General features: G+C 36.6%; 1 protein-coding gene across 1 annotated transcript; it reads left to right on the top strand.

The window, feature by feature from the left end:
* Window positions 1-19,146: 19,146 nt before the first annotated feature.
* Window positions 19,147-59,708, top strand: LOC149539439 (aspartate aminotransferase, cytoplasmic isozyme 1-like). Its single transcript, XM_089800675.1, has 12 exons — window positions 19,147-19,411; window positions 47,428-47,499; window positions 56,910-56,971; window positions 57,080-57,163; window positions 57,266-57,365; window positions 57,519-57,639; window positions 57,752-57,915; window positions 58,063-58,200; window positions 58,352-58,473; window positions 58,551-58,645; window positions 58,758-58,878; window positions 59,348-59,708. The coding sequence occupies exons 1-12, from the start codon at window positions 19,226-19,228 to the stop codon at window positions 59,430-59,432; spliced, it is 1,350 nt and encodes a 449-aa protein (XP_089656801.1). The 5' UTR covers window positions 19,147-19,225; the 3' UTR covers window positions 59,433-59,708.
* Window positions 59,709-72,089: the final 12,381 nt, after the last annotated feature.

Below are 72,089 nucleotides of genomic sequence, written 5' to 3'. Positions count from 1 at the left end.
TGGATTCGGGTCTAATTTGCAAGGCATCAGGTTCATATAATGTCACTATTAGGTGTTGCTTCTACAATAGATTTTAACTAATACATGTCACATGATGTTGTGCTAGGGTCATTAGTTTGTATGTACGATATGGAATTCTTTTTGCATTAGTTGTTGTATAATCAACATCTTATGTATTTTGCACATGATATAATCAATTATTAGTCATATCCTACTAAAACATGGAACTACAATGGGTATCAGGTAATAAATTTGTTCACTAATAAATTGCAAATGATTTTTTCTATAATATTGTCTGAATGATAACATTATTTGGTTATGGGGTTCCCCTTAGCAATGAGCATCCTGGAGAGCGTGATGGATAGTTCAATTTTCTGCGATGCATTTTTCCCATTAATAAAAAGATCTTGAGAGACACAAGCTTACACTAGTTCATCATTGTTTTTCTTCAACTCTTAGTACCATTATCATGTCAAACTAAATTACTACATTTTGGGTTCTTGTTGAATGATTAACCAAATATCATAACGATCATTAAAAATATCATCTTTATTATCCATATTATATGAATATACTATGTATAGAGGTTGTACTATTTCTTCTTTTATTTATGAGTTTGTGCCCCATTGGACATCCATTTCACATGGCTGAGTGTTTATAGATGGTAAGTTTTGGTGCTTGGTTTAGTAGAAGTTTCTAGAATTTTTTAATTCTCATCCATATCAATATAATACTTTCTTTAGGAAAGCTCTTGCAAATACATTTCAGAATATTTATATCGTTGTCTATCTTTGCTAGGTCAAAGTTTTTCTTTTCTTTTCTTTTCTTTTCTTAAAGATTTTTTGTCAAGGGAGTTGGGAACATAGATTCAGATTTTTCAAATGAGATATCAATTGCATTTTGGTATTTAATAATCAATGGAGAAACTAACTCTAACATTAAATTTCAAATGTGACTTTCAAATTGCCTTGTAAAGAGAAATATCTACTTCTACAATGCAAACATATTTCTACTCCTAAAATAAAGCTAATTGTTTACATATTTTATCCATCATCCATGTTATCCTTTCCCCATTCTCCACTTTTTAATCCAATCATGAAGCATTACTAAGAATGCATAAATTATCTTCTAGAATGTACAAATACTTAAAATAAGATTTTCAAATCTGGACCTTCATCCAGGATAATGATTACACTAAAAGAAAAAAGAGTGGTGCTATGGAATTTTATGAACAGTTAATTGGTGGCCTATACCACTTTATCTTTTTAATTAAGCTAGAGCAGCATAAATAAGAGCAACCAAAACTCTCAATTTAGTAAAATTAAGCAACCCATATATCTTTCTAGTCTAAAAGAAACTCAGTCGGAATAGTAGAAACCTTAGTTTTTTGTGAGCTTTAACATATCAGTCACTCTACAATGTTTTCTTCTCATCCCTACCATGGTTCCACTAAATTCTAAAGGTATCAAAAGATGAGCTTGATTTTAATGTCCCTATCTAAGGGTTACAAGTAAGAATTGTGCTAAAAACACTACACATTATGTGTTAGGGTTGTAAGTATGCAAAAGGCATGGCACAAACACAAAAACACAGGATATGAGTTTTATTATAATTTAGAAGGCTTAATGAGAATAAATGGGTTTTATTATCCTCTCATTAAATTAAAAAGAAAATCTTCTTAGAACTTCAATGAGTAGGCCAACCATTTCAACATAAGATTCACTAGCTTAAAGATAATCAAATAAAAATTGTTAGTTTAAGTTATTGCATCATTTTGTAAAGCTTTGTCTAATAGAATTTTTATACCAAAATATCTAAAGTTGGAGAGAGAATATGAGAGAAAATGAAATGATTAACTTTTAGCAATTATTTCCATTGTATGAAGCTATCAATGCCTAATCTGGTGGACCACACTGCACCTACATAGGCAATTTTTGTGATGAAGAAAACTGCATCCACGTCTCAATATCTTTGTCTTTTATTAAGACCAACATTTATTTTCACATGGGTGGCTAGAAATTGTTTTTCTCTCTCAATCATTTGTACACATGATAGTACAACCTTCGTTTTCATGAATTGAAACAAACAAAAAGACAAAGTTCTTATAACATGAATGTAATCAGACATTTTTGTTGAAGTTGCAATGTGGCCCACAACCCAAGGATTCCATTGCTCTATCTAAACTCTAATGAAACCTATAATTTCATTTTTCATCCTATCTATTCTAAACTATACTTTATTAATAATTGGATGAAATGTTATAAGATTTTAAACCTACAGATCTCATATCATTCTCGTTAAGCCTTCTAAATTATAATAAAACCCATTTATGCAACTACAGTAAGCACAAAAGTTTATAAATCTAAAAAACCCTAAAAAATTTATGAATGGTTATAACAATTTTATAAATCTAAAACCCTCTAAATAAAATAAACCCTAAAATGGGGTTAAACATGGGATGCCTAAAAATTACTAGAAGACCTTGACCCTAATCGAAACCCTGCGTCAAATCTTTATTTAGAAAATAGCACTTGTCCTCCTTACCAGGCATTCACCAAGCACTCATCCTAAGTCTTTGATTGTGTGTACAAGCCCCTATGCTTCAAAGAAACCCTCAAATCTTGTTCACCAACACAACAAATTAGAGCTGCACAAAACCAAAATAGTAAAATGTGGATGAGAATGGCAAATGCCATTTCTGCCAATTGAACAAATAGCCAATGTGTTTCTCACAAAATTGATGAATCCCAAATCCTTTTCAACTATATCACAAATTCATGAAGCAAATTTTCAAAAACTCAAGGCTAGGGTTTAATGGGCATCACAGAAATGACAACATAAGTTGATACAATTGATGGAACATTGTGAGGATTCCTTTTTTATCATGCAATTCAGTCAATGCCGACAAAAAAAAAAAGGAAAAAAATATAAAATGTTAAAAAACTATCTTGAAAACCTATCTCCAGCAATACATAGCACATAGGGACCTAATTCAACCTACCAAGAAAAGTGTTATAGGCATACTCTTGTCTTTGATGGAGAATAGTTGGAACTCTTTTGCAACCATGTTACGAGACTGCCACAAAGACTATGGCTCACGAGTCTTCAACCACTCTCAGCACTCGAAAATAGGCATCAATGAACCATGGGTAATAGTCAGCGCATATTCACAAATACTAGACCTGATTGATGTACTTGGTCTCTCTCTTGAGTAAATGTGGTTTATGGTTTACAATGCCTCAACCCCGTGTTGAATAAAGAGCCCTGTTTTACTATGTCTTCCGATCGCGCAAAAGATTTTTCAATTGCTTTTTAAAAATTTGCCACAAGTTCTCCATTTCATATGGCAGATCCTCTTTAGACTAGTAATTAGTCAAATTATTATTATTTTAGTCACTTTCATTGAATACAATTCATAGACACTTGGATGATAATAGATGAGAAAATACAATCTTCTAGAATGATGATTTGACATCGTAAGTTCTAATTTTCTCATGCTAATTACATTATCTTTTTTATAAAAAAAATTTAGTCTTTCTTTAACTGTATTTAAAATTTATTTTTATTACAATATTATTGTAACAATAACTATTAGAAATTATTAAATATAATATATAGTTAATTTCATATTTAATACAATATAAATTTCATTTTATTACAACATAATTATTATATTTATTATTATATATTATATTATATTTATTAAATATAATATAATTGTTTAATGTAATAAATGTTAAATATATAAGATGCAACTGTTATATATATTAAATATGTCGAAATATGCAATGAAAAATATGTTTTTTTTAATAAAAAAATCCATGCCTGTGTTGGTCGAAATTTCGACCAAAACTTAGTGACCAAAACTTAGTGTTGGTCAAAATTTCGACCAACACGGGCATGGATTTAAAAGAAAACATATTTTTGACCAACACAGGCATGGATTTTTAAAAAAAACATATTTTTCATTGCATATTTTCACCAATTTGACCCCATTTTAATAATGGTCAAAAATTTTTGTCTAAAAATGGGGTTAAATGTACTAGTGTTAGAGAGAAAGGAGATGGGCCAGGCCTTAGGTGAAGTTGATTCATTTTTGGATGTTTGCAAAAGGTGGTATCATAGTTTTGAAAATTTCAACCAGCATAGGCATGGATTTTTTAAAAAAAACATATTTTCGACCAATACAGGCATGGATTTTTAAAAAAACATATTTTTCATTGCATATTTCAACCAATTTGACCCCATTTTAATAATGGTCAAAATTTTTGGTCTAAAATGGGGTCAAATGTACTAGTGTTAGAGAGAAAGGAGATGGGCCAGGCCTTAGGAGAAGTTGGTTCATTTTTGGATGTTTGCAAAAGGTGGTATCACAGTTTTGAAGACAGAGGAGTAAAAATAATAGAAGGTAATTTGAACCTTGTACACAAAATCCAAAATAATGGCAACAAATTGGTTGTTATTGTAAACAAGATTTTGGGCTGATGGATGAAGTGTGTACCATGACCAAATATCTACAAGCAGTGAAATCTATAAAAGGGAAAAAGGTACCGAATGTTAATGGAGATTTATATGGTGGAAGAATTTGATAAGTTAGATGATTGGATTGAGAAAGTATTAGTAGGGAATAAAGTCATGAAAGGACTATCTAAAAGATAAGAAAATAAAGCTCAAGGGCAATTTTTAGAAGTGGACAAATACTACAATGCCGCAACCCTAGAGATTTTTGAAGATGAGTGTAGGACTCAAGTTTCTTCGATTCAGGTAGTAGTTCAATAATTCAAATCATTATTTGAATTTTCTTCGACTAAAGATGATGTCTGATGAATTTTCAAAATAGAAGAAGCATTGATAGAGTTGGATTCTAAGCTGGAAGATTTTGCGGAAATAAGGATAGAAATAAGTAACTATCACCAGGTGGTATGCAATAAGTATGAGTCATTAGACTTACCAGAGGCTAAGGAGATCACAACAAAATTGAGAAATTCAAGAGAAAACATCTAGACATCATTTTGATCTAAAGGGGAAGAAAAACTAGATGCTAGAGGACACTTAGCAAAATTTTGATATTTTTTGGTCTTGTCATCAAGGTGCACTTTTCAAAGCTACATTTTCTAGAGGTGTGTCAAATCAAGAGGTGTGTCAATAATTTTGTAGAAGAAGCAGTGCACCGATAGTTAACTATCGGTTGCTATTTTTGAGCATTCCATGCATTGGAGACACTTATTAATGATAGTTTAACTCCCAAAAACACCTAGAGAAGGTCGAGCTTCCATTTTTAGAAGTCTCAGTGACTCCCAAATCATTCCATGGATTCTCTCTACTCATCTTCTTCTTCTTTTGTTGTTTTAAGTCATATAAAGGCTCATGCACCCATTAATTGATATAAACAAGGGTGGAGACCTACTTAGCACCATTTAGAGAATTAGTTTGTATGTAATTAGCTTTATTTTATTAGTTTTTAGAATAATGTTTGCATTAGAAGAGCTCTCAATCCTAACACAAAACGAGGAGAGGATTCCTTTAAAATACATGGATGTAATATGTATTCAAGGCCAACTTTTTGATGTAATAATAAATGTTATTGGTGCCTTCATTCTAAGTGTAGTAAATCTTACTAGAGTGTGTTATTTTTGTGAATTCGTGTTCATGAATGATAATAGAGCTAATGGTTTTATTGCATTTTTATAATTGTGTGATCTTTTAATTCTGGTGTTTGCCTTATGTTAACAAATTCTACTATTGTGACAAATTGGAGAAAGGATCATTATTGTTCTTGCAAAGTGTTTTGTCTCATGTGAGTGCACTTTTTGTGGCCTCACAATTATATGAAACATGAAACATATTTTGGTTTTTATTGAAGTTCCTATCTACGACTACATTGAGGAAGCATTGCTCCTAATTTCATTGTTTCCTACTTCCTTCTGATCATTTAATTTACAAATGTGTTATTACTTTGGCTTATGTCCATTAGAATTTCCCTTTTAGTAATTTATCTTAAGTCTCTTGTTACTCTATCTTTGTTATTTTCTTTTCAAATATTTAGTTAAAATATGAATTCATATAATTGCATTCATCATAAAACAAAAAATACAAAAAATATATCATTTCGTGGTTACATTTCAACAAAGTTGTGCAGAATTGGTGGAACCAGCAAAGGCCGCCTTGTGAACATTCACATTTATCTTCAATTGAGCTACATAGTAGGTTGAAAACAACCATTCAGAACCTTGGAGTTGGTCATTGATCAGATTCTCAAGAGAGAGATTCGAAAGAATTTCCATCGTTAGCATTGTGTAAAATGACAGCTCAACAATACCATAAACCATAATCTTCATTCCACTTGTGATATCTTAAGATTCTGTTTATCTCAACCAAATGAAGTTCTTTGGGATTAGAGGAATATCTAGCCACAGACCCAACTTATTGTGTAATATCTAACTTGTTGTGTACCACACATTGTAGCTTACAAATTGTTTATCTTTATAGTTTGCGTCTGAGCCCTTTCTGCCTCACTATTTATCATTCCACATTTAGTGTGGGAGTTTACTTTAGGATATAATGGCCTTGGCTCTCTTTGGCCTAGCAGTTGCTGCTAGTACTGGAGTTGTTGTTGCATGTGAAAATGGTCCCACTGAGCAAATGCCTATGCAAATTTGTGCCCAAGGTATTTCATGAGTTAATTCCTCTCTCGACCTAGTTTTGAATATTCTACTTTTGAATTTTCTTGTCAATGGCTAGAAACCCAAACCCTTATTGGATATTTTGTGGGTCACACTCCATATGGAAGCACGTTGTGTTAATGGGTCACCAAGGCCTGGTCCCCCTAGGGGATTCGCCTAGAAGGGATTCAAAGCCTCACTAAGGGGTTTTTTTTGTTTCATTTTGGTAACCCCTCCCAGGCTGAGAACATTTTTAGTCATGGGTTGTGGACAATTCACTCGTCTTTGCTTTATTTTTCAGATATGGGCTCAAGACTTTTGTGTCTTTTATGACCACAAACTTAGGGTTCTAGTTTGGGTAGAGTTCCTTGGGTTGCCCATCCCTTGCTAGTCTTTCCTCTCATAAATTTCCCAAACTATGGGCAAAGTGATTTGTGTAGAACTGCACAAATTTTTCAATGCCTTCCCTCAGAAGAGGGTCTATGATGAGGTCGACCTCTCTAGGGACCTTAAAGAATCCATGAAAATTCAAATTGGTGCTACCACCTTTACCCAAAAGGTTCTTTACCTAAATCTTCTGAATACTTGCTTTCTCTATCAATCTGCTAGCAATAAGATAAAGGATTGTGCTCTTCTTGAGTGTAATTTCTCTTTAGTTTAGGAATGCAAGCCAGCTTCAACCGTTAAAATAGATGAGTGGACAATAGTTGTCAAGAAAGGAAAGGGCTCTGCTAAGCCAAGCCCTATTTCTTAAGAACCTAGTTGTCCTAGCTCCAGTGTGGCTCCTCTTGTGCCTATGGTACCTGAGGTTCCCATGGTTGTGTCACTGCCTATTTCAAACCTTGTGTCACAAGGGATAGAGCAGCCAGAGGTTCAAGCTACTTGGGTTCATGCACGTCAAGTAGCTTCTATGATTTCCTCTTAGTCTCTCCATCGCTCTCACAGTCTTGAAGGCTGGAATGTAGTTTCTATCACTGGGGACAAACAAAGAGCCATCACTTTAGGTGACCCCTCATTTGAATCCTTCGCTTTCTTGTACAACAACTTTTCCTTTCTTGGGGACAAGGAGAATATGCAAGTTGGTTTATAATGAATTTTCTCTCCTAGAATGTGTAGGGGCTAACAAACCTCCCTAGAAAATATTTGTTTGTGATACCAAGTGTAGGCTTGGCAATATTGATGTTTTGTGCTTGCAACAAGTCAGTCTTTGGGTTTCTTCTCAACTCAGCCTGTCATCTGATATGGCCAAATGGTGTTAGTTTTGCTTCTCAATATGAAGAGGTCAAGGTGGTGTAGTCACTCTCCTCTCCTCTCAGCTTTTTCCTTTTGTTATTTCTCATTGTTCTGACCCCATGCAGAGAGTTGCTTGGATTTTGCTACCTTTTCAAAATCATTTTTTTGGCATTGTCAATGTCTATGCCCCTAATGATGTGGTTGAGTGTTCACAATTATGGAGGTGGCTAGCTAATTCTTTGCCACCAACCACCTAGATATTCTGCAGAGATTTCAATATGGTTGAGTTGGCTATTGATAAAGCAGGCCTTCTGCCATTGTGATGGTCCGCAAGAGAGCAAGAAGCCTAGTTGTATTGCGAAACAAGTTGGGTCTTTTTTATCCCAATTTTCATCACCACCAGACTGATGGTGTTTGGTACACATGGTCCAACTTTCAAGAGGGATTTGATAGGGTTCTTAAAAGGCTAGATTGTGCTATGATTTCTGCTCAGTCTTTTTTTTCCTTTTCTCACACAAGTCTGCTATGTGTCACTCCACTCCTTGATGTGACTCTTTCTGACCATTTTCCCATCTACTTCTCCATTAGCTGGCATTCTATTGCTCCTCATAATTGTAAAACTTAGTTTTACCTTAATACTTCAGTGTTGTCACATCTGCCCACCACCGCTCATATTTTACAAACTTGGAATCTTGAACCTAGGCCCCATTCCTCCTCTAGGTGGATTTAGTGGTGGAATGATGCCATCACCCATATTGTGAGGTTTCTTTACATTTATGGGATGCAGTTGGCCACCTACTACAAGAGATCCTATGAGGCCACTACCAAAGATCTTTGTACGACCATTGAAGCTCTAGCCATGAATCTATTTGACACGGATCTCCAGGTTTGGCTTGTCAACCTTCGCCACCAGAAGTAAGTTGTAGACAATTATACTACTCGAGGAGCTCAACTCAAGGCCTACCTTCATTGGCTAAAGTTGGAGATCAAGCTTCCAAGGAATTTTTTAATGCATTGAGGGCTCGCCATTTTGTGGTGGGGATCAAACACATTCAGGAGGGTCAACACTCCTTTTGTGAGCTTCCTAATATTCTCCAAGCTTTCATTCACCACTATGAAAAAGTTTTCATAGTGTAGGGTCCTTCAAAAGCTTAGAATCAAGCCTTGCAGGCTTGTTTGGATGCCACTCCTAAAAGACTTGCTCCAGAACAATATGCATTCTACAAGCAGAAGCTCACTTTAGTGGACCTCAAGGAAACTATCTTCTCCATGGCAAACAATAAGGCCCCTAGTTGTGATGGTTTCCCTTGTGAATTTTACAAAACCTTTTGGGATGAGATTGGACCAGACCTGCATTAGGTTTACCTTGAAGCCTACAATTCCTACTCTCTAGGAAATATTATTAATCAAGGGAATATCAAATTCATACCTAAGGTGGGTGACCCTAAAGATATATGCAATTGGAGGCCCATCACTTTGTTGAATGTCTCTTACAAGATCATTTCCAAGGCTCTCTCTCTCTTAAAATCTGTCATCTTCTTCCTCAGATTATTCGCGCTAAACAAATAGGTTTTATCAAATCCTGTTATATCCTAGACAATATAATTGTTGTGTGGGAAGGGATGGAATTGGCTCAACATTCCAAGCAATAGGCCATTTTTCTCAAGATTGATTTTGCCAAAGCTTATGATTGGATTGAGTGGCCTTTCATCCTTGCAATGCTTCAGGTGCTTAGGTTTGGCCCTACTTTTATGTAGTCAATTCAGATGCTTTTGGGGATGCCTCTGCTTGCATCTCCATTAATGGTCACTAGTCTCAAGCCTTTGGGATTTATCATTCAATTCAAAAAGGCTGCCCATTGGCACCCTCTTTATATGTTTTGGCGATTGAAGGTCTTGGGTATTTTCTCGCAAATGTCATCTCACAAGGGAGGGTCCATGGTATTTCTCTCCTTGATTCCCCTAATCAGCTTGTGAATGGTCATTTTGCAAATGAATCCTTCCTCACTCTCATTGAAGATGAAGAGAATGTTGCCTCTACTTTGTAATGTCTTGACACATTATGTCTTTCTTTAGGGTTTTCTATTCAGTGGCACAAAACCCTTTGCTATATATAGTATTCCCTTCCCCGTCCTGCTTGGCTTGGGAAATATCAATGGAAATGGGTTCATCATGGGGAAGTTTTCCATATTCTGGGCATCCCTTTTGACTTCTGAGCCTCAGCAATCAAGCTCTAGAATGTGGTTCTTGCAAGAATAGAGAAGAAGTTGGAGTATTGGATCACCAAACCTCTCTCCCTTATGGGAAAATTCCAGATTTGTTCCAAAGTGTTGTCTGCCACCCATGTGTACTATTCATCTTGTTGGGCTCCTTCAAAGGCCTCTTATCTCAAACTTGAGTGCCTATTATGTGATTTCCTCTAGATGTCAGATGGTTCTCACCAGGGCTTTCATAGAGTTGCCTAGGATTTCTGTTGTCTTCCCAAAGAGTCTAGTGGCCTAGGCTTGCTATCCACCCAGAAGCAAGGTACTACTTTATGTGCCAAACTGGTGATTTGAGCTCTTTCCAAAAATGAAACTTGGAAGATTTTGTTAAGACATTGCATTTCTTTAGGCTTCCTAGTTCACTGGCCAACCTAGAAGGGGATTGGTTTTCAAACCCATCTTGTCACCACTGAACCTATCCAGATTCAAGGCACTTTTGTTGCCAAGAGTATTTGGAAAGCGTGGGAAGCAGTTAAGCCCTAGTTTTGTTGGGTTGGTAATGGGTTTAGATATGGGCTCTCCATTAACCAACACAATTTCTAGTGGTCACCATTATTTTCTATCCAAGGTATTCCCCTGGCTAAGGTGCATGGAGCTAGTGCTCTGCATTTTTTTAAATGTAAAGATCTTTTCTCCAAAGTTACTATGAGCTTACGGTCATGAGAGGATATGAAAGTGCAATTTTGGCTCACTCGTCTAGATCGATAGACATTTGACCTTCTAGTTTCTGTGATGCCTCCACATTTGTTACATAAAGTTGGCATTGAGTCCTCTCACCCTTGGTCAAAATACTAGAAGTGGTATCCAAACACCCCGGTAACCAGCTATAAGCCTAGGCTGGGCTATTGATGGCTAGTTCCTCACCTACCCATGGTTGAAGTTCTCAACCAATGATGACATTTGCAATCTTCTAGCTGTACTTGGAGTCATAGGTTCTCCACTATGTGGCAAGCCATTACTAAGCCTAAAGTTGTGCATTTTTCCTAGTGTATTCTTTTCTAGGGCTTGCCTTTGGGCCCCTAGTTGTGGCACCTGGGTGTTCTTGACCTTTGTTTCCCTTTTTGTGGTCAACCATAGACTTTTTTTGCACATTTTTTTGGTTTTGTAGATTGGCTTAGTGTTACTAGCAATGGATCCATGATCCCTTCTGCCCCGTCTACCCAAAACCTTTCTCTTGGCATATGGTTGTTCTGGGTGACAATACTTAGATTCCTCGCAAGTACTCCTAGATATGGCATGTTTTCAAATTGAAGATCTTATTTACCATTTGGTAAGATCACAATGAAGTTATTTATACTAACAACACACTTGACATTAATGTTGCTATGTACGCTAAAGCATGTATTTATAACAATGTCATGTTGCAAATTTAAGTACAAACAGATAAAGTGGCTCTAGAGGTGGCTCACATACAAGAGCTTTTGGATCAGTAGGGAAATGCCCCTGGATCAGTAGGGAAATGCCCCTTGTACAATAGCTCATGTTCTTCCAAATTTGGCCTTTGGAAATTGTACTCCTCCTCACAGTCACCATCAAGGACGTAGCAGTTCAGCTCACCACTCTTACACGCCTCACTCTCAACCGCATTGCTCTCCCAACAATGGTGCTTTTGGTCAGGGCTGCTCTTCTAGAGGATCTGGTGGTCGGTGCCTCCATGCCTTGCCTCCTTGGAGGTTTGGCTTGGGGTGGTCCCCAATGGCTCCTCCTACTGCTCCTATGACTAGTTGGCCCTCTACACACTTAGACTCCAAGTGGGTGTTTTCTCGACTAGACTTAGCCATTTCTCCTCATAGGCCTAAGGGAGAGAAAAATGAAGATAATGTTGTTGCTGTTGATGACGGATGGGGTCCCTCTGAGTCGTCTACTTACCCCACCCTCAAGTGGGGCTCTAATGATAAGGATCCTTCTCCTTTGACTGGCATTGTGCTAGCAACTTGAGGATTTTTTATGTTTTTTGAAGTTTTTTTCTGATGAATAGTTGATTTTCAGCCTTTGGCCGTATAAACTCGCTAGGTGATCCTGTTTCCCTCGACCCCCTTTTTCATGAATATATAACTTTTTTAAAAAAAATTCAATATAAGGAAGGGACCATTCATCAAAAGAAAAGATCATATTCCTTAGATAGTCTGCAACTAGTTACCATAGGAGTACCAACTAGCTTTGAGTCTTCTAACTTGGGAAAGTGCATTAAGATGGTGAACAAAAAGGGGTTATAAGTGCACACTTTTTTTTCCCTAAAATTAGGTAAACCTGGACTTGGACAAGACATTTGATGGCCATCTACTCAAAATGATAAGATGTGTAACTGAATCTACTTTATAAGCTACTTTTTTTTTAAATGAATAAGATTAAAACTAGTTCCTAATTTTTTTGGAAAAACATAATATAGTTATTTCCATGTTGTTAGCCCCCCTTTGTAAGCCCCATTGTTTCAAATTCTTTTTGGAATAATTTTGAATTTCAACAGTCATACCTTTTGTCTAGGGTAGGAATTTTAAAATAAACCCTAAATGTGATGTGAATGTTTTGAAAAACCCTTGTATTATTTCAAATCTTTTGATAGGGTTGTTTCCTTTGCTAGGTTGTACTTTTCAAAGAGTAGGGTTAATTCTTTTAATTTCCTAGTTTTACTCTACCCATGGTTGTGTCCAGGTTAGTTCATGTACTAGTTAAATATGTTTGGTTAACCCAAGTGATGATCTATTCTCAACAATTGTCGATCTACCTTAGATCTATGGTTCTCATTTTTTGTTTTGTGAAGGTATTGTCTCTTTATTTTATGTGAAAATGCAAGCTTATGACACCTCTCCAGTGGGACCTAAGAAATGTAGTAGTCCTCTTGATTAATCTCAACTCTCAGATGCTAAAAGGATCAATGCTTGTCTCTTTTTTGTTAAGAAAACTTATGTGTAATTTAAATACATTGATATAGCCACATAGTGACATGTGGATATGGTGGACCCATTGAAAACCTCTAAGGATTTCATGTCATCATAAGGAAACTATCACACAATTATTGTTTTACAATTCAGGCCAAGCACTTTTAGGATAACCTCTTGAGCATTGATCAAGATGAGAATCCATGGGTGTCATTTTCTTGCTTTGGAAAGGTACCTAGACATTAAGCCTCATGAAAATGTGAGGATCCTTTGCATGTTCCTATGGGTCCCAAAAGGATGCCAAATAGACAAAATCTCTAGCAATTGATTAGAAGTGAAATCAATGATTGTTGTATTGTCGCGATTTCAAGATGCATGATGTTTAACCAGAGTGACAAAGTGACTACATCACATGTGTCCAGGGTGGAACTAGGAAGCTCAAATTTTTAAAAAGGAAAAGGTGTCATCATAAAGCATAGGTGGCATGTTGTGATTTTTGTTTGGTTCATTTTATGCAATGACGAGGTGTTGTTCCTAGCCATTGATTAAAATAGAGATCATTGATCCTCTCTTTGTCTCTTTAAGAAGTAGTAAGGTTATTAACCAAAGTAATTTTGTGACACAATGACATGTGTCCTTGTGAGCCACACATAAGGAATGGAACTAGATACTCCTAAACTATCCAATCAAAGAAGGATTGATGATCATTGCTTTGTCGCTATGAGAATATGCTCAAGTTTTAGGAAAAGTGACAAAGCGAGAAATTTCCACATGTCCTTAGTGGGCCCACTTTCTAAATGAAATACTAAGAAGCCACAATTATTCCAAATCATTTGATGCATAGGTGATCAAGGGTTGTCACTATCTTGCTAGTTTAAGATGCACATGTTTTAAAGAAAGAGACAAAGCAAGGAATTACCATGTGTCCTTCCAAGTGAAAACATGACTCAGTACCAATTTTAAAGCACAACCCTAAGATTTCTTTCATATTAATGGCCAGATTTTAAATCTCTTGCATTGCATGCACAATCTAAAGTTGTAGGTATTAATGGTGAATTAAGATTTTCCTCATGTGAATATATTCAAAATAAAAGGTGTAGGTTGTTCCTCATTTGGTACAATGCAAGACAGATTGAAACAAAGCTTGAGTTCCCAAGTCTCCAAATTGTGAATTGTTATGATTAAGGTGGTTTTTGCTATGGTCAAAGGATTGCAAGTGTTTAAGCATTGCTATATAAATTCTTCCATTTTAGATTTCTAAATTTGTAAAGATGCCTCCTTGAAGGGACTTTTCTAAGAAAACATGTTATCAACATAGGAATATTCATGATGATTTCCTGGAGGAATTACCTACTTCAACAAATGAAATGGCGAAAGGCAAGGATTTGGTTCCAAAAGACCCTAGGTTTAAGATTGATGAAGGCTTCTATGATAGAGGCAATTGGTTGAGGGATGTAGAAAAATTAATGGGTGGTTTGGAGCTATTTAAAAAATCATTTTCACAAAGGAATCCTAATACACCACTCAACAATGTCTAAGAATTCAATGTTGGGAAGCTTGTTGTGTTAGGTGTTTTTATGGATGTCGATTTGCTGACAATGTTGGCCAAGAGATATGGCCTTGTGTTGCAGGTCATGAAGAACCATTCCAGGGATAATTTGCTCAAAGTTACAACTGAAGGAATTAGAGAAGTATTTATTTTGAACCCCGACATTGCTTTGCATGAGAAGATTGACTTCAATGACTTGTAGGCTGGATATGATGAACAAAGAGTATATATTTGAGGTTGACCCCTGCAAGAACATTTTGTTAAGGTAGGGCATCTAACATTGGTGACACCATCAACCCCAGAGCCCCTTTTGAAGAAATATTTCAACCCTAGGGCACAAGCATTACATATTTTCCTCTGTAAAATCATTGGCATGGATGAACAAGAACATGTCCTAGCACCCCTAGTTTTCATGATGGTCCAAGTATTGTAGTATGGAATGAGCTCCATATTTGATTTTTCTTCCCATATAGCCAAAGAAATACACAATGGTTTAATTGGTAGTAGCAAGGGAAAATTAGATAAACCCTTTGGTTGTTATTCTTTCCTCGTGTATATGTGTTTGTTTAAAGGTGTTTCTATCTTTGGAAAAGACATGAAATTAGAACGAGAAAGGGATGGTGAAATCTACCAGTCCAACTATGGAGTGTGGATATGACTTTGGAAGTCACTGGTTCTAGTTTTGTCCATTTTGATCGATACTTTGCATCTAAAATGAGGGCATTGCTAGTTCAAGATAACCCTCGAATTCCTAAACACTTACTGGAGCTGATCAGGCCTAAATATCATGCTAAGGGTTTGAAGGTTAGCCACAATTGGGGAGATATTAATCCATATTTTGTTTCCATTATTTTCAGAGTATATGGTTTCCAAGGAAAACCTCATGTCCTGCCTTACCAAGTATTTGATGGCTCAATCTCATTCTCTCTTTATAGATCTACAGGGATTTTATGATATTTTTAAAGAAAGAACTAAGGCTAAATCCTATAATCACATGTTTTACTATCCTGGGGATATAATTAGAAATTAATTTGCTTTACAAGAACAAGAAATAAAGAAAGAAAAATGGAGAGTTTATAGTAGAGTACTTGAATTTATTAATGCATTAGATAATAAATATGATCCTTTAGGTGACATAAAATATTGGGGAGATAAAATAAATAAATTGATGACACATTTTTCTGGGATTATGCAAACTTTGAATGAGAAAAAAGAGACATTAATAAAGGGATATCCAGATCAAGCTAAAGGGATGGAGAGAAGACTGGTAAGTAGAATTGTCATCAGTCTAGGGAAATATACCCTCTAGAGAAAGGTTGGATATGTAGTTGCTAGACATGTGGGGGCACATCCTGTATCAGTTTATCAAAGGCAACATTCAGAGAGCCCACCTTCAGAACCAACAAGTAAGAAGCAAAGGTTAGAAGAGGGATCTTCATCAAGGATGAAAGACTACTCTCCCTCTCAATCTCCCATAAATTTTGATAATGAAGATTCCTTGAGGGGGCAATTTAAAAAAATGGGTGGTCGAGATGATGTTTTAATAACAACATCAGAAATAGAGGAAGGAATGCCTCAAGAACCCCCAACGCCACTCTTAGACCTCACTATTGAGGATTACAAGGGGAGGGAGATGGACCCTTTCATAAAGAAGGCTGCTAGAAACTTTGTGACTGACAATGATTTTGTTAAATCTAGGGCTTTCATTCAATTTTTGTGGAGTCATATTTCTAATTTTGAGGGAAAATGTAAGAAAATAAAATAAGAGCAGCCTAATAGATAGGACTCTGAGATTGAAGAAGATATCAAGGATGAACTAATGCATAATTTTGATTAGATAACCCCTGAGGGGGGAAGACAATTTTTCAAGGATGTAGCTGTTCTTATATTTCCTAAATGGGGCATTGTTAATGCAATAGTCTTTGATGCCATCATAAAAGAAAAGGATACAAGGTTTAATACAAAAGAAGAAGTCAAGGAAGCCCATAGAGGGGTAAAATATAGTAAGGATAAAAAATCCTTGGTAATGTGGTCAATTCAGAAAAAATTAAATCTAGACTTCAGGAAATTTTAGATGCCAAACATATAGGAAGTCGGGTGATGTATCAAGTAGTAGATGTAGACAGTGAAAATATTGCAATCACGAATAAGGAGGTGGTTGATTTCAATCTAGTAATTAATAGAAATGATAAGAAATTTTTTATTGAGCTAAAGACTAAGTTTGAAAAATGTGTTAGAAGGCTATGATGAGAGAGGATGAAAGATAAAGGAGAAGATCATTTCAAATTTGAAAAATTAATAAGGAAAGAGAAAAATGAAAGAAGAGCCTAGCCAACTCATGATTGTAAACTCCCCTACTCCACCTCCTCTCTTTGGGCCTATTATTGACATCCTAGATACACCTCAACATCAAGAGTTCTATACTGAAGATGAGTTAAATGAAGAAAAAGCTAAACTCAGGGCAGCTCAAGTAGAGGTGTACGTGCAATATGAGGATAGGGTTAGGGATACAATCTTGTTTCTAGTTGATAGAATAAATTGGCCTCTACTCCATTGAAAAATGTCAAAGTTGGTAGACATTTGGAAAGAATTGGAGTAAAATGATGTTACTTTGAGACAAATTTTGAACAAATGGATCAATAGAGAAGATGATATTAATGCTCTATGTTTCATTGTTATTGACAAAATTGATGATCAAATTGGGAAAACATATGACCAAGCAAGTGACCTACTAGATTTTGATTTGAAAAGAGAAATGTTGCAAAAAAGGTCGGGAATATTTTTCTCCAAATATCTAATGTGATCTTTCAAAATGAGACAAAAGATGTAGAAGGAGTTTTGTTTTGTATTTTTGAATGTTGGTTTTCTGATATAGATAACAAAAACAAAGAAAAAACAACCCCCCACAACGCAAATAATGAAACCCCTATATTCTTTGGAAAGAAAATACATGAAAGAGAGGTAAAAAATACTCCTGCGTGAAATCATGTATACCTTAATAAAATAATTGATGAAAATAGTAGAGAATTTTTTTATTGCTTAAGAAGAGCTTCTCAGTGCTTCTTTCGGAACGAAAAATGGAGCAAAAATGAGCAAGTTATGCCCCTTGGAATGCAAGAATGATCATCTGGCTTCAGTTGAAAAAATAGGTACCATACTAGAAAAAAATTTAAAAACATACACATATACGTCTGTCTTGGAACCATCTTTTTGATAATATCTTGTTTGCCCAAAAATGCCTCTATATGCTCAAGATATCACAAAAAAATTATAGGGCCTCTAGAAGGCAAAAAAGGCCTAAACACATCTCTTGAGGGCAAAGTGTAGATGCTTGAAATCATGCCAAACAATATATAAATTTATTTAATATTTTCTTTGACATTATAACTAATTATTAATTAGTTAATTATATTTTTCATATTCTTCTACTTATTTAACTTCCCTATTGTATTTAAATTTAATTTGAATACTTCCCCCTAATGTGTTAAATTTATTTAATGCATAGTGCTCCATAAATCCTCTTCTAAATAAATTTCAATTTATTTAATTCCCCCCTCTTTATTAAATTCTTTAATCTTATGATTAAGTTAAATCCTATTTAATTTAATTCTAATCCCATCCTAAAACCTAGTCTACATCCATCACTTTCATCCTTCTAAGCCTACCCATTAGTTAATCCCACTTAGTTAATTCTAAATACCCTTCTAAACACATCTTAGTCCCTAAGTATTTGCTTACACATGTGTAAGAAACTCAAGATCCAATAAAGCTTCCATTTCATTATTTTATTCAAAAAGTCTTACACTCTTACACACTTGTCCCTCTATCCTTTCTCCAAGGTTGCTTACAAATGTATGAGCAAAACTTAAAGATTTTTCTTAGAAGAGTTGTACAACTTTGTTAGTATTCATAACATTTGACAAATGTGCAAGTATTGACAATTTGTAGTGCTTGTAGTGCAAGACCATTCAGACATCTTTAAATATGTATGAAATAACATTTTGAAATGAACACTTTCCTACCCTTAGGAAAATAATAGATCTTACAACATACATCATTATTACTTGAGAAACAACTACAATAGCTATAATCATAAAGTTACATTCAAAGACAACCTAAAAGTCTTCGAAATCTAATATGCTCAACCTAGGTAACTCTTTGTCAACAATGTTTCTACAATTTGAAGATTGCCATCGGAAATTCCAAACATGTCACTCATCAAACAATAGGCACAATTATTGAAGCGAATGCAAATCTTCTTCAAGGAATACAAGGTCGTTTTTGGTAATGCGCTTGTCAAGCAAGCCCTGCCTCTATTTTGGTTAGGTACATCAATCCACCAAACAGAGTGCACAACACTCCTGTCCAAGAGGATGGCTTGTGTGGGCCAGCGGGAGGAAAAAAGAAAGAATCCCCGCCTCAGATACGCAGCCTTTTTTTGGCTAAAAATAGAGATAATCAAAGAGGAAGGACGATGTCATTCGGGATAACTCAAAACGGTGGCACATAATTCGATGGGGACCTTCCCCTATATATAACTAGCCTACCCATTGTTTTATTAAAGGTGGTTGAATTGGCATTCTGGGCGTTCGGTGCACTGGCCCTTCAAACATCATAGCAACCACTTGCAATTGTATAAATGAGCATGAAGGGAGAGGAGACTGCTGTAGCTGCTGGGAGACTTGGATTGCTGGTTAGTCATTTGGGTGGAGCTCAATTAGGAGGAGAAAGAGAAAGAGGTCTTGATATTGCAAGAACGAGTGGAGGAAAGATGATGTCTGTATTTGAGAAGATTGAGCAAGCCCCTGAAGATCCAATTCTTGGGGTAATCCCTGCCTCCCTCCCTCCTTCCTTTTTAATATTAACCCGATAGAGTCTTGCAACTCATGGAACATGAGTATAAAAGTGCAGGACTTTTGGGATAAAAACTTTAAATTCGATTTTTTTCATCGAAGTTAATTGTTATTCAGGTTTTCATAGTCCATGAATGGCTTCTAAAGCACAAGGCGATTGGGAAAACTAAATAAATATTTCTCATTTTCTTTTTCCATCAGACATTTTGCATCAGGATGAATTAGGATATGGATATGATCTGTATCAATTCTGGTGGTGCTGTTGTCTTCTGCAAAAGAGTTTTAACTTGGGACATTTATGACGGCCTTTTGGATTAATTCACAATAAATTTTAAGATATTAGTCGATTTGTTCCTAGTCAAATAATAGGATATGATCTAACTGGAATTTTTTAATGATGTTTTAGATTATGCAGCTTTAATAACAGGACCCACCATCACATTAGATTAATGTTACACATTTCATTATCAGATATTGAGTTCCACTCATCTATGGATTACATCAAACTAGCGTTTCACGTTTCTGTGTCTCGGTGTTGTACACATTACTAGGCATTGGTTGCTGCCCTTTAATTCCAGGTTCAGATTTACAGTTGGTATAGGGAAATTTCTTCGAGATTAGATTAATATTACACATTTTTTATTGTACTGAACCCATCGTCAGTTATGGGCTTCTACTCTTTCCCTGGAAGTTCCTGCCATATTAGAATCATGTTGCTATCATCAGACACTGACTTCTGCTCTTTTAATCCTTATGTGCAGTGTGGTGTTTTATTAGTCAAGAAATTGAGGGATTATGATGCAATATCTCAGCTCAATATAGAAAAATCAATATTCTTTAACAGAAACACACCAAACAGACAGGGAAGAAAATCTCCACAATAATATGCACGAAAATATACAACAAATCTTTTACTTACAAATAAAAAAAGGCTTTAGGTAGGTCTGATCTCTAAGACCGAAAAATCGTGACTCGGGGTGAATCCATCCTTCTATCCCCTGAATTATAAATCATTACATTTTTTCCAATTTTTTTCACCTCTGTTTCCTTTTGATCTTTAAAACATTTCCTTCCTCCAACAAGGCTTATGTCATCTCGTAGTGTGCTAGCAACTCTTCAAAATAGCATCTATGTCTTTACCCCAAAAGTCAGAAAAGTTACCGTCCATTCTTGAAATTAACAATTAAAATTAGCCACGCTTTTTGATTTTGCGGAGTTGGTTTATACTATGCTCCCATTGTTTTTCAAAAATTTGAACCATCTGGTTCAAAGCTAATTTACTTGAAAACAACTTCAAGGAAGTTATCACACTAAGAGACTTAAGAGCTCAACTACTGCATTTTTTATTGTTAGGGGTGACACAGAATCACTTTTACTCTAAGATACATATACATCAAATGTCTAGGTGAGAGTTCGGGTTAGATGGTAGAAGCATCCTTTTGACCCAAAGAATAAGGCCACATTTTGCCCTTCTTCCAAATTAAATACCTCTGCAGTTTTCACATTTTTTCCTAAGTTACTGATTCGGATGCAGATCTGGAAGCGGATGCAAGTTTTTTTTCTTTTTTTTTGGTGGGGGGGGGGTGGATGTGGACGTGTATATAATAATATATACTATATTTCTAATATATATATATATATATATATATATATATATATATATATATATATATATATATATATATATATATATATATATATATATATATATATATACAGTTATACTAAGTATATGCAAAGAAATATACAAAATTAAAACATTTGACAGCTTGTAACTTCACCAATACATATTCAAATACTCAATAAGATTATAAAATATGTACCGTATCAATGATATGAATATCATATGTGTCTATATTTATGATTCCAGTGCAAATCAGAAAATCATCACAACTACAAAATTAAAATATAGTTCATCATTCAATGTTTATCAAGCCCGTATCATATGGATTCGCAAAAGCTCATTATCATTTCAGACATTTCTTGGTTCCATCTCCTCCAACTGCTGTAAGTTCAAGATCATTTGAACCCAAAAAGGTTCCACTTGTGGTAGGTACACCATTTGTTATGATGTTATCGGCATCATCATCTGCGATTGTGCTGATTGTGGGATGTAGAACCATTTCCTTCCACTATGATGATCTTGCCAAATTGAAAAGAAGACCATTGGCATAGAGACATAGCGCAATGGCTTGATCAGCAAGCTTTGTTGCCTGTGTTGTGGTATGTCTCCATAAAGGAGATGCCACAACTTTAAAACTGTCAGCTGCTTGGCCCATTGAACTTTGACTACTGGTGGCGGCCATAAGAAATTAAATAAATTTAAATTAAAAAAAACTATGAACATCAAGCATATAAGTGCAAAAAAATGATAGAAAACTACTTAAATAAATTGTCAAACTTCTTGCTTTACTTCATTTTCCAAAAAATAAAAAAAATAAAAAATTCTTCACAAACTTGAAAAAATTCATCCAAATCTCATAAACATTCATGAAAGAACACACGAATGGGATTAAATGCTTATCTTAGTTGCTTAAAACTCGTTTGTGGAAGTTATCCTTGCTCTACAAACGATCCTCTTCGAAAATAATCAACTTTCCTTTAAAATGCAAAAATGGAGAGCAAAAAAGAAAATAGAGGAGCTGCAGACAAAATGGAGATTGAATGGTTAAAAGGCCTTTATTAGGGCCATTTTAGGGTTTGGTACAAAAAAAATTAAAAATTAAAATGTGCAAATAAGTGCATTTTTTTGGTTTTTCAGTGAAAATGACATTTTTTTTTGGTTTTTAACTGGGTGTCAGCCCGTGGATACGACTAGAAGCGCCCGAGTGCTTGTGGGTGGCATTCGGGTGGCACCCACAAGGTACCCGTCCAACTCCATGTACCTATCTGCATCCATTTTGGCACCCACTGCTTAGGCACAAGTATCAGTATCTTAGATTTTTTCTTCTCTCACTTCTAACATGTTATTTGATAAGAGATCCCCCTCCTCTGCCAATTGGTTCTATCTCTCTTTTCCTAGCTCCTTGAAGGCTCAATGTCCTCTAAAAATCATACTGGCTCTTTGCATCAGCTATACCAACCTCTGTTGAATTTACATCAAGTATTAAAAATATTATTTTGTAAATGAATTTTCTCGTTATTTACATTATAACATTTAGACACTCTTTTCAATTCATCTTTTATGAGGGCTTTGTTTGTAGCTTTGCATGATTTTGTTCACAAGAAAACAGTTTTCCTCCTTTTCTACACAAAAAATATATGTGCTTCAACTTCTTCCCTTGGTCACTCTCATCCCTTCTTGAAGAATTTGGTAACCTTCTATTCTCTTTTGTAATGACTCTGCTCAAATCTGATCCCAAAATGCTGATAAAAGTTCAAGAAAACACTTTGCATACAAGGGTCATATGACTGATATAAAATTTCAGTATGCTTTTATGGCTCTTTCCTTCACTTAGCATCAATGAGAATGCTTGCAAAAAGTCTTTCAATTGACTAAACAATGACTTAACATGAATGTGCAACTTATTTTGACAATATTCAATACATATATGTGACTAAAACTACTTGCAATATGCAACTACAGCAACTAGTAATTTTGACAAACACTTGGGATGCAAAATTATAACATTATTTATGCCAAAGAAAAAGAGAACCTACAGCTAATTGACATTTTGTCAAACGATTGGCATGCAAACCAATAAGCTGATCATGAATGATAAATACATATTCAATTACACTATATCAGACCAGCAACTTATGCCTTCTTTATTGCACATAAAATGTCAATTACAATGCTAGTATAAAATGGCCAAGACTCTTGGCTTACATCCACATGAATAATGCTTAAATTTGTTACAACGTTCACTTACAGCCTTACCTCCAAATATGCATCTAAATGATAAGAACAATGCATGTAATATCCAAAGGAACCTGATTGTAGATGGCAATAATAATTTTCTCCAATGCCGCCCTTTTGCTTTGCTTTTTTCTGTTCTGCTTTTTCACTTGCTTTTTTTGGATCTACTTTTTCGCTTTTTTTTCGAACTGCTTTTTTGGATCTGCTTTTTTAGACTTGCTTTTTCAAACTGCTTTTTCGGACCTGCTTTTTCGGATCCGCTTTTTCGGACTACTTCCAAAAACTAAAACCCTCAGGTAGTCTGAGCATACAAATTAAGTTCAACTTGAAATGGTTGAATACCACTTCCAAAGTGCAAGCCTTCAAAAGGTCTTTCACTTCCTCAGTTATGCAATCTCTTGAGAGGTATCGTTCTCAAGGATTATGCTGAATATTTGCAAACTTGGATGGTGCCACAAATGCTCAAAGAGAATGGTAGTAGAATCATCAATTCTCGTCTATCGAAATGAGAGCCTAAGCCCTCTATTTATCTACTTTCCTAAGAAGTTACTAAGAACTTCTAGAAACATCATTTTCTAAGAAGTTACTAAGAACTTCTAGAAACATCCATTATAAAATCCCATTATAATGCACTTTTTTTAATAATAAATAACTTTGTAAAATAAAAGTGCAACTCAATTTAGAATTATAACATGTAGGCCCTGTATAAAAATGATGATAAAATATAAATAAAATATCTCCAAGAGCATAATGAGCCATCCAATCACCAAATAAATGCCAAAATGACTCTCTCATCACAACCACCTGTCTATGAGTTCGTGATAGACTGATCCAGCATGCAAAACGATGTCAGCCAAAATGGGGACATTACAGTCCGCCCTTCCTAAAATTGCTTGTCCCCAAGCAATGGCCGAACAACAAACCAATCAATCCTCCTAGATCCCAAATGAAGTAGTATGTGACATCCTTGTGGACATTAAACCAACTACAAATCAACATCATCAAGACCAACCACATGTCCTGTAACATAGCATCCAAAACTTGTGCGGGTGATGTAGAAGTCAAAATGACACCAAAAGGCAACTCCATAGAAGATCTAAGAAATCTCTTCTTCCCTGTATCCACCCACATAATATATATTGGACTGGAATCCTGGTCATCACCAACAAGCATTGAAAAAGATGTAGCTACAGGCGAACCATATGCACTCATGCTAATTGTGTCAACAATAGGTGTAGCCGTATCAAAATATGTGGACATAGGAACAACACTAACAGCTGCAATAGAAAACTGAATCTGGAGTTGATGAAATCTCATAATCAACATGTGTGCCATCATTAGAACACACATCAACCATTGCATGCATACTGCTAAACTCCTCATTGGATGGCTCAATTGACATAGAAGTGGCTGCTGATATGATAGCATCCTCGCATTCTCCTAATCCCACTATTGCTGCATCGTCATCTGCTAACAAAGCTTCATATGTGGACTCCTGACTCTGCACATATGACTCAATGCTAGATTGTGAATCAATTATACTAGAGCGTAAACCCACATTGACTGACTCCGCTGAAACACCAACATCATAGTTGGGTGGCTTCATATGTGTCTTGATCCCACCTGAGGAATCAACTACCTCCTGCATTGGAGCATTATACAAATCATCAATATTGATGCCCATCTGTCTAGCCATATGCTGCAACAACATATCCATTCACCTATTCTGCTCATGTTGCATCATATCCATTCGCCTATTTTGCTCCTCTAATGTATCCAGTAACCTGGACATTATATTTTCTTGATCTGGATTGATATACATTTTGTCAAACATTTTTCTCTCTATTTGGCTATTCCAAATTCCCAATAAGACCTCCACAGGATGGCAGGACTTATAGCTCTAATACTACTGTAATGACCTTGCTCAAATCTAATCCCAAAATGCTGATAAAGGTTCAAGAAAACACTTTGCATACAAGGGTCATATGACTGATATAAAATTTTAGTATGCTTTTATGGCTCTTTCCTTCACTTAGCATCAATGAGAATGCTTGCAAGAAGACTTTGAATTGACTAAACAATGACCTAACATGAATGTGCAACTTATTTTGACAATATTCAATGCATATATGTGACTGAAACTACTTGCAGTATGCAGCTACAGCAACTAGTAATTTTGACAAACACTTGGGATGCAAAATTATAACATTATTTATGCCAAAAAAAAAGAGAACCTATAGCCAATTGACATTTTGTCAAACAATTGGCATGCAAACTAATAAGTTGATCATGAATGATAAATACATATTCAATTACACTATATCAGACCAACAACTTATGCCTCCTTTATTGCACATAAAATGTCAACTACAATGCTAGTATGAAATGGCCAAGACTCTTGGCTTACATCCATATGAATAATTCTTAAATTTGTTACAACTTTCACTTACAACCTTACCTCCTAATATGCATCTAAATGATAAGAACAATGCATGTAATATCCAAAGGAACCTGATTGTAGATGGCTGTAATAATTTTCTCCAATGCTGCCCTTCTGCTTTGCTTTTTTCTGTTCTGCTTTTTCACTTGCTTTTTTCAGATGTGCTTTTTCTCTTTGCTTTTTCAAACTGCTTTTTCGGATCTACTTTTTCGGACTACTTTGTCGGATCTTTTTTCGGACTACTTTTTCGGACCTACTTTTTCGGACTGCTTTTTTTGGACTGCTTTTTCGGATTTCTTTTTCGGATCTGCTTTTTTAGACTGTTTCCAAAGACTCAAACCCTCAGGTAGTCTGAGTATACAAATTAAGTTCAACTTGAAATGGCTGAATACCACTTCCAAAGTGCAACCCTTCAAAAGGTCTTTCACTTCTTCAGTAATGCGATCTCTTGAGAGGTATCGTTCTCAAGGATTATGCTGAATATTTGCAGACCTAGATGGTGCCACAAATGCTCAAAGAGAATGGTAGTAGAATCATCAATTCTCGTCTATCCAAATGAGAGCCTAAATCCTCTTATTTATCTACTTTCCTAAGAAGTTACTAAGAACTTCTAGAAACATCATTTTTTAAGAAGTTACTAAGAACTTCTAGAAACATCCATTATAAAATCCCATTATAATGCACTTTTTTTATAATAAATAACTTTGTAAAATAAAAGTGCAACTCAATTTAAAATTATAACATGTAGGCCCTGTATAAAAATGATGATAAAATATAAATAAAATAATATCTCCAAGAGCATAATGAGCCATCCAATCACCAAATAAACGCCAAAATGACTCTCTCATCACAACCACCCGTCTATGAGTTCGTGATAGACTGATCCAGCATGCAAAACGATGTCAGCCAAAATGGGGACATTACAGTCCGCCCTTCCTAAAATTGCTTGTCCTCAAGCAATGGCCGAACAACAAACCAATCAATCCTCCTAGATCCCAAATGAAGTAGTATGTGACATCCTTGTGGACATTAAACCAACTGCAAATCAACATCATCAAGACCAACCACATGTCCTGTAACATAGCATCCAAAACTTGTGCGGGTGATGTAGAAGTCAAAATGACACCAAAAGGCAACTCCATAGAAGATCTAAGAAATCTCTTCTTCCCTGTATCCACCCACATAATATATATTGGACTGGAATCCTGGTCATCACCAACAAGCATTGAAAAAGATGTAGCTACAGGCGAACCATATGCACTCATGCTAATTGTGTCAACAATAGGTGTAGCCGTATCAAAATATGTGGACATAGGAACAACACTAACAGCTGCAATAGAAAACTGAATCTGGAGTTGATGAAATCTCATAATCAACATGTGTGCCATCATTAGAACACACTTAAACCATTGCATGCATACTATTAAACTCCTCATTGGATGGTTCAATTGACATAGAAGTGGCTGCTGATATGATAGCATCCTCGCATTCTCCTAATCCCACTATTGCTACATCGTCATCTGCTAACAGCTTCATATGTGGACTCCTGACTCTGCACATATGACTCAATGCCAGATTGTGAATTAATTATACTAGAGCGTAAACCCACATTGACTGACTCCGCTGAAACACCAACATCATAGTTGGGTGGCTTCATATGTGTCTTGATCCCACCTGTGGAATCAACTACCTCTTGCATTGGAGCATTATACAAATCATCAATATTGATGCCCATCTGTCTAGCCATAAGCTGCAACATCATATCCATTCACCTATTCTGCTCATGTTGCATCATATCCATTCGCCTATTTTGCTCCTCTAATGTATCCAGTAACCTGGACATTATGTTTTCTTGATCTGGATTGATATACATTTGTCAAACATTTTCTCTCTATTTGGCTATTCCAAATTCCCAATAAGACCTCCATAGGATGGCAGGACTTATAGCTCTAATACTACTGTAATGACCTTGCTCAAATCTAATCCCAAAATGCTGATAAAGGTTCAAGAAAACACTTCGCATACAAGGGTCATATGACTGATATAAAATTTTAGTATGCTTTTATGGCTCTTTCCTTCACTTAGCATCAATGAGAATGCTTGCAAGAAGACTTTGAATTGACTAAACAATGACCTAACATGAATGTGCAACTTATTTTGACAATATTCAATGCATATATGTGACTGAAATTACTTGCAGTATGCAACTATAGCAACTAGTAATTTTGACAAACACTTGGGATGCAAAATTATAACATTATTTATGCCAAAAAAAAGAGAACCTATAGCCAATTGACATTTTGTCAAACAATTGGCATGCAAACTAATAAGTTGATCATGAATGATAAATACATATTCAATTACACTATATCAGACCAGCAACTTATGCCTCCTTTATTGCACATAAAATGTCAATTACAATGCTAGTATGAAATGGCCAAGACTCTTGGCTTACATCTGCACGAAAATTTCTGAAATTTGTTACAACTTTCACTTACAACCTTACCTCCTAATATGCATCTAAATGATAAGAACAATGCATGTAATATCCAAAGGAACCTGATTGTAGATGGCTGTAATAATTTTCTCCAATGCTGCCCTTCTGCTTTGCTTTTTTCTGTTCTGCTTTTTCACTTGCTTTTTTCGGATCTTTTTTCGAACTGCTTTTTTTGGACTGCTTTTTCGAACTGCTTTTTCGGATCCGCTTTTTCAGACTGCTTCCAAAAACTCAAACCCTCAGGTAGTCTGAGTATACAAATTAAGTTCAATTTAAAATGGCTGAATACCACTTCCAAAGTGCAACCCTTCAAAAGGTCTTTCACTTCCTCAGTTATGCAATCTCTTGAGAGGTATCGTTCTCAAAGATTATGCCGAATATTTGCAGACTTGGATGGTGCCACAAATGCTCAAAGAGAATGGTAGTAGAATCATCAATTCCCGTCTATCCAAATGAGAGCTTAAGCCCTCTATTTATCTACTTTCCTAAAAAGTTACTAAGAACTTCTAGAAACATCATTTTCTAAGAAGTTACTGAGAACTTTTAAAAACATCCATTATAAAATCTCATTATAATGCACTTTTTTTATAATAAATAACTTTGTAAAATAAAAGTGCAATTCAATTTAGAATTCTAACATGTAGGCCCTGTATAAAAATGATGATAAAATATAAATAAAATAATATCTCCAAGAGCATAATGAGCCATCCAATCACCAAATAAACGCTAAAATGACTCTCTCATCACAACCACCTGTCTATGAGTTCGTGATAGACTGATCCAGCATGCAAAACGATGTCAGCCAAAATGGGGACATTACAGTCCGCCCTTCCTAAAATTGCTTGTCCCCAAGCAATGGCCGAACAACAAATCAATCAATCCTCCTAGATCCCAAATGAAGTAGTATGTGACATCCTTGTGGACATTAAACCAACTGCAAATCAACATCATCAAGACTAACCACATGTCCTGTAACATAGCATCCAAAACTTGTGCGGGTGATGTAGAAGTCAAAATGACACCAAAAGGCAACTCCATAGAAGATCTAAGAAATCTCTTCTTCCCTGTATCCACCCACATAATATATATTGGACTGGAATCCTGGTCATCACCAACAAGCATTGAAAAAGATGTAGCTACAGGCGAACCATATGCACTCATGCTAATTGTGTCAACAATAGGTGTAGCCGTATCAAAATATGTGGACATAGGAACAACACTAACAGCTGCAATAGAAAACTGAATCTGGAGTTGATGAAATCTCATAATCAACATGTGTGCCATCATTAGAACACACATCAACCATTGCATGCATACTGCTAAACTCCTCATTGGATGGCTCAATTGACATAGAAGTGGCTGCTGATATGATAGCATCCTCGCATTCTCCTAATCCCACTATTGCTGCATCGTCATCTGCTAACAAAGCTTCATATGTGGACTCCTGACTCTGCACATATGACTCAATGCTAGATTGTGAATCAATTATACTAGAGCGTAAACCCACATTGACTGACTCCGCTGAAACACCATCATAGTTGGGTGGCTTCATATGTGTCTTGATCCCACCTGAGGAATCAACTACCTCATGCATTGGAGCATTATACAAATCATCAATATTGATGCCCATCTGTCTAGCCATATGCTGCAACAACATATCCATTCACCTATTCTGCTCATGTTGCATCATATCCATTCGCCTATTTTGCTCCTCTAATGTATCCAGTAACCTGGACATTATATTTTCTTGATCTGGATTGATATACATTTTGTCAAACATTTTTCTCTCTATTTGGCTATTCCAAATTCCCAATAAGACCTCCACAGGATGGTAGGACTTATAGCTCTAATACTACTGTAATGACCTTGCTCAAATCTAATCCCAAAATGCTGATAAAGGTTCAAGAAAAGACTTTGCATACAAGAGTCATATGACTGATATAAAATTTTAGTATGCTTTTATGGCTCTTTCCTTCACTTAGCATCAATGAGAATGCTTGCAAGAAGACTTTGAATTGACTAAACAATGACCTAACATGAATGTGCAACTTATTTTGACAATATTCAATGCATATATGTGACTGAAACTACTTGCAGTATGCAGCTACAACAACTAGTAATTTTGACAAACACTTGGGATGCAAAATTATAACATTATTTATGCCAAAAAAAAAGAGAACCTATAGGCAATTGACATTTTGTCAAACAATTGGCATGCAAACTAATAAGCTGATCATGAATGATAAATACATATTCAATTACACTATATCAAACCAGCAACTTATGCCTCTTTTATTGCACATAAAATGTCAACTACAATGCTAGTATGAAATGGCCAAGACTCTTAGCTTACATCCGCATGAATAATTCTTAAATTTGTTACAACTTTCACTTACAACCTTACCTCCTAATATGCATCTAAATGATAAGAACAATGCATGTAATATCCAAAGGAACCTAATTGTAGATGGCTGTAATAATTTTCTCCAATGCTGCCCTTCTGCTTTGCTTTTTTCTGTTCTGCTTTTTCACTTGCTTTTTTCGGATCTGCTTTTTCTCTTTGCTTTTTCAAATTGCTTTTTCGGATCTACTTTTTCAGACTGCTTTTTTGGATCTTCTTTTTTCGGACCTACTTTTTTGAACTGCTTTTTTTGGATTGCTTTTTCGGATTGCTTTTTCGGATCCGCTTTTTCAGACTGCTTCCAAAAACTCAAACCCTCAGGTAGTCTGAGTATACAAATTAAGTTCAACTTGAAATTGCTGAATACCACTTCTAAAGTGCAACCCTTCAAAAGGTCTTTCACTTCTTCAGTTATGCAATCTCTTGAGAGGTATCGTTCTCAAAGATTATGCTAAATATTTGCAAACCTGGATGGTGCCACAAATGCTCAAAGAGAATGGTAGTAGAATCATCAATTCCCGTCTATCCAAATGAGAGCCTAAGCCCCTCTATTTATCTACTTTCCTAAGAAGTTACTAAGAACTTCTAGAAACATCATTTTCTAAGAAGTTACTAAGAACTTCTAGAAACATCCATTATAAAATCCCATTATAATGCACTTTTTTTTATAATAAATAACTTTGTAAAATAAAAGTGCAACTCAATTTAGAATTATAACATGTAGGCCCTGTATAAAAATGATGATAAAATATAAATAAAATAATATCTCCAAGAGCATAATGAGCCATCCAATCACCAAATAAACGCCAAAATGACTCTCTCATCACAACCACCCATCTATGAGTTCGTGATAGACTGATCCAGCATGCAAAACGATGTCAGCCAAAACGGGGACATTACAGTCCGCCCTTCCTAAAATTGCTTGTGCCCAAGCAATGGCCTGAACAACAAACCAATCAATCCTCCTAGATCCCAAATGAAGTAGTATGTGACATCCTTGTGGACATTAAACCAACTGCAAATCAACATCATCAAGACCAACCACATGTCCTGTAATATAGCATCCAAAACTTGTGCGGGTGATGTAGAAGTCAAAATGACACCAAAAGGCAACTCCATAGAAGATCTAAGAAATCTCTTCTTCCTCGTATCCACCCACATAATATATATTGGACTGGAATCTTGGTCATCACCAACAAGCATTGAAAAAGATGTAGCTACAGGCGAACCATATGCACTCATGCTAATTGTGTCAACAATAGGTGTAGTCGTATCAAAATATGTGGACATAGGAACAACACTAACAACTGCAATAGAAAATTGAATATGGAGTTGATGAAATCTCATAATCAACATGTGTGCCATCATTAGAACACACATCAACCATTGCATGCATACTACTAAACTCCTCATTGGATGGTTCAATTGACATAGAAGTGGCTGCTGATATGATAGCATCCTCGCATTCTCCTAATCCCACTATTGCTGCATCGTCATCTGCTAACAAAGCTTCATATGTGGACTTCTGACTCTGCACATATGACTCAATGCCTGATTGTGAATCAATTATACTAGAGCGTAAACCCACATTGACTGACTCCGCTGAAACACCAACATCATAGTTGGGTGGCTTCATATGTGTCTTGATCCCACCTGAGGAATCAACTACCTCCTGTATTGGAGCATTATACAAATCATCAATACTGATGCCCATCTATCTAGCCATAAGCTGCAACATCATATCCATTCATCTATTCTGCTCATGTTGCATCATATCCATTTGCCTATTTTGCTCCTTTAATGTATCTAGTAACCTGGACATTATATTTTCTTGATCTGGATTGATATACATTTTGTCAAACATTTTTCTCTCTATTTGGCTATTCCAAATTCCCAATAAGACCTCCACAAGATTGCAGGACTTATAGCTCTAATACTACTGTAATGACCTTGCTCAAATCTAATCCCAAAATGCTGATAAAGGTTCAAGAAAACACTTTGCAGACAAGGGTCATATGAGTGATATAAAATTTTAGTATGCTTTTATGGCTCTTTCCTTCACTTAGCATCAATGAGAATGCTTGCAAGAAGACTTTGAATTGACTAAACAATGACCTAACATGAATGTGCAACTTATTTTGACAATATTCAATGCATATATGTGACTGGAACTACTTGTAGTATGCAGCTACAACAACTAGTAATTTTGACAAACACTTGGGATGCAAAATTATAACATTATTTATGCCAAAAAAAGAGAGAACCTATAGCCAATTGATATTTTGTCAAACAATTGGCATGCAAACTAATAAGCTGATCATGAATGATAAATACATATTCAATTACACTATATCAAACCAGCAACTTATGCCTCCTTTATTGCACATAAAATGTCAACTACAATGCTAGTATGAGATGGCCAAGACTCTTGGCTTACATCCGCATGAATAATTCTTAAATTTGTTACAACTTTCACTTACAACCTTACCTCCTAATATGCATCTAAATGATAAGAACAATGCATGTAATATCCAAAGGAACTTGATTGTAGATGGCTATAATAATTTTCTCCAATGCTGCCCTTTTGCTTTGCTTTTTTCTGTTCTGCTTTTTCACTTGCTTTTTTCGAATTTTCTTTTTCTCTTTGCTTTTTCAAACTGCTTTTTCGGATCTACTTTTTCGGACTGCTTTTTCGGATCTTCTTTTTTCAAACTACTTTTTCGGACCTACTTTTTCGGACTGCTTTTTTTGGACTGCTTTTTCGGATCCGCTTTTTCAGACTGCTTCCAAAGACTCAAACCCTCAGGCAGTCTGAGTATACAAATCAAGCTCAACTTGAAATGACTGAATACCACTTCCAAAGTGCAACCCTTCAGAAGGGCTTTCACTTCCTCAGTTATGCAATCTCTTGAGAGGTATTGTTCTCAAGGATTATGCTGAATATTTGCAGACCTGGATGGTGCCACAAATGCTCATAGGGAATGGTAGTAGAATGATCAATTCCTGTCTATCCAAATGGGAGCCCAAGCCCTCTATTTATCTACTTCCCTAAGAAGTTACTAAGAACTTCTAGAAACATCCTTTTCTAAGAAGTTACTAAGAACTTCTAGAAACATCCATTATAAAATCTCATTATAATGCACTTTTTTTATAATAAATAACTTTGTAAAATAAAAGTGCAACTCAACTTAGAATTATAACATGTAGGCCCCGTATAAAAATGATGATAAAATATAAATAAAATAAAATCTCCAAGAGCATAATGAGCCATCCAATCACCAAATACATGCCAAAATGACTCTCTCATCACAACCACCCGTCTACGAGAGTCTGTGATAGACTGATTGGGCACGCAAAACGATGTCAGCCAAAACGGGAACATTACATATTTTCATCAATAATAGGATTGGCAGATTTTTTTTTAACAACCAATGGGAATGCAATAGGTTGGGCCATTCCCATTGGTTGGGCCCACCTTCTATGATAGGATGCAATCCTCTTCATTGCATTATTCATGCAATATCTCCCCTTCTTTGAGGTATCCCAAATGAACATCTTTATGCCACTCATCCTCTTATCTTCATCTTGTTCATCCATCTCTGCTCCTCAAATCTCTTGAAATATTATAATTGAGGGACTTCTATCCACTAATAAGTTTGCCAACTCTTTGGGAGATTCAGCCTTCTCTTAATCTAATAGTTATATCTTTCAGCTAATCCTTAACTCCATGGCTTTTCTCTCTGAATATAACTTTCACTCAGATTGTGAGTATTTATTATTGCCATTATTTTTTGCCTTCTCACAAATCTAAAATGCTTTTGTGTAGATTTCTTTTCTTTTTCTTCTTGTCATTGCTTGCCTCATACTTCTCCCACATCAACCATAGCTCCTCCAACACATACTCTATTTTTTTTCAATCCTTTTGCTGGTTCATGGTTTTATCTTTTCCTCTACATTTGTCTTATTCCTTTTTTTCCAATATAGTTATCCTGGTTCTTATATTATGATGAAAATCCATACTCGCACTTACAACCATATCAATAATTGCCCATTAAACCATAAAAATTCTGCTTGCAATTTTATACAAGAACTCAAGCTATCTCATGCATGACAATAGTCTTCCCCACAAACCTGCCTAGAAATAAGATTCTCTCTCCTTGAGATTGAAGGGTGCAGATCAACTCAACATAGGTATTCAGTATTTGGCCAATTCTACATGTGAAACCAACCATCATGCCTTTTTTTTGGTCATAATAGTAGATATTCTATCTAAAGTCCCCTTCAATGCCTACCTGATTTTCACCTCTAAACTTACCAATGGAAGCTTGGGCCGCATTGAAGCCCTTTTGAGTTAACTCTTTAGCTCATTGAAACACCCCACCATCTTTAGTAAGCGAGTTTGAATACTTATGTTTGGCATCAATGAATGGAAATGTGCATACCAATTCTATTTATTTAATATGTAGACTTCAGACTTCTCCTCAAGGGTTTCCTCTATGGCAACATTTTGTCATCTCATGGAACATTGCCATGCTCCCACCAAAAACACAACAAATCACAGTCTGAATAAATAAAACCCAAGCAATAAAACAAATTAATTCGATGGAAGGGGCTCATGAAGAGCAAAACAAATTAACTAGACAATAATTTATTTAAGGGATTGATTAAGATTAGCAGTTAGCAATTGAATAGTAGGGGCCAACTATGATTAAGGAATATATATCAACATTGACTACTTAAAAGGGATTATAGGACAGCAATTCAGTATGAACGGATATATCCCTTGCAAAGGCTATAGTGAATAGGTGTGACTCCCTCCCATTTTAAGATATAAAAACGAGGTCAAATTATTTGGAGAGGCATCAACTAGAAGATAAATTCAAAACAGCAGGACAAAACTCAATTAATGATCAATCCAACATCAATCTATAATTCAATTCATTAGTCCAAGGCACGATTCCAGAAATAGACTCAGCAATACATACAATTTTATCAAATTATTCATGAATTATTCCTAAGAACATTCAAATATTATTCATGGGATTGATTGTCATTCCATCAAAAAACATTATTCAGCAATAGTCTAGCAAATATACCAAGTCCAATTTTGAATCTAGTTTGTACTTGCGAACCAGATAAGGTCTAGGGCCAGGGGGTGGGCTTAAGTTTGGAAGGCCATGGTATTTTCCTATCCCTTTAAAGATAGAGATGAGGTCCTTGGTATTGTCATCGGACGGGGTCTATGCTCATGGGTGAGCTTTTGGAATGGTGAGATCTTTTCTTACCTTTGACAAACTAAGGATGGGGTCCTTTGTTTCATCTCTGTTCAGTTAGGGACAAGGTCTTCTAGCTCAGCAGATATGCAAGTTATTGCCAAGGAATTCTAAATTTTGATCAACTTGGGTGTACTGCAATTTATTGACTTGAATATATCTATATAGATTGCAATTCAGCATAAAAACTATTAAATCTTTGAGTGAATTCTGATACATAAAGAATATCTTAAAAAGGGGAATTACAAACACTCTTATTTATCTTTAACAATACCATTTGGAAAGAAAAGAAAATATCAAAATAATTTATGGCCTTCTCATTGTAATGAAACAAGGGGTTTAACCGTTTATGTTGTTTTACAAGGATGGCGCTCCAAGTTTTCTTTTCATACAAACATCAATCCAATTGCACAACCCAAATGATCTAGTGCTCTGATACCAAAAGTATGCAGTATCTCAGCTCAACAAAGAAATATTTATCAAAAACACACCAAGAAGGGAAGTAGAGATTTGTAGTATAACAATGTGCATGGAAATATATAGAAAACCTGATATTTTAAGATTCCTGAATTCTAAATTGTTACATATCTGCATCATTTTAGTTTTACCCCCACTTCCTATTTGGTCTCAAAAACCTTTTCTTTCCTCTATAAGATTTATTCCCATTTCCTATTTTATTAACTCTCCAAAAGTGGCATCCATGTGACTCTTGGACCCCAAAAGTCTGAGAAATTACAGTACCACCCGATTCTGAAGAGTTAGATGATGTCAGATTAGGGCCTTCACAAATTCTAATAGAATAATTAAAAAACATAACTGAATTAATGAGGGACTGCAGCCCTTTACAAAGAGGAAAAGATGAATATGTTATGCTACCCAAGGAATAATTTCAAGAGAAGGCAAACGAAAAGCTGAGATACTACACTACCTGAAGAAATTACCCAAGGAAGTAAAAGCCAGTCAAAATTGAAGAAAACAATTATGTTTATGTTGAGTCACATATTTTTAAGAGTGTTGAGTATTGCTTCCTTCTATTTTTTTAGTGAGGAGGGAATCCATATTCCAGTGAGCCACATCCTTCTAAGTGTAATTCTCTTGCTTCTATTTTCCTTCCTCTCCACTTGCTTGTAGCTTTGCAACCCCCCCCTTTTGCCCCACCTCCCAGAGACTTCAACGCATCGGGGACTTGGGGATTTCATTCCCTCGTCCCCAACGGCACCACCAGATTCTGCCACCTCCACCAAGGATGGGGGACATACTAATGTTGACTATTTGCAGATTCGACTATTTATGTTTGATGTTCGATGTTCCAATTCAATGCAATGTTCAAGTATTTACTCTTTTACATCTTTATATCTTATATTACAATCAATATTTTCATACCTAACATTTTAAGTACCATATGTTTATATACATACCCCCCCTCTTGTCCCCCCGCCTCCGTCCCCCCACCGTCCCCAAATTAAGGCCCCTCTGTCCCCCTATCCCAAAAACTTGTCCCCCTGTTCCGCCATCCCCCCGTCCCCTAGGGAGGTGTAACTATGGATTTTTCTCTCTATCTAGAAATAGAGAAATTGGGGAAGGGTATGAATTTCAATTTTCAAGGAAGTATATCATATTTGACTCCTCTTTTGTGAGAGTTTGGAGGAGGTTATTCTCATTTTCCTAAATCTGATTCACATTGCTGAAATTCTTCCTCATTATTAGAAAGCTGATTTATACCAAAAAAATAAATTAGTTATGTAATTGTTGAATAAAGGAAGGAGTAGGCATCAATTATCTATTTGAAGCCATAGGAATCTTAGTTCAGAAGATCAAGCATCTTATTCATATCTCAAGCTTAAAAGGAGGTTCAGTTTGTTTGAAAATTTTCTTATGGATATCTGATTGGGGAGCCTAATTTCTCATCCATTTCTTTTAGTTAGCAATGAGTCTAGAATAAACTACACCACATGATTTTTGTGACCTATGTCATATTTCTTTATTTAAGGACATTTTCGTCTGTCCATTTGTCCATCCGTACATCCATCCCTTCGTCCGTCCTTCCATCCATCCCTTCATCCGTCCATCTGTACATCCATCCCTCCCTTCCGTCCATCCATCCATCCATCTCTTTGTTCATCTGTCTATCCACCCCTCTCTCCCTCTGTCCATCCCTGCCTCCCTCCCTCCATCCATTCCTTTGATCGTCCATCCATCCATCTATTCCTCGGTTTGTCCCTCCTGCTATGCATCCCTCTGTCCACCCATCCACCGATTCATCCATTAACCCATCACCCACCCATCCATCCACTCATGCATTTATAAACACAAATCCTAGATGTGTACCCACAAGAGATTCTTTTTTAGTAACTAGCTCATGCACAACTACACAATGATTAGCTTATATGCACATCACGATCACAAGTGCAACATTGATTAGTTGATATGCACATCTCAAGTAACTAGTTTAAGCATGCATCACATGTATCTAGTGTGAATAGTCCATGCATAACATATCGCATACAAATCAACTAGTAAAGTGGAATTAGATGAAATCTATTCCATGCATCATCCCACTATGTGGTTCACCAACACATTCTTGTAAGTTGAGATAATTTGGAAAAGAAATGTCATCTTACACTACATTATGGATCCCATCCTTTTTCCTAATACACTACCATCTATGATGACAATCAAGCATCCCATACTATATGACATCATCACTAGCAAGAGCATCAATTTAAAAATGTGTATGAATTCTGAAACCATTTACATAAATACATAGTGAGTGACTATCATTTATAACGAGTGATTGACATAAACATATTGAGTGTTTGATAAATACACAATGGGTGATTGACACATACCCATTTTGTGCATCCCAGTCAGAAAAGAAATGCTAATGCATCCCATACTACATTGTGGGTGCCATCCTTTTCCCTGGTTCTTTGCACTAGTTGGGATGATTGCAAATATCCCATGTTGCTCGTACATCACTAGGAAATAAGTATAGTAATCACATTACCTAAGGTCATTAACAAGATTTTGTAGCCCCCTAAACCATCAACACTATGGATTCTGGCATATATGGATTTTGGGTTATCACCAATGACAAGTCTATTCACCTAGGAAGGAGAAGTATCTCACATTTACCACCTAATGGCCTTCGTGATATTATTAAATAACCCCTTCATAATATGGGTATCACATCTAGGATAACCCCCAGCAATCTTTCACCTTCATGATATAGGTGAATGTTGACTAGTCCATAAGATACAGTAGTGGCTCCAAGCATTCATCATTGGCATTATCGAATGAAAGCTTGCTTTTGCTCCAATATCAGACTAACATGTGGGTCTTATACCCATGTACACTGTCACAAAGGTTCACAAGTACTAATCAAGTGGGTCACAATCAAGTGATTCAAGAGCCTTGTAATGACACCCCTTATTTTGGGTCTGCAAACAAAATTAGTCACTAAATCATAATATCTAGATCAATAAATTAAAGTATCATTCTAATTTAGATCAATACATCATCATATTCCTTGCAGCCAATGACGTCATGAATTATTTTTAAATGCTTCCAAACCGCCAATTTTCAAGGTTTCTCTCCCTTCACTTCTTGAGAGCATGGAAGGTTGGTCACCCAGCTATCCCTCAGTCCACCTTGGAGGCTGGCCATCCTCTTTGATCAAGCACAAGCATGGAAGGCTGCTCGTATTCCACCTCCAGTTTAATTTTATAAGAGCATGATAGATGGATCCTCCTCCATCGCTTGTGGTTAACCATCCTTCATTTTTGCAAGGCACTTCACAAATTCAAGATATGATGTCTCAAGGAATTTGCTAGGTTATCTCTAGCTACATACCTTTTGATGAATTGGTCAATTTATTCTCAAATGGATGCAATAATTTAATCTCTGAATATATTATTTACTGCTCTGATTTATAGTCTGAATTATTCCTCAATTGGTTCTCAACTGATTTCTGAATTCATGGTTAATTGATTTCTCAATAGATGCTCTCCACAAATGAATTTTACTCCTTATACTTATGAAATAGAGGGAGTCAAACTTCTTAGGTTTGCAAGGGACAACTTTATTCATAGATGCTGCTTGGACCATGTTTTGTCTATTCTTATTCTCTTAGTCAGCTCCTCTCCGACTAAATTACTAATAATAAAAAATTTGGTCGTCCCCTTTTGAAGCCCTATTAACTTCATCACCCAAACTTAATTAAAAATTAAAAACTGCGGTTAGTATTTATGAATGTTGTGATCTCTTAGGTGGGGCATGACAGTCCACCCTTACCAAGATTGCTTGTCCTTAAGCAAATTTACAGTGGAATGATCATGGAGAGAGTGTTCATGATGAGTCCCAGTCCCAATAGAAAAGGCTTGGTCTACACAACTTCAAAGTTTTCTTTACGAGGATCTGTTTCAGAATTCAACTACCACTGCACTAGTTCGATATCATCTAACATTGCAAATTTGAACCAGGAGATGTTTTTGTGAATAACTCTCAAGAATGTAACCAGGGGTTGGAAATCAGCAAGGTCCATAAGTCATCAATCTGAAAATCAATTTCCCTTTCAGCATCACTTGTATTTGCAAAGAACCAATTTGGTTAACCCAACATTTGCATGATGTCATGCACATCTCCAAGTCCAAACAATGATGATCTTTCCAAATGTTGAGACGAGGATTATTAAAATGACACACATCTATGGCCTTAAATGCAATGTTCTGAAATGAATATATATTCTTTTTTTGGTCCATTTTTGCTTTCTCACATTCTGTTACAAGATCAATCAAGACGTATATTAACTTCATTGCCCAAACTTAATTTAAAAAAAAAACTCTGGTTAGTATTTATGAATGTTGTGATCTCTTAGGTGGGTTATGACAGTCCACCCTTACCAAGATTGCTTGTCCTTAAGCAAATTTAGAGTGGAATAATCATGGAGAGAGTGTTCATGATGTGTCGCAGTCTCAATAGAAAAAGGCTTGGTCTACACAACTTCTAAGTTATCTTTATGAGGATCTGTTTCAGAATTCAACTACCACTGCGCTAGTTCGATATCATCTAAGGTTGCGAATTTGAACCAGGACATGTTTTTGTGAATAACTATCAAGAATGTAACCAGGGGTTGGAAATCTGCAAGGTCCATAAGTCATCAATCTGAGAATCAATTTCCCTTTCAGCATCACTTGTATCTGCAAAGAACCGATTTGGTTGACCCAACATTTGCATGATATCATGCACATCTCCGAGTCCAAACAATGATGATCTTTCCAAATGTTAAGATGAGGATTATTAAAATGACACACATCTATGGCCTTAAATGCAATGTTCTGAAATGAATATATATTCTCTTTTTGGTCCATTTTTGCTTTCTCATAATATGGGTATCACATCTAGGATAACCCCTAGCAATCTTTCACCTTCATGATACAGGTGAATGTTGACTAGTCCATAAGATACAATAATGGCTCCAAGCGTTCTATCCAATGACAGCTTGCTTTTGCTCCAATATCAGACTAACATGTGGGTCTTATACCATGTACACTGTCACAAAGGTTCACAAGTACTAATCAAGTGGGTCACAATTGAGCGATTCAAGAGCCTTGTAATGACACCCCTTTTTTTGGGTCTGCAAACAAATTAGTCACTAAATCATAATATCTAGATCAATAAATTAAAGTATCATTCTTATTTACGTCATACATCATATCATATTCCTTGGAGCCAATCACATCATGAATTATTTTCAAATGCTTCCAAACCGCCAATTTTCAAGGTTTCTCTCCTTTCACTTCTTGAGAGCATGGAAGGTTGGTCACCCTGCTATCCCTCAGTCCACCTTGGAGGCTGGTCATCCTCTTTGATCAATCCCAAGCATGGAAGGCTGGTTGTATTCCACCTCCAGTTTAATTTTATAAAAGCATGATAGGTGGATCCTCCTCCATCTCTTGTGGTTAGCCATCCTTCATTTTTGTAAGGCACTTCACAAATTCAAGATATGATGTCTCGAGGAATTTGCTAGGTTATCTCTAGCTACATACCTTTTGATGAATTGGTAGATTTATTCTCAAATGGATGCAATAATTTAATCTCTGAAATATATTATTTACTGCTCTGATTTATATTCTGAATTATTCCTCAATTGGTTCTCAACTGATTTCTGAATTCATGGTTAATTGATTTCTCAATAGATGCTCTCCACAAATGAATTTTACTCCTTATACTTATGAAATAGAGGGAGTCACACTTCTTCAGTTTGCAAGGGACAACTCTATTCATAGATGCTGCTTGGACCATGTTTTGTCTATTCTTATTCTCTTAGTCAGCCCCCTCTCTGACTATATTACTAATATGTCATCCCCTTTTGAAGCCCTATTAACTTCATTGCCCAAACTTAATTAAAAAAACACTCCGGTTAGTATTTATGAATGTTGTGATCTCTTAGGTGGGGCATGACAGTCCACCCTTACCAAGATTGCTTGTCCTTGAGCAAATTTAGAGTGGAATGATCATGGAGAGAGTGTTCATGATGAGTCCCGGTTCCAATAGAAAAAGGCTTGGTCTACACAACTTCTAAGTTTTCTTTACGAGGATCTGTTTCAGAATTCAACTATCACTGTGCTAGTTCGATATCATCCAAGGTTGCGAATTTGAACCAGGACATGTTTTTGTGAATAACTCTCAAGAATGTAACCAGGGGTTGGAAATCAGCAAGGTCCATATGTCATCAATCTGAAAAACAAATTTCCTTTCAGCATCACTTGTATTTGTAAAGAACCAATTTGGTTGACCCAACATTTGCATGATACCATGCACATCTCCGAGTCCAAACAATGCTGATCTTTTCAAATGTTAAGATGAGGATTATTAAAATGACACACATCTATGGCCTTAAATGCAATGTTCTGAAATGAATATATATTCTCTTTTTGGTCCATTTTTGCTTTCTCACATTCTGTTACAAGATCAATCAAGGAGTTTCTTTTTCATATGCATGTTATGAGTTATCAGCCTTGAAGAAGAAAAAGACAGATTATCTTGATCATGTTGGTTAAAAGATTTGATCCTTTGTCAAGTTGATTTTACATTTGGTACAAGCTATAGGCTGGTCAAGCTTTTTAAAATTTTGGTGGATTGTGGAGTCTTATGAATTAGAAAAAAAATCATACTATAAGATGAACTAGAATTAAAAGGTTGTTTTTGGGTTGTCAAAGTAGCAGTTCATGTTTGACCATGGCACTTGTGATGTTGGAATTCTCATATTGCCTTCATATTTATGAGACCATGAATTCAGGAACTTGGGTTGCATGTGTTTATATTGAGATGCACAATCCATTCATTTTTTGGAGACCTTTTCTTCATGATGTTACATATGACCTGCTCAAAGGATGAGTTAGGAGAACTCTTTTGGGGTTGTTTCCTAGGTGCCTCAATTTTGTGCAGATTCTAGAGTTCTTGGAAAATTAAAGTGTGTAGTTCACCAACATGAATTTTCCCTTGAGTTTAAGAGAATCAACTTGAGACCTTTTACTTACCTCTTCTAATGTACTCTCTTTGATAAAGTCCCACGACAAGGTGGCATGCGTTTGAACTCGATGCTCATGTATCACATCTATCTGCCAAAATTATAATAGTTTGCAAATCTATGATATGGTCCAGCAACTCCTAGTTTTAATTTTCCCAAGTGGTTTATAAGGTCAAAGCTTGGCTTACTTCCTACCCTCATGAAGGTTCTAGTGAATATATATTTTGTCTGTTTTCCCTCAATGTTGGCATCAACCCACATTCTTGCATGGCAGCATCTCTCTCATCGTCCTTGATATCTATTGTCACAACTGCTCTTCTCCTTTGCGTAGTATCCATGCCATTTAGCCTTTCCTAAAGAGCGCCCAAGTCTCAACATATCAGTAAGATCTGCAACATGTCATGTTTTGGCATCTTAGTTGTTCTCTACTCATCTTCCTCTACAAGCCATAGCTCCATTAGTTGATTCACAATATGAAATACACAAATGCACTTCATTATGGAGCTTAAACAACTCTCACTCTCAATACTTGGTTCTTGCTCTTATTCCAAATAATGTAAAATTGCAAATAGAGTTGAATGAACAACTAGCTAACAAGTGCCCAAAGTTGCATGAAGAAAGCACATGAACAAGTAAAGCACATGAAGAATTGTACATTTATGGGCCACTCGTAAGTTGTATGAGACCTAAAAGGCATACATTGTCCAGCCCTACAAATATTCAACCATTTTTTTGAAGATTCCCCACATTACAATCTAACGCTTTACAAACTTTAGCTATGACTAAGAACCACTATGTTTCACTTCTGGATTTCCTCTAGCTCTCAAGGCTACGATCCTTCAACATGACTTCACACAAACTTTAGTCTCAACCAGAGTCACAAAGAGACAAGAGGTACTTGGAGATGTCAGAGGTTGATACCAATACCGAAATAGCTAATTTCAAAAATAGGAGACATGGGTACTTGGAAATGCCATTTTTAAATATATTTAATAATTTCCAGAAATATCATGACATAGAGCTTTGAAAGCAGGTATAGCAAATCAATCATTGAAGAACAATAAACAATAAAGGCAATTTCTCTTTAGACCATTACAACAACAGGAAATCAGTTATACTTGTTTATGTCTCTCTCAAATTGTCTACACTATCAATAGATCCAATCACTCTAGCTTTCCATGGATTTTTGTATCATCCAAAATATCAGCGTGAAATATTGTGCAGGCTTATTTTATTGTTTACCTTCCTTTTTGCTTATTAAGGCATCCCCCTAAGTGTTTTTGGTGTAAGATGATGTTTTTTGGTTAGGAGGCTTCGAGTATACTGGGATACAGTAACCAAAAGAACCATGTATGTCATGAAGTTACCGGAGATTTCTAGAGACATATCCCTGTCTCCAAGACATGTCTCAGGGGGTAGGAAATGGGACTTTAGTAACCATGGCCTTGACTTATCTTTTCACTTATATGCTATTGCAATGATTGTTGACCACCTTGATAGGTGCAAGATTGGAAAGGTCCTTGCTGCACCACATGCCTGTAACCAAAGCTTCATAGAGATCTAGATCTTTTTGAAATCCACTTGAATACATTTGGCTATTCAAGGGAGTCTAACATAATTGACGAACGAGTATTCATCACTTTTCATCAATTGGCCTAGATTGGATCTTACATGGCTTCCCTAACCTCGCATAACAATACTTTGGTGACATGTTTTGCCTGGTATAGTTCCATGGTGATTTTCATTGTTTCAACAAACACACAAATCTACTTTAGCACTATTTTTAACAAACACAAGAATTTACTTTAGTTTGTGTGATTCAGAGAATGACACCAATATCAAAACCAATGGACTTTGCATGAATGCAAATAGATTACCTAGGCTCCCGAACCAACATAAACAAAACCTCACACAAAAGCACACAACACACACTTCATATGAGAACTCTTTGAATGGAATTCTATTGGGTAATGCAAGAGTGTTTGACCGCTAGGATGCTTCTATTTAACATAGATTTGATTTCTCGGTTAAAGTTTCATATCCATTGAGTTATTGTGTTTTATTTCTTGTTTGTTGACCCTCAGAGAAAAATAATTGGAGCTGACAAACTAGATAAGTACAACAAAATCAGATCCTTATGTAGCAAATTTTAATCTTCATTTCTTTAAGAATCCATTGATGATGGTCTCCCTTTGGAGAAATTCTAAAATCCACTGTGTCTAATTCTAATTCAAAACGATTTGAATGAATGAATGAATGAACGATTTTAATAATGTCCACGAGGCCAAAGCAGCCTATGGGACCCACAAGACAAAATACAAGCACCCCCACACGATAAAAACATTAGGCCTTTTGGAGTTGCTTCTCTAAGTCTGCCCTGTGACAGTGAATATTGACCAGTAAATTTGCTGTCCCGTCCAACTCCTCTTCCTCGAAAAGAGTATCTAACTTTCCATTTGCTAGAATATCCCGATAGCTGGAGTGGATGTCATTGTATGCTGGACATTCCATGAGAAAGTGGCGCTCAGTCTCAACTGCTCCCGTGTTGCAAAACAGACATATTCTCTCCTGCCATTTTTCCTTGGGTATCTTCCATCTGCCTGTTTCACATCTCATATGATGAGAGCCTGTCCTAAGTAGTGCAATGAGCATTTTAGCTCTCCATTTCATATTTGCTTCCATGTATGTTTTCTCCTCATGGGCCCTTGTTGGGTTAAATTCTTTGATATAATAGTCTTTGCACCCATTTTGTTTTGACCATATGCAGCTCCTGAATCTTTCCTTCACAAACTTCTTTATCTCAGCACTGTTATTCCGACATTCATGTATACTGATATTCCATTTTTCCATCCATTTAACGTTTTGTTTCATCCACATGTTCTTTCTTCTATCCAACCTCGCTTCCATGATCAGCTTAGGCCAACAATGGCTTTCCATACTTTGGGCTCTCTTACTGTGGAGGATCTTTAGTTTTTTATTTGTGCCTTGCAATTACGATACTATATGCCACTCCTTCACAAAACTGGCAATGCTTGTTCTGATACTTTAGTTCAATTCTTGTTTCACTCAACTATGCATCAGTACTTTTCTTAAAACCTGGATGCCCGTCTCTTAGAGATTCCATATCTATGATAGTATCTCTTAATGCTTGTTGTGAGACTATAGTTCAAATGTTGCATTACTCAATTATGCATCTTCAATTTAAATCTGGATGCCCATCTCTTAGAGAATCTATATATATGATAGTTTTTCTCCTTTAGAGAAATGGTGAAAGTTGTTTGTCTACTTGAATATTTTTTAGGGACTGAGTTTGCATATGTGACTCGGATTATACATGATTTGACCATTCATTTGCAATGCTTACAATATTTTCATTGTATCTAAAGAATTGTTGTTTGTATACTCTTTCATGCATATATAAACGGGGAAAATTTCCTTCCTTTTTGACCAGTATTGTTGAACCTTCTAATAATGTTTTTCCATGTTTTACTTGTGGTTAAGTTAGTTTCAGTATCTGCAATTTAAATGTCATTTAGTAGCACCTGCACAGAACTGAAACACACAATTGCTTGCTTATCACAGCTTCTTTGGTGTATCAGAAGATGATTACGCCTCTAGGTGAAATTTCCAAAATTTGGATATCAAGTAAACTTGCATATTTTTAAAAGTGTTTTTATGTGAACAAGTGTTGACAGGATATGGAAATTGTGTTAATAAAGGTTATGTATAGTTTTTATCAGCTATTTGAAGTTGCAGTATTTATGCCTTACCCTGTAAGCATTAAAGTTGCATATTTAATATGTATTTTCATGTTAACAAGTGTTGACAGGATATGGTAATTGTGCTAATCCAGGACATGTATAGTTCTAATTACCTTTTTGGAGCTGCAATGTTTATGCCCTTACCCTTTTAGAAGTTGTGTTTATATTAGTTTTTATCTGTTTGGCATTCAAAAAATGTTGCTGAATTCCCACTCGGAATGACTAGGTGACAGTTGCCTTCAACAAGGATCCAAGCCCTGTGAAGTTGAATTTGGGTGTAGGTGCATATCGAACAGAGGTAATTCTTAATACAGTAATAACTAGAGTTTTTTTTTCAGGCGATCCATTAATATAACGTAATTGAAGTTTAGCTTATGGATTTGATTCCTGGAACATTTCATTTACATCATGAGTATCTGTTTCACAAATGATTTATATTGTAGGCCATTTTGCAATTTAGAGTGTATGTTCATTGTTTGATTGCCAAGCCAATGATTAGCCAACACTCAAATTTGTAACTGTGAATAATGATAGAGAAGAATCATTCATCTAAAATGTTCTCTATTCCTGTTCTTTTGATTATAATATTAAAAACACAGTTGAAAACTTATTATTCTGATAAATGTTACCTATAGTGGCAACATTGGGTGGAGTGTAATGGATGGGTGCATTAACAAAAATTCTGTCAACGGACCAAAACTAATAAATATACAAAACAAGTAAAATGTATGGTCAAGAGTACTCGACACTAATAATTAAAATTATATTTAAACTTGAAAGATTTAACTCCACAAAATTACTATATTTTGTATTAGTAATTTAGTACTGATGGTTATTTTCTTTTAATAAAGGTGAATAAACTATCAATTAAATAACTATGTCCTTAACCACTATATGAATAAATATATAGTCAATAATTTATTTTGAATTCAGATTTTTCATAATATAGAAAAATAACTTAATATTATCCTTTTACGTGTATTTTTAATTTGTTAGTTAACGAATAGTTTGTAAATCTTCTTTTTTATCAATAATAATATGCTTATATTTATTAGGCAAGAGCCTACAACGCATCGGTAAATTATGAGCCTCTCATCGGAGAGGTCTTGGGTTCGAATCTACACAAGATTAACACATAATAATTAATCTAACAATAATAATAAAATGAATAATAAATCATCTAGGCTTCAGCTGATTACCTATCAAAAAATTAAAAAATATGCTTATATTTATTCAAAAAACTCCCAGTACATTAATGAAGCCACTGTTTGGCAGATGTCTGACAAACCCCTGCATAGAAAGGAAGCCACATACTGGAAGATCCTTCAAGACATTCCCTACAATCACCACCCAAAACAGCAGAAGCCAAAAAGACTATACAAACTCAACACAACTAACACAACATTAATCTATACCATGGAAAACAGGGCACATAAACTACAAAGCACAGATCATTAACTGAACCAACCCCAAGCCTCATCGCTTGAGAAGTTCATAGCAGACGGACCAGCACAAGCACCCCCCATCTCCAAAACACTTCCAGCCACCACTTCATGGTCACGCCTCCCTACGCCACTAGCAACCAGAGCTGCCTCACCAACACCAGAAATACCAGGAACACCACCTTGCACACTATCAGCCCTCTTCTTGGCTTGAAACTAACAGTAAGGGATAGGGCATCCATCCTCCCCCTTGGGAGTTGAGGAATTCACTGGTGTCACCTTCCTACTCATTTTTCATTCTGCCACCACTGCTCTATTTGCCTCCATTTTGTTCAACATAGACATTACATCCTGCCACCCTTTCTCATATTCACCATGTGTACTGCCTTCGGACAGCTAGACGTTCAGATCACGAGCGGCTGCAACTCCCCATCCCCACTGCCAATTAGCTGCCACGACCCATGGTACATGTACAAATCCACACCAATCTCAGCATGAGCCACAATTCCTGCGAGCCCACCTGCCCATTTGGGTTCGAAACACGCACGGGCCACACACAACACCTCTCGTGAAGAGCCAACCATTAGAGCCAGGCCTAGCCTAGAAAGAGGGAAGAGATGTTGAGGTTAGACCTTGGCTGCAATTCCGTGTTGAGAAACTCCTCCCCCAGCATCAACACAATCACCTCCTAGAACCCAATGCCGTCAATTTTGAAGATGTTGTGCATGCGTAAGATGGAAATGGGGCTTGGACGAGATTTGGCTCGTTGTTTGCAGGGAAAACTTGGCCTCCATTGCCAAATGCGACCCCAGATCACTATAAACACTGCAGGCTCAAGAAAACAGGAAATTATGATCACCAAACTGGCTTTTGAATCTCTCAAAGGACAACTCGTGCCTCAAAAGATGCTCTGAAATGTGTGACCTATGCATCAATCCTTTCCATCTTTATTCATAATACAAAAGATTTGAGAAAATTCTGCCCGTATTGCCACTTACTGTAGTGACCAGCCAATCCCCTGTACTTCTGATTTGGAAAATGAAAAGTACTTTCCCCGCCCCCATTCTCATAATATCACACCTTACAGCCAAGTGGCAAAAGAAAAATTACCTCAAAGCATTTCATTTTGACAAGAAAAGTCTAGGTACTACAAGTACCTTAGATCTTCAAAAAGTTCAAAATTGTCCACTAATAACCCATTCACCCCGATGTTGGAGAGTTTGTCAGCAATTGAGTTTTCCTCCCAAAACATGTATGTCACCTTGAAATCTTCAAATTCCATTAGTAGTGCATGAATCCTCCTGATGTGTTTGTTGAGCTACCAAGTGTCCATTTGACCTTTAGTAATCCCATTTATAGTGAGTTGGGAATCACCTTCAAGATAATTTTTTCAAACCCCCAGTTTCTTGGCGAGAATTACCAAGTGTCCATTTGACCTTTAGTAATCCCCTTCATAGTGAGTTGGGAATCACCTTCAAGATAATTTTCTCAAACCCCTAGTTTCTTGGCGAGAAGAACAACACCAACTGCAACTAGACACTCTGCCTCATTATTTGTCCCCTCGGGGAACTTTTTGGTGCCAAGTGCCAAAATACTCCCAAACTCATCACAAGCCACATACCCTGCCCCTGATCGGTCCAGGTTACCTGTTGAGGCTCTGTCAAAATTCACTTTTATCCACCCACTCTCAAGTGTTTTCCAAAACTTCTACTCATCCTTTAGCAAAGGATTAGCCCTCTAAAGCCCATTAATGGTCTAAAGCCCATTAATGGGCCTGTATTTCACAAGAGGCCAATTCCACTGAACCAAAGAATTAAACTAACTAAATGGAGTTTTCTGAGAGTTGATCTGTGAGGCCGCATTTTATACTAGTTTAGACACCGCTTTCTCTATTCAAAAACTAGATCTCACAAAGGATTCAAATTTGTCTTGAAAGATCCTTTGCTTGTGTTCTTCCAGATGTCCCACAATGTTGTAGATGGAAGAAAGTGCCAAATTGAAGAGAAAGTAAAGGATACATTAGGAACAACTGAAAAATCCAATCAACTTTTTAATTTTTATGGCAATGGGCCACTCCAATGAAGTATTTGCAATCCGAATCTCCATGCTTCCAGTGAAAAATCACATGACAGAAACAGATGATCCAAGGTCTATTCTGGTTTTTGGCACATTGTATGGTCTTGCAAAACCTATCCTCATGAGCTTGTTCCCTATCAACGCTTTTGCCATTACCTACCAGCCAAGCAAAGGCCCCAAATTTTGGTAAGCAAGCCTTATGCCAGAAATTTCGTCATTCCCATTCCACCTATTTGAATATATTTTCGAGCAGTTTGTATCCAATCTTGATTGAATACTACCCACCTTTTGCTCCACACCACTTGATCTCATCTTGGGCCCTGGACCCGATAGCTGATTTTATTTTTGAGGATAGCTTCGAGGGTCATCCTATCCTATTCTGATAAGCCAAGTGTGCTTGGATTCTTCCACCTAAGAACCTGACCAACTTGAAAATAATTCATGTCTACAAAATCCCTAGCCTTCATTCCCCAATGCAAAGTGGATGCTGTCTCAATGTTCTAAGAAATCGCTTCCTACTCCAAAACTAGTAAACCATCCCAAAAGTTGCTCTAAAATTTGGCCATTTGTCCATCACCTCCTTACCATGTTAGGTGGTTCGTCACTATCCCTTGACAACTCATTAAAAAATTCCAAAGCACCGAGCCTTTGAGGGGATTTTCAATAGTAAAAATACTTTCCTTGGCTTCCTCATCTAGGTACTTATCCTACAGAATCTGTACCCAATGCTGATATAAACATTGGTACATTTGCTAGACAAGTTTCACACCCATTGCTTCATTGATCAGCTTCCAATCCAGTAAACCCACACCTCCTCCCCCTTATGGTTTGCAAACTCTATCCCAAGCCATCAATGGAAACTTATCCTATTCTCACGAACCATTCCAAAGGAATTTGCACATCTTTTTTTGTATGGTCTTAACAACTTTACTAGGGATATTGAAGCATGCCATGGAGTACAATAGCGTTGTCGAGATTACCATTTTCAACATAAGAATTCAGCCAACTAATGTGAGCCACTTGTTCTTCCATGCTTCCATCTTGGCTTTACACCCATCTATTAAGTCTTCCCAAAGATCAGCCTTGTCAGCTCCAACAAAAAGATTACCAAGGAATTTAGTTGGGAGGCCCATGCGGACCCCAAACAACCTAGCAATCACCCTTTGAGAGCCAACTTTTGTTAAAAAAGAAAATCTTTGATTTTTGTTAGTTAACACACTGACCTGTTGCCATACTATAGGAGTCCAAAACCTATTTCATGACTCTCGCCTCATTTATAGAAACAACCCCAAAGAGATGTGTCATCTGCAAACTTGGAGTGGGAAGTTCGCTCCACATCCCTAGCAATTCCAATGCCCTTCCATGATCCTTGTTCTCGCTTTCATATAATCATTTTTCTTAAGACTTAGTCAGTAGATTGAAATAGGGTCTCCTTAGCGGAGGCCTCTGGAGGTTTCAAAAAAAACCTGGGGATTGGAGTTAACAAGAATTGGCGCCCTGTAAGAGGAGAACATACTACTGATCCATTGATCCAATGACTTGCAAAAAACTTTTTAAGAACCTTGAGCAAAAAGCCTCTATTCACTCTGTCATATGCTTTCCAAATATCTAGCTTCAACAACATTCTTCTATGTTTACTAGCCTTGGTCAAATGAATGACTTCATGGGCCACGATGATCACATCAACTATGTTTCGGTTAGGAGTAAAGCCGCTCTGTTCGATGGAAATGAGTTTGTCCAAAACCTTAGTCTGTTCGCAACCACTTTCAAGGTGATCTTGTACATTGTGTTATAGAGTGAGATCGGCCTAAAATATTCAAATGACAATGGCTTGTCATGTTTGGGAATCAAAGCAACCATAGTGTTATTGAAGTCCTTCAAGAAGAACCCCTTAGTCCTAGATTCCTCCACTACCCCCAATAGATCTCCTTTCAATACCTCCCGAAATTGTTGATGGAAAAAGGCTTGAAAGCCATCCGACCTCGAGGCCTTATCACATCCCATACCAAAACAATTGTCTTGAGCTCACTCAGCGAGACTAGTTGAGCCAACATCTTATTATGCTCTTCGCTTACTAGGTTGGGAACCACCCCCATGAATTCCTCGTGCCCTACCCCATTACAGTTCTTCTTGACTCCAAAGTTGAAAAGAAGTTGACTGCTTCTTGATTGATCAAATGACCATCTTTGGAAAATGAGCCATCCCTTAGCCGAATTGAAAGAATTCTATTGATACTTCTCTTAGCTTTGACTGAACTGTGAAAGAATTTCCTATTCCTATCACCTTCCCTAAGCCAAATTTTCCTTGATTTTTGCTTCCAATATATCTTTTGCCTTTGCAAAATCTCCCCATATCTTCATAACAATTCCTTCTCTATTAGGTAATCTACTTCATCCATACCATCCACTACAACTTTTCTCTTAAGAGACTCCAACCGTTCCTCAAGAATACGCTTCTCTTCAAAATGTCACCAAAGTGGAGCTTGTTCCAAGACTTAAGGTTTCTTTTTATGTAAACTAATTTTCTGAAAAATTGAAAAGATAGACTACCTGCCCTAATCATTCACTAAAAACTCAGTAAAGCTAATAACTAATGAGCTTACTTTGACTAGTTGTCAATTATGAGCTCTAGAGATCGCCTCAACTTTCACCAACCTTGGATTCCACAAGACCCCTAGACCTCCAGATTCCCCTGTATGATGCAGTACAAGGCAAGAGAATCCCTAAAGGAGATGTCTTAGCCCCTAGCAAATAATCACACAACGGAAACACAACACAAGATACATAATCTGATACCAAACTCAACTCTTTATTCATAATACAACTGATTACATGCAATATGCTGGGCTGTAAGGCCTTCTTGGTTACAACCAAATACAATAGCAATTACAATAACAGTTCTGCAAGATCCCGCAAGATCCAATCCAAAACCCCTAGCTAGCTAGATTTGTAACACAACACCACTATGGTAGAAACCTCCAAGATCTCAACTTATGCCCGCAAGCCCACCAAGCAATCTCCTTGTTTCCCAAGCCTCAGCTACTAGCTCTACTCAAAGTTCACTCCTCTCCCACAGTCTCTTCTCTAAGCTGGATGATTATGACTAAAGACTCCACAAGACCCCCTACTTATACCCAACTAAGCCACAAGTTGGCCTAGTAAGCTACAAACTAAATAAATCCTTACATTAAATACATGTTGAGCCCCAAGTTGGCCTCCAATAGATATTAAATACCAAATGCCTTAAAAGGATTACAACACTTATCAAATACATCAAGAACAATTAACCAAGACCAAAAATAGGTCCACACAAACTCCAACGATCGATCGACATCACGATCTCACGCAATATGCATTAAATCATCCAGACAAATCCACAAGAACTCCATCCTACAAGCCATACTACCGAGCATCAGCAACTGCCACAAGCATCGCCGAGCTCCCACAAGCATTGTCGAGCAACAATATATGCCGAGCACCTATAGCGACTGAGCCCCTTCAATGGCCTAGCACCTTGGCCAACATTACACCCACTAATGACCGAGCACCACTCCTTTGGTGATTGAGTCCACAAATCCAAGCCAAAATCCCTCCTACATGTAGGATCGCCAACTACCCTAGGATGCTCCTGCATCATAGTAGCATTGACAGGAAAACCAACCATTTTTGCCAACACCAAAGATCCTTGTCGTGCCCTCTGAATCCAACTTGGTTTCTTGAATGCAAACAACTTTAGGATACACCTGATGAAAACTTCTTTGATCAAGCGACGCTTGTAAAGAGCATTGCAACCCCTAACATTGCATGTAAGGACCTTCATGGCTGCCCCTTCATGTTTCCATCATCCTCCAATAGTTGTTGAATGGATTTCCTACCCCTGGATTGTTGGCTACCCAAGTTTGCTTTAGCAGATTTAGATGTGGACTGTTTGATAGTTCTATTTTCTAAGATATCTACCTCATCAACCGAATCCTCAATGGAAGCAAGCTCCTCCTTAGATCCTACTTTCGATGCCGCCCTGCCATTGTGCTTGGCAGGGGACATGTGTATGTCAATCAAGGAACCTGCATCCATCTTAGGGACTTGACTAGTCGGAATCGAAGGATCTTTAGGGATGTCATGAGCCCCATGAACCTCATCCATGGATCCTTTCTCAATCTCATCATTAGGAGACAAGGTCACAATAATGTTAGCCAAATTTGGCCCATGCACCAGGGGAAATGCCATCCTTTCTTGAGTGCCATTGTCCTCCTCTATTTGGAACAACCGTCGTTCTTGAAGGGCACTAAACTAAACTCACTGCTAGTAATTGTGTATTGACATTACTGGCCAAGATAGTGGCGAATTTCGGGGGATTATCCTCAGGTCTTGGAACACCATGGAAGGTTAAATGAGAAAAACAGGTTCAAAGGCTGTAGCTCCAAGTGGTTAACATTATTTCTTGACCCATCTACTTGCAGATGCTCTGAGGCCTTAGCCAATTTCTCCTCCAACATTCATTCTTCCTTCCCCTTACCCTTCTGCAAGATCATACACTCCCTTTTGTTATGCCCCCAATCCTTACAGGCTTTGCATTTTTCCATTATCTCTTTCACTTCCAAATCTTGCCGCCAAAAAACTTTGGAGGTTCAGATTTCAGTAGCCTTTGGTAGGAGAGGATTTGGCTTCCACAATACACAGATCCTCGCATACATTCTGAGATCATCCTTGGCAATGGTCTCATCCGATTTGATGTAGGTTCCAAGCTTATCTCCAATAGATTTGAAAATCTCTTCCTTCCAGTATTCATTGGGCAAATTGTACAAGCAGATCCACATTGGCATTTCCTCAATCGATGCTTGTTTAGGGTTGAAATTGGGGACCCAATCCTTAATATAAAAACCCATACCACTCATCAAAAAAGGGCGATTGTAGAGGATTCTAGCTTTTTCTTGCACTGTGCCTGTGATCACCAGAAAGAATCCGTTGGGAAGAGTTTTCAGGCTAAAATGGGTTCGCGACTCATCGTCATTCCATTTTCTGATCGTGGGATAGGCAGGCCAGCCCCCTCCCCACTTCATGAAGAATGCTGTAGATCTCAACAAACTTACGGAGTCCTTCCAAGCCTCTGAATCAATGCTTATGTCCACAACCCTATTGTCTGAAGTAGCCGGGTCATCTTTCGTGATTGACAGCTGTGCGATATCCATCCTTGGCTGCCACATCTTCATCTCTACTTGTTTGAGGCCTCCAAAGACTCCATTAATTTTTTTAGAGAAACCCAGTGGTTGTGATCCGAACCCTGTTGCTTTTTTGAATTTCCACCCAAATCCGATCTCCTGAAACCATCATATCCACAGGCAGGGCCTCTGAAACAGGGGGCTTGCCAAGGGACATGTGGACCAAACCTGCCAGATGTTCTGTCAGACACTCGACATCCAAACCCTTGACCCCTTGAAACCTGCGCGCCTTTGGCGCTCCCCTTTGCACTCCATCACTGTATCAATATCTTTATATATATTAAATAAGCAGTTTTGTGTACTTAATAAATATAACATAAGTAGAATTTAAAGAAAGTAAAGAACAGAAAAAAATACTGAGTAAATAAATGACTGAATCTACTATGTATTTGATAAATAAAATGGCTGAAAGCCATGTATTTCACTAAAAAACAAATATTGGAAGTAATTTAATTTTTGAATAACTATACAATGAAATATGTAGTAAATACCTTATATAAATTAGTTTTCAAATAAAATAAAACAAATACTCGCATAGATATCTTAAAAGTTAAATACATATATCTAAAAGATGCCAAGAGACATCAATATGAAGACATCTATAGTGCATCTGTTACAACTTTTTTATGATAGATAGGTGTCTTGAGATTGGTATCTCTTGGAATATTTTAGCTAGAAGTATTTAAGATATCTATGCTAGTAAGCAGTCTTATACTGTTTTCTCGAGTTTATATATTTTAAAGCTTAGATGTGTGAAGTTTTTGAACATAAGTAGTTGGCATAGAAGTTTGACTTTAAATATTATATAATGTTAATTTATCATAAGCACATAAAAGGTGTTCTATCTGATTTTTAGTGTCAATGTAGTGCTAATGGTAAGCACAGTTGGCCATATTCTCAAAGCTTATTAAGAGGATCATCTAATTCTGATTGCATATCTGATTTTTCTTGAGTGTTGTTTCTGCATTTTAGGAAGGAAAACCTCTTATTCTGAACGTTGTCAGGCAAGCAGAGGAGCTCTTAATTCAAGACAGGCATGTAGTTTGATGGACGTTCAACTTCTGTAGTCGTCTGTGCACTTCTGAATGTACAAATATTTTTGCTCAAGGCTCCTATGTTTGACCAATTATGCTTTTGCACAGGTCGCAATATAAGGAGTACTTGCCTATAACAGGTCTTGCAGAATTCAATAAGCTTAGTGCAAAGCTGATTCTTGGCAATGACAGGTGAAAGCTTTCTAAGTAGAGAGCTTATCCTTTGGTGAATATGGAACAGAAGAAATCTTAGTATCATAATTTATCTCATAAATTGATTTTTTGTATCAACAGTCCAGCTATACAAGAGAAAAGGGTTACCACTGCACAGTGTTTGTCTGGAACAGGTTCCCTTAGGGTCGGAGCTGAGTTTTTGTCAAGGCACTATAGCCAAGTAGGTATTCATTCTCAATAAATGCAAAAGCATTGTATTAGTGGTGGGCGACAATAAATGCAGTAAACAACAATCAATTCTATTACCTTGTGCTATGAATGCTATGTATATAAAGTTCATTTTATCATTTGAGATGTACTGGTGTCCTTGCAGCGTTTAATCTATATTCCTGTACCTACATGGGGCAACCATCCCAAGATCTTCAATCTTGGAGGGTTGGGTGTAAATACCTATCGTTATTATGATCCAAGAACCCGGGGGCTTGATTATCAAGGTATTTTTCTTTTTTATATTATGTCACGAGTGATAAATTTTGAGCTATAAAAAACTGTTAGGTAATTTACAGATTGACAAATATTTGATCCATCTTTCTGTACTTCTGACAGGCATGCTTGAAGACCTACAGGCAGCTCCATCTGGCGCCATTGTTCTTCTCCATGCATGTGCTCATAATCCCACTGGAGTTGATCCCACCCAAGAGCAGTGGGATGGAATCCGTCAATTAATTAGAAGTAAAGATCTACTGCCATTTTTTGATAGTGCCTATCAGGTAATCCATTCAATAGATGGTTTTTAGAATTTTGTTTTTCCATTAAGAACTATATTAGAAATGGTATTGAAATCAAAGCATACATATGCTTCAGACTCCTAACTCTGCATAGAACACAATGATTGACTTTCCAAACTTCCAATTTAGGGATTTGCCAGTGGAAGCCTCGATGCAGATGCATACTCTGTTCGTTCATTTGTAGCAGATGGTGGTGAATGCCTTGTTGCTCAGAGTTATGCTAAAAATATGGGGCTGTATGGAGAGCGTGTAGGGGCTCTTAGCATTGTAAGAAATTAATACACCCATGTTGAACTCGTCAAATTCGTCATATGTTCTTGAATATCATGAGCATTGAAGGTTCAGTGGCCAGATTAAGTTCTTGAAAGGGAAAAGGTAGTTACTGTCAATATGTGCTTTGGGTTCTATGTTGTTTCAGATATGTAGAAGTGAGCATGTAGCAAAAAGAGTTGAAAGTCAATTGAAGCTTGTTATTCGGCCAATGTATTCAAGCCCTCCAATTCATGGTGCTTCAATAGTAGCAGCCATACTGGGTGACAGGCATGTATTTCATGCATTCACATCTGCTCTAGTATAACAATATTTAGGAGGATGGTGATAATATCATTTTTTTGCAGGAATCTTTATCATAATTGGACTATTGAATTGAAAAACATGGCAGATCGCATTATTAGCATGCGCCACCAGCTGTATAATGCTCTGAAAGCCCGGGGTAATTACCTATCAAGACTTTGATCTTTATAATGGACCAGTTTCAAGCGCTGATGCCCCATTATATGCCTTTGGTAAATTCCTCTTCTAAACAACATTGTTTTACCCTGCAGGGACTCCTGGAGATTGGAGCCACATCATAAAGCAAATTGGAATGTTCACTTTTACTGGCTTAAATAAAGATCAAGTTAGATTCATGACAGCAGAGTACCATATTTATATGACGTCTGATGGGTCTCTCTCTCTCTCTCTCTCTCTCACACACACACACACACACACACAGCCTGCTTTAGGAGATTTGAATGTTCATTTGACTAGGTTGAATTAAAAATCAAGTCAGACTTATGGCAGTCCATATTTATATGGCATATGATGGTTTCCTCTCTCTCCTTTTCCCTCTCCGTCAATCCCTCTCTCGGGTTCTCTGTGTTTCTATGTTTGTGACTCATTTCCTTTCTTCAGAGTTCATGGATTTTCTGTTCCTTGGTTGTGTATCTTTCAGTGGTTCATATGCATTTTCACATTCAGTCTTTCTGTGTGCGTGCGCGCGTAATTTGAACCCTTTTTCAAAGTTGTATGATATCTTGGTTGTGTAGCTATGGATGATCACTATGCATTTTCCCTTTTTTTTTTTCAGTACAACAAAAGTAGATTTTAATACAAACAGTCAAATATACTTATTGGAATTTACTTTTGCATGCAGGCGTATAAGTATGGCAGGCCTGAGTTCAAAAACAGTTCCACACCTTGCAGATGCCATTCATGCTGCTGTCACCCGTGCAGGGTAGCTGCAATATTTACCATTTACTAAATTTTGGAGCACAACATACAAAAGGCCTAAATCTGCAAAATGATTTTCTTGATAAAAGCTGCAGAAATTATGATGTTTCCTTTCCTTTTTACATTGTGTTGTTCCATACGATGGATATAATTGAGTGTAAACTATCACCTTAGGAAAAATAAGAACGGCGGAAACATTCTACTATATTACTCCTGATGCACTGTGTCTAAATATTATATTTTGTCAGTAGATTATTAAAGTTTGGAAATTATTATTTGTCTTCTACGAATGCTGCATTGCAATTACATAACATCTTCCATGCCGATAATTTTGTCTCCATGGCATTTGTCAAATCAGATTTTGACATATCCGGTGGGAAATCACAGGTTCTATTTGGTTTATTGTGATTACTCGTTGATATGTTCTGTTGTTGACGTAAAGTAATTGAAATGGCCTGTTAGCTTTGTTGCTTAGCTCCTGTCAAAGTTCCGTCTTTGTTAGTGTGAATTATTCTTGGGAGTGAAATGGAGTGCTTGCTTTCATATCACCTTTCCTATGGAGATTTTCTTGAGTATAAATACAACTGTATTGTATTATAAAGGGGATATTAGGGCATTACAATGTGAAGCTTGTTGCTTGTTTTTAAACTTGATTTGAATGACATAAGATGAGTCTTATTACAATCAAAATCTAGAATAAATGTAAGCATTGGAACCTTAATATATTGTAATATGATTTACTAGGTTCACCCTGAATTTCTCTGCAAGGTACACACATTTAAACGCAAAACAATTGTTTGAGAAGAGAGCAGAGATATTGAAGTTATTTTCTTGGTAGATGGTGATGAATATGCCTCAATTATGGTGAGCACTTCAAGAAAATTATCCAAACTTAGTGTGATGCAGAGGCATAGGGAAACATAGGTTTTATTAGCCACAACCCACAACAAACCCTACTACTCTTCTTTCAACAACCACTAGTCCCTCATTCAGATCATACAATACTTCATAGAGACCTCTTTTAGACTCCAAGATTCCTATATTTCCACTAATTGAAAATTTGTGTGACAAGATACTAGGAACTGACCCCTTTTTTCTATCCTCTTTCCAGCTATGTGGCAAATCCTAAACTCAATGGTATAGCCATGGATTGGCTATTAGACAAACATAATTCCCCAATTGGATTCAACCTGCAATGGTTTCAAATCCCATTTTTTCCTTCACAAGGTTTTCCTTATACTCTAGGCCTAATCAAGACCTTCAATTAGCCCTCCTAACTCACCTTTTTGCTTCTTGCTCAATTTTTTTCTAAACACCCCTATGAACAAATCACATATTTTGACACCCTTTTGGGAGAAGTACAAGAATTCAGAGTTTTGGGTTTGGGGCCCTCCTTTGACTTGCTCAACTTGTACTAGTGCATAATAAGCCTCGTAAACCTAACTGGGGCAATTGCAAAGCAACTCCACTTATTTGTTACAATCATTTTGAACCATCTCTTGGAAAAGTGCTGCCACAACTGAAGAACATGAATTCCAACACTCAATCATACCTATACAAATTCCTTTGCATTCTATGTGGAGTTTATCTCATTCCAATGGCCAGTCACATCGAGATGCCTAGCTAGGGATTAATTGTTCGCCTAACTACACTAAGATTCCTAAATGAATCTTTTAAAAACTTAAAGTACACCCCCTTTTCTTGTGTTTTTGCTACGGCTTTTGAATTCTTGTAGTTAAAACTCAAGAAAGGGGCATTTTTTGTTCAATTTCTAACCCAATCTCACAAAATCCAAATTATCTTCCTTCAAAATCAACCAATCTTCACCAAATTAACTATAGAAGAAAGGTGGTAACTATGGTGTTTCCATTTGCAACTCCGATCGCTTTGTCTGCATGGGCGATTGCTCTTGATTTTGCTTTTGTGCAAGCCTCAATGTGAACCTCTTCCTTGGGTGTGGATGGTGTTGGGTTAGGCTCGGCAGCTCCCATGTTTACCTCTTTTGCTCCTGACTCCATCCTTCACAGCATTGCCCTAGACAAGATTCAAACTCAGTCCTCTCACGCCCTTGCCTTTGGGGCTAGTTTTGGTGACTCCTCTGCAGCTATTCTTGTTGGGGTAGCTTTTTCTTTGAGTAGTGGTGATGCAGGTAGATTTTCCATATCTTATGCTAATGTAGTTGCTTATGCGGCCGACATTGGTGGTGGCTTTGGCAGTCAAGCTGTGCATTCGAGACTTTGGGATGCTATGCCTAGTTGTTGTAAGTAACCTGATTATGCTTGATTTAGGGTCTGAGATTGCTAATGATATCTCCACTTATGTGGATGGCTTCTCTTCCACTGTTGCTATTTTTCATTTCAAATGGTTCTTGCCCTCTCTGTGGGATCTGCACACTTGGATCACCTGTACTTGGGAGCCCCTCATTTCAGAAATTGCCCAGATTTACCCTGTGGCAAGGGGTTTTTTCATTGTGAAATTCGCTACTACTGAAGATAGAAATGTCATCCTATGCCATGATTTCTCATGGGGGAGAAGTTCCCCTTGCTGGCTATACCTTAGTATAAAGATTTTGACCCATCGACAGAATCCTTTAATAAAATCTCATTGTGGGTTAGACTGTTGAATCTTCCCCTTCACCTCTGGCTGGATTCAGTCTTGAAGGCGGTGGGGGAGGCCCTCGGGGACTTCTTGTTGGTTGATACTGTGTCTTCCAATGTGTTTTGGATGATGTATGCTCGCATCCTTGTGGAGATTGACATCTCCAAAGGACTCCCTGAAAAGATTAAGTTGGTCTCCCCTTTTGGCTCTTGGATTCAGCTTTTTGATTATGAGGGTATCCCCTTCCGATGTAGTAAATGCCACAGTACCAGCCACCTTGATGCCCGATGCTCCTCTGATAAATCTAAACTGAAGAAGTCACCTACTTGGTGGAAAGGGGTTTCAGATGATCACTACATGGTTCAGAAAGCCTCCACTATTGGAGATAGTGACTCATCTTAGGACACTTTGGTGGTGGATTCAATGGTTGTTGATGGTACAAATGTCGCCTCAACAGTGTTGACCTCTTCTGTTCTTCCTCCTTTGGAGACTGTCATTGGTGTTTCGACTATAGTCCCTCTTGTGGCTCTGTCTTTGGATGTTGCTACTTTACTTTCTTTTGATGTGGCTCAGATTTCTCCCAAGCCATAGGGTTTTGGGGGCTGGCTATGGTGTTGATGACTTTGCATGGCAAAAGGCTGTTGGTATGGTGGAGGATACTTGGACAACAGTTAAAGGAAAAAAGGTCAAGTCCACCAATCCAACTTTTGATATGGCATTACGTTCTCAAAAGAAGGGACTGAAAGGGAAAATCTTGAGTCCCTATCCCGTTTTGGCTCTCCTAGCTTTTTTGGCCTGTTGTTCTTTGTAGTTTTAACATGGTTAGGGACTTATTATCTATTTCTTTTTTAACCATGGGGTTTTAGGTGCCTGGTCAAAACCTGTTTTTTTGGCTATGGTGTACTGTGTTATCTATGTTGCCACCATGATCACTTGGTTCTTTGGCGACCTATTCCACCTATGGGTTGTAGTATTGTTTGGGTTGGGCTACACTGAAATATTTTTCAATTTGTAAAAAGAGTTTTAGACTCTCTTCAAAACCTATTTTCCTTAATCAAAAACTATAGAAGAAAGGTAATTAGAATATCTATGCATTACGTGGGGGTTGAGGTTTTTGTGAATCTGTATAACTAAATGGTAGCAATTGGAACATTGGAATTTATAGGGAAAACAATAAAATGCTAATTATTCACGAGCAAATCTTCAAAACTACATCCAAATTGACCCAAAGGTCTTCAAATAGACACTACTCAAGTTCTCGACCAAATTTTGAGCTTCCATGAACATTGAGAGAAGTTGATCTTTGGATTTCAAAAAGTTGCTAATGTTGTCACAAAGTTGTCAAGCAATTTTGTGAACTTTTACATCAAATTGCACCTTTTGCATTTTTGTATCTTATGACTTCTAATTCATCTCAAGTTGTTCCTATAAAGTTAAAAACATCCTAAGAACTTATCTATACTAGCTTATCATATATAATGTTGAGAGTAATCATTATCGAGGTGCCTATTTTTATTTAATCCTAAGTTTATTTTAATCAAAATTGGGATTTATGAAAATAAAAATAGGCACCTTGAGAACGATTATTCTCGACATTATGTGTGTGTGTGTGTGTGTGTGTGTAAGCTAGTGGCAGTGACGACGCAATAGGAAAAACATTTACTTTTTATTTATATTTTGATAAGGTTATTATAAAATTGTTAATTAATTTTAATTAGAGTTGTATACAATTACTATAAAATTATGCTTCAAATTTAAAAAAAAAAAATTAATTTATGGAGTTTAATTTAGATTAAAAAAAAGTAATTTTATTTTTGGCATATTGTAATGTAAAATGTTATAGTCAAACATAGATATATGGTTAGGGACAAAGTTACCATTACAGTTAATGTTAACCTTAGGGATATAATAAGGGTTAGGGTTAGCATTAGGGTTAGGGCTAGAGTTAGGGTTAGGGTTTGAGTTATGGTTAAGGTTAGGGTTAGAGTTATGGTTATGGTTATTGTTAGAGTTATAGTTAAGGTTCATATTAGAGTTATGTTTATGGTTAAGGTTAGGGTTAGAGTTATGGTCATGGTTAAGGTTAGGGTTAGAGTTATGGTTATGGTTAGGGTTAGTGTTATAGTAAGGCTAGGGTTAGGGTTTGAGTTAGGGTTAAGGTTAGAGTCAAGGTTAGGGTTTGGGTCAGGATTAAAGTTAGGGTTAGGGTTATTATAGGGCTCGAGTTAGGATTATTATAGGAATAGGGTTTGGGTTTGAGTTAGGGTTAAGCTTAGATTTAGGATTAGTGTTGGGGTTTTAGTTAGGATTAAAGTTAGGGTTAGGGTTAGGGTTAGAGTCTAATTATGGTAGAGTTAGATTTAGGGTTAGAGTTAGGGATAGAGTTATGTTTATGGTTAAGTTTAGGGTTAGAGTTATGCTCATGGTTAAGGTTAGGGTTAGACTTATGGTTATGGTTAGGGTTAGGGCTTGAGTGATGGTTAAGGTTCTAGAGTTATGGTTAGGGTTAAGTTTTGAACCAGGATTAAAGTTAGGGTTAGGGTTATGGTTAGAGTCCAATTATGGTAGAGTTAGATTTAGGGTTAGAGTTAGGGACAAATTAATTTTTATGGTTAAGGTTAGTGTTAAGGTTAGGGTTAGGGTTAGAGTTAGAGTTAGGTTTAACATTAGGATGAAAATTAGGGTGAGGGATAGGGTTTGAATTAGAGTTAGGGTTCTTGTTAAGGTTAGGTTTACAATTAGAGCTAGAGTTAGGGTCAGGGTTAGAGTTACAGTTAGGGTTAAGGTTAGGTTTAAAATTAGAGTTAGAGTTGGGATTAGGATTAGGGTTAGAATTAGGGTTACAAATATAGTTAGGATTAGAGTTAGAGTTAGGGTTAGGGTAAGGGTAAGAATTAGGGTGAGGGTTAGAATTAGGGTTACAAATACAGTTAGGGTTAGTGTTAGGGTTAGAATAAGAGTTAGGGTTAGGGTTAGAGATAGAGTTAGAATAAGGGTTGGAGTTAGAGTTAGAGTTAGAGTCAGGGTTATATTTTGGGTTAGAAATAAGGTTAGGATTAGAATTAGTGAATTAGTGTTAGAGTTAGGGTTAGGGTTAGTGTTAGGGTTATGGTTAGGGTTAGCATTAGGATTAGGGTTACAATTAGAGTTAGAGTTAAAATTAGAGTAGTGTTAGTGTTAGTGTTAGTATAAGAGTTAGAGTTAGAATTAGAGTTAGAATTATCATTAGAATTAGAGTTAGGGTTCAAGTTAGAGTTAGAGTTAGAGATAGAGATAGAGTTGTGGTTAGGGTTAGGGTTAAAGTTACCTGATTAGATTTAGGGTAAGAGTTAGGGTTGGGATTAGGATTAGAATTAGGGTTAGGGTTAGAGTTAGAGTTAGAGTTATATATAGTGTTAGGGTTAGGATTAGGGGTAGGTTTATAGTCAAAGTTAGGGTAAGGGTTAATATTGGGGTTAGGGTTACAAAAAGAGTTAGAGTTAGAGTTAGGGTTAGAATTAGTTAGAATTAGGGTTAGGGTTAGGGTTAGATTTAGTGGGAGGATTTGAGCTAGAGTTAGAATTAGAATTAGCACAAGCGTTAGAGTTAGAGCTAGGGTTAGAATTAGGGCTAGGATTATGGTTAGCATAAGGGTTATGGTTAGAGTTAGGGTTAGGGTTATAATTAGTGTTAGTTTTAGTATTAGTGACAGTGTTAGTGTTAGGGTTAGAATTGGGGCTAGAATTGAGGCTAGGGTTAGGCTTAGTGTTAGGGTTAGAATTAGAGTTAGAGTTAGGGATCAAGTTAAAGTTGGAGATAGAGTTGGGGTTAGGGTTAGATTTAGGGTTAGGGTTGGAGTTAGGGTTAGATGTAGGTTTAGAGTTAGAGTTAGGGTTAGAATTAGGATTGGGTTTATGATTAGAATTGGGGTTAGGATTAGAGTTAGAGTTACATATAGTGTTAGGGTTAGGATTAGTATTATATATAATGTTAGGATTAGGATTATGGGTAGGATTAGAGTTAGAGTTAGGGTTAGTGTTAGGGTTAAAATTAGACTTAGAGTTATAGTTAGAGTTAGGGTTAGGGTTAGAGTTAGAGTTAGGGTTAGAGTTAGAGTTAGGGTTAGGGTTAGAATTAGGGGTAGGGATAGGGTTAGGGTTAGAGATAGAGTTAGGGTTAGAGTTAGAATATAAGTTAAAATTAGGGTTAGATTTAGGGTTAGATTTAGGGTTAGAATTAGTGTTAGAGTTAGAATTAGAGTTAGGATTAGAGTTATAGTAAGGCTTAGGGTTAGGGCTAGGATTAGGGTTAGGGTTAGAATTAGCATTAGATTTAGGATTATAAAGGGTTAAGGTTAGGGTTAGGGGAGAATTAGAGTTAGGGTTAAAATTAGAATTATCTAGTTAGAGTTAGAGTTAGAGTTAGGGTTTGTGTTATTATTGCAGTTAAGTAATTTTTGGGTTACTAATCATATTATAGTTGATGTTAGTGCTATTATTACACTTTACCTTGGTGTTAGGATAACTGACAGGTTATATTTTAATGTGGGTTAGTTCTATTATAGTGCCCATGATTAGTGCTATTGTGATACAAGTTATTGACCTTTTTAATAATGTAATCCCTCCCCCCACCTCTCTCTCTAACTACACCCATAATATCTCCCCCTACTATCTAAATATACCCTCTCTCTCTCTAGTCTCTAGATATGCCCCCTAATCCATCTCTCTAATCTCTAGATACTGTTGGATATAATTGTTAATTGTGTATTGTCTTTGATGTTACACAAATGTCATATCAGTCATCAGACAGAGTCTACCAAGCTCAGATGGTTAGCAAAGCAATTTACAGTGTCTACCGAACGTTCCTAAACAACACAAAGGAAAGTTAGCTCTTACCGAGCTCACTCGGGCATCAAAGGATTTTGTAGCAGAAAGTTAATGTTAACCGAGCTCCCAAGGTTAACAAAGGGAAAGTCAATAACTATTGAGTTCACTCGGTCATCGAAGAGAAAGTTAGCTTTTACCAAGCTCACTCGATAAGCAAAGGAAGGTTAGCTTTTACCGAGCTCACTCGGTAAACAAAGGAAGGTCAGTGTTTACCAAGTTAACTCAGTCTCCAGAGGAAGTTGCAAGGTTTGCAGTGTTTACCAAGCTTCACTTGGTTAACACTAGGAAAACCATTCTGGAGCAGTGGTCACCGAGCTGGGTCGGGTAGCAAAGAATTTTATTGTTCTAAAGAATTAAGTTTAATTGTTTTGTGCAACCGACTGATTTAATGTTTTTCAGTTGTTGTAACTTGTAATTGAGCTGACTTGACAATCTATAAGGTATATATGAAAGGTCAAGTTGTGAATTCATAAGATGTAAGAGTGTGGATGCATAAGAGTGCGAATGTATGAATGAGCGAATATTGAATATATGAGTGAATGTTGAGGAAGGATTAAATATCCTTATGAAGCTGCAAAGTTGTATTCAATCAGTGAGGATCTAGTAAAGCAGAACAAAGATCTGTATTTAGCAAAGATAAGTTGCATATATTTCAGATCACTTCATTGTTGCTTTCTAATCATTGTAATAGTGATTCAAAACCTCTTAACAGAGTTGGTTTGACAGCCATTTTGTAAATCCTCTAATAAGGTGACAATTCAGTTGAATTGTTTTAAAGACCTCTGACAAGGCCACTTCTAACAGGGTGATTAAATCCTCTAACATGGTCACACCTGTATACACTAATCTAATGTGCTAGAAATACTAATTAATGAAAGCATTTACACATTAAACTAACATAACATATAAGAGAGACAAAGAGAAGACAAACTCAAATGAGAATGTGAGCCATGGATAGGCTCTCTCAATGAGCTTGTTCTCTTGTTTTTGAAATGTGTCTATGTGTAGATTGGGGATGTATGCTCAATTGCTTGCCCAAAGTTGCTTCAATGGTGGAGATGGGTAAATGGCAAATTGGTAGCTTTGTAAGCTCTCAATTTGGCATTATAAGGGTATGGGTATGGATTTTGGCTCTCAAAAGGGCATGATAACTTTACTCAAATGGTTGTTCTTTTTAAATGGCTTGGGATGGGATTCAATTTATAGGCCAAGGGGTAGAGGGATGGAGGGCTTAGATGCAAGGATGGGGAGATGGTTAAGGAGGGCTAAGATGCACTCAAAGGGGAGCACATGGATTGTGCTTGTTTAGCACCAATGGGAAGGTGACACTTGTCACAAGGAGGATGAGTGTGAGAGGGTAGGGTAAAGGGTTGGTTAAAGGCATGATGAGTGGGGTTGAGTATGTAAGAGAGATGTAAGAAGAATGAGTGTGGAAGAGGGGAGAGTGTGGAAGATGGATGTAAGAGTCATGAGTGGGCTTGTAAGAGTCTTTCATGTTTTGTAAGAGCACTCATGACTTGGTGGTTGGGATTTTTGAGGGGAGACTTTGATTTGGTTTAGGAAAGTCTTAAATTTGTTTAAGGAATGTGACAACATTAAGAGGTGGATTAGGCTTGGGTTTAGGATTATATTAGAGATGTTAGAGATGTGCAAGTGGATGGCATTAATGAGGGTGGGTGAGTTAGTGGCTAAGCTTGGTTAGTATGGGTGGATGGGGTGGATTAGGTTAAATGGAGGATTAGGGATAGGTTAGGGGTTTCTAGATTTGAGGATTTTATTTATCAAATAGATTTATTTAATAAATGGGGATTTTTGGAATTAGATAGAAGAATAGGATTTAATTGATAAATGATAGGTTATTTGATTTATCAATTATGACTATAGATGATTAATTAAATTAATCAGCTAGGGGATGGCAAAGGATTAATTAAATAAAAATTTAATTAATGATGCCTTTAGAGATAACTAAATAGGATTACTAAAGCGGTGTAATCAAATTTAGGTGTCTACAACACCTAACAGTGTGTTTTGTAACCTTTAACAGGGTTGGCTCCTAATAGGGCTCACTTCAGAAGAGTGAAAATTGGTAACTAGTTACTTGGTGGTTTTTCCCAAATTGGGTTTTCACGTTAAATCTGGTGTCTCTTGTGTTCATGTTATTTCTTTATGCATGCATGTTAATCACTTTAAATGCTCAATAAGTTAACTGAACATCTATCAAGTTTTAGCATTTATTTGTGTGGTTACCGAGTATCAGCAACAACTATATTTTAAGACATCTTAGAATCTGTGGATTTATTTTTGTGGTAACTGATTCACCCCTCCCTTCTCAGTTACTCCATCTCTATTTCCAACAATTGGTATCAAAGCTTTTGGTGCTTGTAGGAAAGATTTCAAGGATCTAAGCTAAAGATCAGAATGTCTTACAAGAGGGAAATTCCAAGGCTTAATAGGAATAACTTCTCAGCATGGCAAGGGTTGATGAGACTTCATCTAGCTTCTATTGGAGACATAGGACTAAAATACCTTGATGAAAAATATGGAGAACCAGCCGGTACACAATCTATTAATGATATTGCTGAAAAAAAGACTCACAACATTATGATGATAGATATAGCATCTGCTCTGAGTTATGAAGAATTCGATGATAGCAAAGATTGCAAATCTGCCTTTGAAATGTGGGAAAAGCTGAAAGAGATCTATGGAGGAGATGATAATGTTAGAAGAGCCAAAGCAGAAAGTCTGAGAGGACAATTTGATCAAATGAGGATGAGAGAGGATGAAAACATTGCAAAATATGTTGAAAGAGTTAAAGCATGTGTCAGTGCAATCAAAGCTTCTGGAGGAGATATCAGTGAAGAGACAGTTATAAGTAAAGTTCTCAGAACTCTACTTCCCATTTATGCAATCAGAGTTTCTGCAATTCAAGAAAGAAGATGTGAAGCAAATCACAAGATAAATCTACAGGCTATAGTTGGAAGATTTACTGCATTTGAACTGGACAACTTTGATAATTATGTTCCAGCTTCCAAGAGAATTGAATCAGCATTTGAAGCTAAACTTTCACTCAAGGAGAAAGGCAAAAAGAAATCTCAGTCAGAAAGTGAAGATGAATCAAACCAAAGTTCTGACAGTGATCTTGAAGTAATTGAAGCCCTTCTAGCAAGGAAATATTCTAGAGGTAGAGGAAAATACAAAGGTAAAGTACCCTTAATCTATTTTTCATGTGAAGAAGTTGGTCATATTGCTGCTAGGTGTCCAAACAAGTAGAATAAAGATGAAAAGAAAGATCACAAATGGAATGGCAAGAAAGATTTCAAATCATTTAAGGATAAAGGTAAGAAAACATGTTTTATGGCTAAAGATTCTAATGATTCTAATGATGAAGAAGAAGATGAAATTGTCTACATTGCTGCGAAAGATGAATCTGATAATGATGAGAAAATGACACTCATTTCTCATATGAGCAAAAATGATACATGGATCATAGATAGTGGTTCTCATCACATGACTGGTGACAAAACTAAGTTTGAATACTTTGAAGACTACGATGGTGGCAATGTAAGATTTGGTAACAATGAATCTTGTTGTATAAAAAGAAGAGGAAGAATCTCTCTAACCCAGGAACTTATATGTGATAATGCCTATTGGGTAGAAGGACTAAAGCATAATTTGTTAAGTGTGGCACAACTACTCAATAATGGAATCAAAGTAGAATTCATGCATGGCAAAGCAAGACTGTTGGATGGCAAAGAAAAATTGATTGGATTAGGTACTCAAACTAAAGGTAACTTGTTCTATCTTGAACTAGGTGAATGTTCATGTTTTATTGCTCAAGTAGAAGAAAGTTGGTTATGGCATAAAAGGTTGTGTCATGTAAATTTTGATCATTTGGTAAAAATAAGCAAATTCAATAAGAGGCATTCCTAACATAAAGAAACCTGAGGTCGGTCTATGCAAAAATTGTCAGATTGGAAAGATGGGAAAGACTAGTTTTAAAAGTAAAAACTATCAGTCTGAAGATATATTAGAAATTGTGCATACTGATTTATGTGGACCCATTGGAATTGAAAGCTATACTGGAGAAACATTTTCATTCTTTTTGTTGATGATTACTCAAGAATGATGACAGTCATGTATCTAAGAAACAAATTAGAAGCATTTGAAAAGTTCAAATGGTATTTGGCCAGAGTAGAAAAAGAAACAGAGAAAAGATTAAAATGCTTGAGGTCAGATAGAGGTGGAGAATTCATTTCACATGAGTTTAATAACTTTTGCATTGAAAGAGGAATCAAAAGACAGGTATCAGCCCCTGGAACACCCTAGCAAAATGGAATAGCTGAAAGAAGAAATAGATCCATCATGGATTGTGCAAGAACTTTAATGATTGAAAAGAGCATTGCTATCAAATACTGGAAGGAAGCTATCAAGATTGCAGTTTATACCTTGAACCTAGTACAGTTGAAGAAAGACTCATTCAAAACCCCCTATGAGTTATGGTATGGCTATAAACCTAATGTAAGTTACCTTAAAGTATTTGGAAATAAATGTTACATTTTGAAAGAATCTAGAAAACACAAATTTGATGTGAAAGGCGATGAAGGTATATTCTTTGGATACTCATGCAAAAGTAAGGCATATAGATGTTTAAACTTGTCTACTCACAAAGTCATAGAAAGTGCACATGTGAAAGTTGATGAGTTTGCAGAAAGGACTGAAGAAGAAAGCAAAATGGAACTAGAAGATTATAAAAGGTTTGTCTTCAGTGAACCTGATACAGTACCAGTTACATCAGAGAATCAGGAAACTTCTACTCCCGAGTCATCTATAACCGAGTTACAAGAAGTTCAAACCGAGCCACAACATATCGAGCAAATGTCTACCAAGCAAGTGTACCTATATTAGCTAAGTATGTCAGGAGATATCATTCAACAGATCAGATCATTGGAGATAAATCTGAAGGAACCATGACAAGAAATAAGTTGAAAGGTACTTGTTTACTTGCTGATTTTGAACCTAGAAATATCAAAGATGCTTTAGAAAATGATAGTTGGATTGAGGCTATGAATGAAGAAATAGAGAAAATAGAGAAAAACAAGACATGGACTCTTGTACCCAGGCCTAAAGATAAAAATGTGATTGGAACCAAGTGGGTATTTAGAAACAAGTTGGATGAAGATGGTAAGATATCAAGAAACAAAG

The sequence above is a fragment of the Cupressus sempervirens genome, chromosome 9, assembly GCF_028749045.1.
Source record: "Cupressus sempervirens isolate cs-2001-9-10 chromosome 9, ASM2874904v1, whole genome shotgun sequence".
Classification (NCBI taxonomy): Eukaryota; Viridiplantae; Streptophyta; class Pinopsida; order Cupressales; family Cupressaceae; genus Cupressus; species Cupressus sempervirens.
This window is presented reverse-complemented; position numbering and strand designations above follow the sequence as displayed.

Coding starts and splice junctions, on each gene's coding strand:
- LOC149539439 (XM_089800675.1), top strand. CDS start 19,226: ATGAGCATGAAGGGAGAGGAGACTGCTGTAGCTGCTGGGAGACTTGGA. Junction 19,412..47,427: donor CTGAAGATCCAATTCTTGGG/GTAATCCCTGCC, acceptor CGGAATGACTAG/GTGACAGTTGCCTTCAACAA. Junction 47,500..56,909: donor TAGGTGCATATCGAACAGAG/GTAATTCTTAAT, acceptor TCTGCATTTTAG/GAAGGAAAACCTCTTATTCT.